The sequence below is a fragment of the Lissotriton helveticus genome, chromosome 4_1, assembly GCF_964261635.1.
Source record: "Lissotriton helveticus chromosome 4_1, aLisHel1.1, whole genome shotgun sequence".
Taxonomy (NCBI): domain Eukaryota; kingdom Metazoa; phylum Chordata; class Amphibia; order Caudata; family Salamandridae; genus Lissotriton; species Lissotriton helveticus.
In genome coordinates this window covers 117,908,554-117,980,642 of record NC_136063.1, presented here as the reverse complement: position 1 = coordinate 117,980,642, position 72,089 = coordinate 117,908,554, and positions in this window count along the sequence as shown.

Here is a 72,089-nt window from a genome sequence, read left to right as displayed (position 1 = left end):
CTATACAATGATGAGGCTCCTTGGATTGAGATTCATTCACAGGATATGGCAACAAAGTAAGTAGAATGAGTGTCGCACACCTCTTCAAGGTAATATGAGGTGCTAACAGTGTCAATTCATATCCTGTTAAGCGAGCACTAGTTAAGTGTTGTATCTTAGTCTGATTCAAAAGGGCATCTACTGCATGGGGTACTAACACCAACAGTTTGTGTGACAAAACTATCCCTTCACTCTGACGTATGGACTCAGCTTGTCGCTGCAACTGAACGAAAGCACCCAGGCAATGCATGAGCAACAAGATCAAGAACTGAGGAAAAATATGCACAGGGTCGCTGCTTATCAACGTGTGTCTGTACTTACCATGACGATGCACACCCATCTTTCTCGTGTACATAGAGTGTAAAAGCATTCGAGTAATCAGGTGTGCCTAAAACTGGTGCAGAGCATTGAGCTTGTCTTAACTGATGAAAACCATTTTGGCATTCATCTGTCCAAGAAAGGGGGATCTGAGTGTTTTTAGTCAAAAGCGCTAGCAGGGGTTTAACAATGTGTGAAAAACCCAATATCCATTGCCTACAAAACGAAGTCAAACCAATGAAAGCACGGATATCTTTCAATGTGGAAGGTACTGGTGTGTCTAAAATTGCTTGAATGCGATCCGGTGTCAGGGCACAGCCCTACTTAGACAGAAGGTGACCTAAGTAGGTTACCTTCGGTCTACAATATTGCAATTTCTTTTGTGATACTTTATGGTTGTGTGTAGCAAGAAAAGAAAGTAAAGACAAAGTACATTTTTCACACTGCTTAGGCGTATCGGCTGCCAACAAGATGTCGTCAACATATTGTATGAGAGCCACTCCTTCAGACAAAGTAAAGGAATCAAATTGTCATTTTAAGGCTTGACTATAAATACTCGGACTCTCAGTGTACCCTTGAGGAACTCTACATAATCTGTATGATCTATTATTCAAAGTGAAACCGAACAAATATCGGCTATCAGGATGAATAGGAATCGAGAAGAAAGCATTCTTCAAATCAATTACAGAAAATGTAGTTGCTGTTGGAGGGATGAGGGTAAGCAATGTCGTTATGTCAGAAACCACAGGGTATTGTGGTACTACAATCTTGTTAACTTCTCTCAAATCAATGACGAATCTGTAAATCTTAGTGTCAGTACCTTTTTTCAAAATGGGAAGAATCGGACTATTGCAAACATTGTAAAGAACTTCTTCCATAACCCCTACTTTAATCAAATCATGTACAATGAGTGTGAGTGCTTCTTCTCCTTCTCGAGAAATTTTATACTGAGGCAGTCTTGGCAATGAAGCACCCTCCTTGACACTAATATGCACTGGCGGAATAACCATTTGCCCTACATCAGTGTCTGAAGTAGCCCACAAAGTACTAGGGAGTGAAGCTAATGCAATGTCCTCTTTAACAATACAGGATCTCTCAATCACGGGGTAGTTGTCATTCAAAATAACCTGTACTCCTTCCGGAGAACATCGTATCGTAGCCCTGAAATATTTGAGCATATCAAGACCCACAATATTATCTGATGTGCTTAGAGAGAGCAAAAATGGACATGGAGCAGTAAACTTATCAACATGGAATGCAATTGGTTGTGACAGTGGGCTAAGGGAAGGTGTTCCATCAAAACCTATTGATGTAATAGTTAAGCCAGACAGGGGAGCCGTAGGAACCAAATTTTTAGACAAGGCGCTACGAGTCACTCCTGTATCAACCAGAAACTGATCAGTAGAACCCAAAACATGTGCTGTAACATAGGGACCCTTCTGATGTACTGGAACTTCAATTGATTTCTTACTCCATCCTAGGCAATTCTAAGCTAAGCAGAATCTTGAAAATCAGACGGCACATAGTCGGACATTTGATATTGGTTCCCTCTATCAAAGGTGTTAACCCCATCCTGTTCACATATATTAACATCAAACCTAGCACGATCATTCGTGCCTCCTCTAGGCCATGAATATCCTGAATGATTTCTCATTTGTCCCCGACCACGTGGACACTGCTGAGCACGCAGTACTGGACATCAGAAAGCCAATGTACAAATTTCTTGCAGAACGCACACTGGTCAACAGACAAATTCGAATGAGTATAGGAAGGAAAGGACGAACCATAAGACCCACGTCCACCTCTATCATTACGTCTAGAAGGCGGACCATCCGCCTGAGCCAACAAAACCTTTGTTTTCAACTCATTACTCTTTTTATCCTCATTACCCTTCGCTTCTAATTCCTGGCGTTCATAATACTGAGCCATAGTTAGGAGAGAAACCGAAGAAGAGGTAGTCCATGAACTTTTACTGGCCTTTAGGCGAGTAGCTATTCCTGGCAAAAGGATTGCAAATCATTTATCAACTAACAGATGTCTACCCGTGTCATCTGTCAAGGACTGGCCACTAAAATCATGGAATGCTTCTTCAAAGCGTGTGAAGTAGTCAGAAACTGATTCATCTGCCTTTTGCTTGCAAGACGCTAACACTGTCCAATATCTCTTTTTAGGGGGAATAATCGTATTTAACTTAACTAATATAGCTGCCGCAAGATTTAAAATTAACTGACACGGTTTCTGTGCAGGCTCTCTATCTTCATCTAACTGCTCTAAATCTTTCCATAACGCTCCAAATGTCGCACGATCATCAACGTTACGCACAGTTCTCCATATATCAGTCGGTAATATTAGTCTAAAAAACAGATCAATATCAGGCAAAGTCATAGTACAAGAGTTAATAGCACCATCAACTTCCTCATAAAAGGCTGCTGGATTATTTCGCAGATCAGGTAATGCAGTTTTAAGAGCCATGACATCTGCTCTTTTCCAAGGAGTATAAACCCAATTATAAATAAAATATCCCTTTGCATCTGTAGAAGTCTTATCATCACTTGTACCCATTCCTTTAGGAGGAACATATAAAGGCGGGGCTTCCCGCATGGGTTTCACATTCATTACAACATTCTTATCTGTTTCAGGAGTAGAAGTTCGTGCCATGCTGATCTTGGATGTTGGTGCAGCTGTGTCTGCTGCCTTTTTCTCCTCTCGCAAACGGGCTGCTTCAACACACAGTTTAACCAAACGTCTGATTGTGTCAGCCAGACAAAAAGACCTTCACGTAGTTGTTTACAATAATTTGCTACATCATCAGGCTCCATTTCTACTGAATATTTCCTGTACCGTTCAATAACTTCTGCAGCAAATGTGTCGGTAAAATATATTTGCTCCCTTTCCTGCCAATCGTTAGTAACCACATAAAACAACTCCATTCGTCTGTTTACTAAAACCAAAAGGATAGCTTTTCAATCACAGCAGAATTGAGGGGCATATTACCAAGGGCCATTATCGCCGCTTTAGTGGGACTTTTTCCCGCTAAAGCGGCGATAATTTTATCGCCGTATTACCAAGCTGTCGCTAACACCAGTTGGCGACAGCTTGTAGGCGAGAGCGGGCATTTTGGGGCCCGCTTTGCATGTCAGCGATAATTATCGCTAATGACATGCAAAGTGGGTGTGTCAAAATGTCTGCGACTGAAAACAGTCGCTGCAATCGCTATCACCTATGATCAACACAGGCGTAGTTTTGGAAATATTAGCGCTAAGCGCGAATATCTCCAAAAGCTAACGCCTGCCCTGACCAGTTCTTAACCATGTTATCCAATGAGAGGTGGATAACATGGCTAAGAGCATTGTCACGGTAATGCCTGAATATCGCTGTATTGACAGCGATATTCACGCATTTCGCCTGTTTTTTATTGCTTCTGAGATAAACCTTGCTAATAGCAAGGTATCTCAGCAATAAAAACAGGTGAAGAGCAGCGATAGCAATATTCCCGCTAAGCCAACTTAGCGATAATTATCGCTAGTTGTTGGTAATATGCCCCTGAGTTTTTCTGGTAGACAGCACTTACCTCTTTTATACCACAGAATTTTACTTTTCGCCGATAAGATAGCTATTTCCTCTACCTTACCCTTCTTCCAAGCTTGGGTTAAACATGATTACTCTTTCCGGGTAGAGTTTTAGCCAGAATACATAATGATCCCTATTCTCAGACTCAAGATTTCACAGGTTGCCCTCGCTATACATTCACCACTTTTACACGTAAGGTCCCTAAACTTGTGATGTACGACGACACCACCATGATATACGACGATACCACTACTTTTTGAAACAGACTATGCGATGTGTGACTTCACTTGCCACACTTCCTCTGCCTGCAGACAGAGGTACCAGCTTCCCATACTATCCAGAAGCCTCTTTTAGACTACACATAAAGCAAATACGAACTCAACAGATGTTAGTCCAAAAATTCTGTACATCATAATCCTATATATTCTACTCTACACATCATATGTCCTAGTCAACCTATAGCAACCAATACTCTGCTACCAAGTATTACTGGCGCAGCGCGGCTCCAAAAATTCTTCATAAACCACCACAAATAAAACCATGGAAGCTCTTACAACAACTTACACACTTGGGCCCATCACTCTAATCATTCATACACACATTTAATCCATTCCGAGGATTCAGTATGGGTTCAAAAAGGAAGTTGCGGTGCTATAGTGGAATGCCTAAACTATAGTTTATACATTATTTACAACTGCAGTTTAATTTCTAAGAACCATTGTTTTTATTTAAAATAAAGAAAACAATATCATCCCACTGTTTAAATTCGGATCTGCTAGTAAAAGTTGACTGTAGGAAGTATCAAACCAGTTTAATTCTTCATTTATTAAATTTGTATTTTTCTCTAAATTTCAAGTTTTCTAGCATAATCTCTATGTTTTAAAAAGGCTAAAAGAATAACTCAATTTGCAATAAAACCCTGAAAGGAAAAGGTTGAAATTTCAATAACATTCATTTATTAGCAAATGACAACGAAAGGAAATAAGCTACGAAAATATTACCCAAATGGAGAGACGAAGACATCAGTACAGAAGGCAATAATCCCAAATTTAAAACCTCCCTGTCTCTCTCTCAGGATCTTGCACCCATTCAAAAGTTAAATCAAAAAGAAAAATGTTCTAAGTCTCTGCGCCTCAAAGCAAAAATTGCGCAGACCGACAGCATCTCGGGGTGCAAAAATCAGATTGGAAAGCAAGCTTTTTTTAATGTCCGAACCGTCCTTTTTTATACCCTTTTTCACTAATTTATCTATCTAAATTCGTAACTCTTACATTTTGTAATGTCTGTGATTGGTCAATTTAGAGCCGGATGAGCATAACCTCATCATTCCTTATTCAAATTTTCTGCAATGTCATCCTCACTTGCTGTAACTGTGGTTTGTTTGTGTAAAGAATGACTTCTTCCGAAGTGTCCTTTAAATTGTTAGTTGACTTTTCTTTCCCATGGGTAAGATTATCGCCTCGTGGTCATCTTTGCCTTAGGCCCCATAAAATGGCCACGCTATCCTTGACCCACGCTGTTCAGTCACAGGCAGCCTGCATCTCCGTCTCTGGTGCATGCGTACTTCTGTCGCCATCTCGTATTTTCAGACAGACTCCATTTTCTTTTATTTCGTATACCCATTTAGGCCTCAATTTAGGAACTATCACGAAAACAAACACAGATAGATGTACCTTTGCGAAATAAAACCCTTTTTGTTTACCGCCCCCCTACTAATGATAACCCAGTTAGTATTTATCTGGCTCTAAGCAACAATTATGCATAATTTGACTTACCAATTTTCATGTTTTATGCCACAAGTAAAGAGACAAAAGCACATTCATGCAGGTTTTCTTTTAGTCCATAACATATGCGTACATTTTATTACACAATACTTGACAAATTAATTGTTTATTTGCTTATGCAATACATGCAAATTAGTATCCCAAGTGTATTGGAGTATGCATTTTACTCTAGGTTGGTTAATTTTCAAAACCACACATTTTAGTACTTGTCAGTGTTATGGAGTGTTAATTTCACAAGGGGTACACAAAATGTTGTTTTCCACCTTGCTCCATCACCCCCCTGACAGTGACCGGAGCTGGTAAGAAACCCTGATGCCAGAAGTCACCAATGCACCTAATGCCCCACAGCTTTTGGTGGCCCAACCAACAGTGTCCAGGCATCTCCCTAGATCCCACCTTACTGCTCCAGCCAGTGGTCAGCTTCTGGAAGCCTCTCTTTCCAAGCCTGCTGCATCTTTTCGAAACTGAATGTCTCAATTGGAAAGCACAGGGTCCCAGTGTCCATTTTACAACCTGCACCCAGGTGCCTGGTTGCCGCTAGTGGTGCAGCATCATGTGCTTTTTGTTGCTCCCTGAATTGCTGACCTTAATCCCAGGAGCTTTGCACCCACAACTGAGTGGCCTGCTGAACAGCAGTCTCTAACAGAAGTACGCCTTACCACCATTGACTAACATTGAACCCCTGCATTCAGCACCCAGCTACCCCAGTGCTGCTGGTGGTGCAACTTGCGTGCCCCTCTAGACCTTGGGGAATCTTGGTCCAAATGACCAACTCACCCTCATACATTTTGTACTTACCTTTTGAAACCACTAACACTTTTTCCCATAGTAACCCACGTAAAGAGATGTTGGGACTAAAAAATGTCAGAGAAGGTCATTACACCTTGTCCGCGTTCCTGACTGTCTCTTTAGGATGCAAAAGAACACTGTTCAGTCACATTCCTACATTTTACTATGCAAGCATGCATTCCAGCCATAAACCATCTAATGCATGCTCCCATTGTGAAATGGAGATAGGGGTCATTTACAACGTGATGCATCTGGGGAGATGCATCACATTGTAAAGCCCTGCGCCACATGAAACATGCGTTAGCTTTCATGTCGGCCATCCGGCGCAGGAATGCCTTGTAAAAGTGACGCAGTGAATTCTGCATGATTTCACTTAGTCACTTTTATGTCCATGCTGCAGCAAAACCCTCTGTCTGTTTGAAGCAGGCGTAAGGAGTGACGCAGCATGTTAGGCATAGGGTGCCCCCGAGTATTGCTGAAGCAGCGTCACACTTGGGACACAACTCCAGCAATGCGTTACTTTTATGTCAACAGATGAGTCAGAATTTCTGATGCATTTGTAAATCCTTGCGCCATGGTGCCGTATTGTAAATACAGCACATCCATGGTGATGCAAGGGTTTTGCATGGTGGCGCAGGACAAGTGACGCTTCTCTACATATGCGTCACTTTCTTGTAAATCTGCCCCTCTATTTCTAATATGGCTCTTATTTTATGTTTTTAGAAATACATTTAGTAAATGTATGCCCATTACTTTATATACATATTTCAAGATGTTACATCCTCCTTGTATGAGTAGATTAAATTGCATTAGATATATGCATTGGGGACGTCAAACTTTTTGTTAGTTTAAAAGTAAACAGAGATCAAAGACTGTCCAAGGGGATTTGCACACCTTGCCTGTTTTCGGAGGAGCCGTGGACGCTGTTTGGGGCTGCCAGCATAGAGGACGCTGCCTGATTTTCACCTGCGCCTCCACCAACACCTCGCAGCACCCGCTTCGCGGGTGCCGCTTTGAGTGCCTGGACGCCGGGAGGTGTTCCTGTTGTTGACTGGAGCACGGAGGGAGAGGGTGCGGGCTATCGAACGCCGCAGGGACTCAGTTGACCAGGAGTCCCTGCGAGACCACAACACCTGGTCTGCGTTGCTTGCTCGGCCCCGCCCACCGGTCATCACACCGCCTACATCATTGACACAGGCCCTCAGAGACCATAGGAGACCGGGCTGGGCCCCCCCTTATCGATGAACATCCTATGATAAAGACTCCCTGCGTAACATTGTAGTAAGCTGGTTCATTCATAACATTCAACTTGGTTGTTAAAAATGTATATTTATTGACCTGCTTGAGATGACTTTGTTAGAGTGGTTTAAATAGGCCCCTACAGTGATTAGTGACCATCATGATGTCGTCTCCCCCTAAGGACAGGTCCTTATTGGCAGGAGGAGCTAATCGAGGTACACTTGACAACTATGTTATCAGGGTTGCCACAGGAACTGATAGGGAAATCGCTCTTGCAGAGCGACGGGCTGAGAGACGTTGCTCTATTGAACTTATCAAGAATAAGCGTTCATCCCTGGGCCCGCTACAGCTAGCGACTTCATTACTTCCCATTACTTATTGCGGAAGCGAGGGCTGTGAGGCATCCTTTAATGATAGTATCCCGCTACTCCTGCAAGACAGAACCCCTCCACTAGTTGTAACCAATGACTCGATCATAAATGACTCAGTTTCTCACTGTAACTTGACACCAGAGGTAGAAGTCCTGCCGGATACTCCACCACCACGAGTAGACCCAGTCCATAAATCAAAGGAAACTCTCAAAACCCCCCGAGCCCAAGGCCCACCACCGAAAAAAAGGAGAAAGAGGGGGGAGTGCTTTACAGAAACATAAATGTACTCATATTAACTTTGGGAACTCTAAAAGCTCTTCACCTAACGCACCTACAACTCCTCCAATAGTTATTCCGTCACACCTCCAAACAAAAGACTTATCCAGCACTGATCTAAATGGTAGTATAGAACAATTAATGAGATCACTCATATTGCCATTAGCAGAGAGGCTAAAAGGAATAGTCCACCAACTGGGGAATTTAGAACAGGCTATCGGGGAAATTAAAGGGGCAATTAAGGACTTATCAAAGTCAATACCAGCGCCCCTAGCCCCTGTGTTACCCCCAACTACCATCGCCCAAAAAGGAACAAAAACTACTAATCTGGCTAAACCAAAACATCCGAAACCATTGCCCCCCAAAACAGCAAGGTTAAATCCCAAAAATAAAGAAAAGGAGGCACAGGAAGGTTGAAAATCGAATTTCCCAGGAAATGCCCCTAAACCTAATGGCTACGAAAACACTGCTAGGATATTTCCACCTAAGAGGCACAGAGTAGAACTGCCTCCGGAAGCAGTTCCGTTTGTGGTGGTGCTTACAGGAGTGCCAGTTTTAGAGGAGGGTAGTAGAGAAGATCAGCATCAGCTGAAAAATAAAGTTATATTTTGGCTGAGACAGAATTGTCCACTGCCACCAAACATAAATGGTGAAATTCTTCATGGCAGGCGTCTCCCCTGGTTGGGACAAAGAATCAAGGATATAATGGGTGACATCATTATAAAAAACTTTAGAGATGCTAGAGCAGTCAGACATATTGTAAATTGGTTCCCTCAAAATGGCAGTAATTCAATCACTGTACGCCATTTGACTTACTTTTAGCCCAGAGGTATAGTGGTTCCGGTACCTAATTTTAGGCTCCCGCTTCACTATCAGAGTAATCATATTGGGCCCCTACCTCGACATCAGAACGCTGGTTTTGGGCCCCCATTTCAAATTCAGGAAGGTCGCCCTAGGCCACTCTTTCACCAACAGGTTGATCGCTCCATGCCCGTTTATAACCGCTTCGCGGCTTTAACGGGCATGGAGGGAGTTGACTGACTTCTTTTTGGGGGCACAGCAGATGACGATGCTGTCGGTTTACAAAAGGTGTCTTCAATGATTATAGAACCAACCTATAATGGTAATGCATATGTCCGCCTCCCAAAGCATACAGGTTCTCAGGACATAGTGACTGACGACGTGGCTGCAGATGACGGGCAAACTGAATCCGCACAAGGCATAGGAATGGGAGGTAAAATAGGGGAGGCAGATGATGATGTAGTCAGAATAGTGTCCTGGAATATAGCCGGTTTGGCTTCTAAATTTAAAAATAAAGAATGGCGCCAATATATAAGCAGGTGCCATATAATTTGCTTTCAAGAAACATGGGTGGTTGACAATAGCTCCCTACATATCCAAGGTTATAAATGTTTTTTTGTCCCCGCAAAGAAATCAGAATCAGGTAGGGCTATGGGAGTGTGGTCTTTATATGTAGATCTGAACCTCCATGGCACATGGTCGACCTTAAACTGTAACTCACATGAAATTCAAGAGGTACAGTTCAATGGTAAAGGGTTAAAACTGACCATGTTTAACGTTTATAATAATGTAGCAGGTGGAGGCTGTAATGCACTGATAAGCGAACTGGAGTGCAGATTGTGCCAGGATATTGTTGGGGGGATGGGGACTCATGCTCAAAACATTCTGGTTATGGGGGACCTTAACTGTCACCTCTGTCCGGCTCTCTTCCCAATAGACGTGGCCTGGTCGCGCTGTTCAGTGGTTAACGGGGCTCATTTTGAGCACTCAGTGGAAGGTCATGCTTTAACCAAACTCTTGTATACCCATGACCTGGTTCATACCATTGATATGGTGGATATACCGCAGGATGGTACCCTCCCACCAACTTTTAGGGGTAGAGGATGTTCCTCATATATTGATTACATTTTAGTTTCTAGGGCTTTAAAAATAGAATCGCTAGAGTTGGGATCGATTGGAACCCGTTTAGTGATCATAATCCCTTAGTACTAGATGTATTTTATCGGGCCTGCCCCAGAGGGAGAAAGCCCGATGCGATAATTGACAGGGTCACTGATCAGGGCAGACACCTTAGGTGGTCCAAAATAGATGGAGAAAGGATTTATAGATCTTTGATGGAGAGTAGGAAATCAGCTATCGAGGCGTGTTTAGATATGACAGTAGAAGGGCCGCAGTTACTTCTAGCATTCGAGCAGATTGCCGGGTTGGTAGATGGTCTGTTAAAAACTAGTGTCCCGGAAAAAAGAACTCGCTGTCATCCGCGCTGGTTTGATCGGGACTATTCCAAGGCCCTGAGGGAGCTTACAAATAGCATAAAAAAGAGGCCAAGGGATGCCCTACAAGTAGCCTTATGCAGGAAAAAATACAAGAGCGAGCTGATTAGGAGGAAATTAGTTTTACAATCAGAAGGATGGGCAGATCTAAGAGAGGCGGGGGAAAAGAGGAATATGTCAGAATTCTGGAGGATCATTAATAGACCTACATTCCAGGACGACAAAGCCCCTGAAATAGGAACAAACATCACGCCTGACATGTGGATGACTCATTATAGGGGTCAATATAATCACGAAGTGGGAACATCTGACGAACAGATAGGGAATGTTGAGTTTTCTCAATTAAGGAAATCAAGGTCGGGATTGAGGGCCTGACTAAAAATAAAGCCCCTGGCCCAGATGGTATCCCGCCAGATCTGTTCCTAAGCTCTGTGGAATTGTGGGCCCCTGTAATGACTAGGGTTAAAAACACAGCAATTTGCTGTGGTTTACCGCCCTCCTGGTCAACGGCTATTATTGTCCCTATTTTTAAAAAAGGCAACAGGGACGACCCCCAGTGCTATCGACCGATCTCACTGATCGATGTATCTGCCAAAATCTTGGGCAGGAGGATACTAAACCGGTTGACTGAGTGGACAGAGGGAAACAATATTATCTCAGACACTCAGTACGGTTTTAGGATGGACCGGTCCACGAGCGACCAATGCTTGAACCTCTATATGTTGGCAGCCAAATATACCAAGGCTAGTAATTAATCTATTTATAAGGGGTTCATGGATTTGGCAGCCGCCTTTGATCATTTTAAGAGAGCTGCATAGTAGTACTTCAGCACAAGTTAGGTACAACATGGAGGGCGGACGAACAGACTCCTTCCGTTGTAGAAGCGAGGTACGCCAAGGATGTATCTTGGCGCCTTTCTTATTCTCACTTTACAATAATAACTTGGAGCAGTACCTTCTACAGTTGGGATCTGATTGCCCACGAGTAGGGTCGCGTCATGGTCCTGTTTACTTTACGCAGATGATGCGGTCCTGCTCGCACATACACCAAAGAGTCTACAGATCTTAATTGATGGTTTTGTATCTTTTATGGGCTCATAAGACCTGTCTGTTAATTTGGGTAAATCTTATGTGTTGTTAGCTGGCAACAAACCCTGCACTAAATGTACCTTCATAATAGTGAGCCATAAAATAGAGAAAGTTAAGTCATTCTCGTATTTAGGCTTACTATTTGACGGGTCACTAAAATTTAATTGTTTGGTGGAAGAACGTTGCCGTAAGATGAATGTTACTAATGGCGCAATCGCAGGTTATGGGCGAAGGTTGGGGAGATGGTGCCCTGAACAGGTATTGAACCTGTATAAGTCTATGTGTTGTTCTAAAGTCATTTATGGGGCAGAGGTATGGGGCTTTGTGAATATTTGTCAACTGCAGCGGGAGGAGAACAAACATTTACGATCCATCCTGAAAGCCCCACAAAGTTTAGCTGCAGTAATTGCACACAGGGAGTTAGGGATACCCTATCTTGAAGATCTGGTGAAGGTCAGGCCAATTTTAGCTTGGCTAAAAATCTGGGTTAATCCAGAGGCGACCTTAAGCAGGGAAATCCTGAACGACTGTCTGGGTAGTGTCAGAAAGCGTACCTGAATTCCTTTGACTCCGTGGAAGCAGATGGCCAGTAGGTTCTCGCTAATGGTGAGAATTTCCCAACTCCCCCACACCCCTGTACCCAGAGAACTCTGAGCCCAGGAATGAAAGGGAAAGGGGAAGTGGATAACAAACAGAGAGACTGCCACACATATAGTCTTCTACTCTTCGTTCAGGAAGATCATCTCCTGCAAAAGTAAGCAAAAATTACTACAGTTCCCCACTATAATTTGACACCTTCTCCTATCTCTCTCTCACCAATTCTCTATGTCTAAGTACCTGAATGTGTGTGGAACTTAGCCTCTCTCTTTTAGATAATTAAATAAGTCTGGAACTTGGACGCCCAGGTAAGTAGCCTTTTCTTAAGTCTCTGTATGGAGTTCAAGCAGCACTTGAAGAACTGTCCTCTGCTGAAGGTCTAGTTGGTATAATACTGTATAACCAATATGCATATCAGAGTATACCCTACTATACTTGAAGTCGTCTAGGCACAGGAAGGATGACAGGAGATTGCCACTGAATAATCCACCTAAAGGTCTCTTGCATGAGCTAGCAAGTCTTTGACTATTATAGTTCACAGTCTATCTTTAAATAGAACCAAGTCTTTCTCTCATGTAGCTCAACTGATTACTATGAAAATTAAATTCTGCTTCAGACGTTGGAGTGAATAGGAATCACTCGAAAATGAAAGTTCACTGGTAAGAATTGACATTCGAACAAGAACAGCGCTAGGCTCTTACCTCACTCTAGTAGACTGGGACACACAAACACGAGAGGAGTCCTACCAAGAGCGGAGGCAAGGAGCAGCGCCACAGCTGAGGAACGATTCTGGAACTGAACGGAAAACGCGCTAAAGACCGGAATAGTCTAGCGCTCAAGAAGTAAGGGGCAAGGAAGGCTTGGAACTGAATTTTCAAGAACTGGAATACTTCGAAATGACGCGCTAAAACAAACGCGTCTAACTCACAGGAATTTGACTGTTGAAGTGCGCAGAGCAAAAGCCTCGAGCGCACAAAATGGCCGCCACGAAAGACTAGAGCGTAAGGCAACTAGTCAGTGGCACAATCAGGAAGTGTCTCTTTACATCTGGATTGCGCTACAAGTAGCCTCCAAAGACAGACAGGACGCGTGGAACTGGAACCTGTCTTGATCTTGAAACGAACCCTTGATGCCAAACTCTCCACCATCCGCTGGGACCTGACAGGTAGAGACAAATGGATGCAAATCCCGTGGCTCAGTTATGTTAAGACTGCACTAGAAACCCTGGGCTTCGGGAATCTCTTTGTTGACCCGGCAGTGATTATCCCCCAGCATTAAATTATTGTAAAAAAAGCGTTCTTGGCACATAAAGTTATACGGAGAACAGAGTTAGAAAGGGCTAAAATCACGGTGTGTGCTTATAACCTTGTTAAGATCACAGAGGGAATGGAGCCATATCTATACCTGATACACAATGCCCAGGACAGGTTTTTAATGTGCCGTTTTAGGCTCAATTTACTACCGTATTTATTGGCGTCACCAATAGGGTTTTCAACTATAATTGAGCAGAAGGGAACCTGCAGCTGCGACAATAGTTCTCCGCAGGATTCCCTTCATTTTGTTTTGTTATGTTCATTTTATTCAAAGCCTAGGCGTAGAATCTTGGTTGATATTCTAAAACAAGCTAATATGAAATGTGCCCAAGAGGCCTTGGTCTATCTACAACAAGCGACTGACCCTCTCACACTGTGTTGTATTATTAATTTCATCAAAGTTGCGGTTCGATTAAGGGCAACCAGGAGGGGGGGGCTGTAAGATTTTACTTAATGTCTACAAATGTCATTTTTATTTTCAGTGACTTTGATTGTATTAATACTGGGATTCATATGCTAATTTAATTGTTTGTTTAAAAAAAAATACTGTATGTTTGTGCTTTTATGGTGATTTTTAATCATCGAATAAAGAATCCTGAATTGAATTGAATTGACTGTCCAAGTACTTGGTAAAATATCAGGGTGTCCGTTTCACAATGACCGGTGTCACGTTCCTTTCATGGTAACATTATCATTGTACATTGCAGTATTATCAGTTCTCATTTGCACATCAAGCAATTTATAGCCATCCGTGCATTTCTATAAGGACCACCTTTCCTTCCCAGAAAGTGGTGGGAATAGCCAGGCAAATAATGAAGTATTTCCATCTAAATGTTTGCTTGCGATGTCCAGATCTAATATAAACTTTTTGGTTTCCTATTTCTGGGTGACTCAGGTATTCCAACTACCAGCAAAGTAATAACCGTAAATATATCAAGTACGTACAGAATCCCAGTGCAGAGTTGAATTCTTTACATTACTGAATGTTATAGTTTTTAAATCTTTTGTTCAAATCAGTAAACAAAAATTAAAGTACCTGAATGCGGAATTATTAACTTTACTAATGAGAATTCTTTCTCCCTTAATACAGAAAGTTAATGCTCTACTTCTAATATGGTGTGATTACTCTTATGATATGGATTCATGAATACATAAGTATATGTATGTCCAGAACTAAAAAATACATATTGCAGTACTTGACACCCTCTTTTTATGAGTATACTTTAGCGCATATGATGTATGCATTGAAAATATCACAGTTTTTGTCAGTTAAAAAGTAAACAAAGATAAAAGACTGTCCAAGAACTTGGTAAAATTTGTACGGTTCACAATGATCCTCACCACAAAGTTTTCAAGGTAACACTTTCATTGTTCATTGCAGTATCATCAGAGGCCCCGCGTCAGCTTTGCCTGTGGAAGTTCGAGACCTCTGAATGCATCGCTGAGTGTACCCTTTCGTGCCAGACTTGCCCGTGTGCTGGTATTGTGCCCTTCTAATTTTGTGTTTTTGATTATATTATGCCTTCTATTTTTGTGATTGTGCCTCTCCCAGCTTGCTGCTTTGAGCTGTATCCAGCTGTGTGCCCATGACCAGTTCCTGCTTGCTGCTGCTGTCCCCAGGGCCCCACGCCACTGGTCTTCCTGCTCCTGCTGGTGAGCTGTGCTTCCCGGGCCTCCCCCTCCAATGTTTAACATCGGCCGCTGTGGACCTGCGCGCAGCAGGCACTCCACTTCTACCACAAGTGACTATTTTTCTACCACTAAACACCTTCACTTCCAGGTCCAGACCAGCCTTATAACCACACTTCACAACACCCTCACCTACAGAGCCCCCAGAACTTGAACTTTGTTCCCCAATACCATCAGTGACATCATCGCGCCCCACGCCATCGATTCCATGGACTACATACTCATCGGAGACCTGAACTTCCAACTCCTGGGACCCCAACTCTACCACCATCCTGGACAACCTGGCCAACATCAAACTGAAACAGCTCATTACCATGCCTACCTACAAGGCAGGACACACGCTTGACCCCATCTTCACAGGACGTAACAACATCTACTTCAGCCATACTACCTAACCCCCATGGATGGACCACCACTGCGTACACTTCCACATCGACAAACCCACACTGCCTGAACCTGCACTGCGCCCTCCACAAAGGGACTGCAGCAAAGTCACTGAGAAACAGCTCAACTCCTCCTTCAACTGCGATGCTCCACCACCTTGACCTATGCTAGCCTCACATTCAAAGAACTCCACAGATTGATCTCCAACTGTGCAGACCAGCTTGCACCCGTACGTAACCCCAACAGACAGCACCTCAGGAAGGACTCCTGATTCACCACTGACTTCCAAGAATCCAGATTCACCTGCAGATGCCTTGAGAAGAACGGGAGAAACAGAAAATCCTTAGAAGACCACAAAACCTACAAGAATGCCATAACGGAGTACCACCATAGCATATTAGCCACCAAAAGGACCGTCATTCAAAACAAGATCCTCACCAACTCCAACAACTCCAATTAACTCTTCAGTGTCATTCAGGAATTTAACAATTCCCCCAGCAAAACCACAGACATCACCTCTTCCAGGACCTCGGCAACAAGCTTGGATCCTCCCTCTATTTGAAAATCAAGGGCCTCTATGACAACTTCAACGCCTGACTCCGAGACCACGTCCTAATCCAGCAATGCAAGCCAGCCAATCATCTCCTCTTGGACCCCAGTCACCACCGAAGACACCACTTCAACCATGAAATGTAACCACTCGGGAGCCCCCACAGACCCCTGCCTACTGCACATCTTAAACAGAGCTACCTCCGCCATCGCTACAGAACTAAGATGCACCAACAACGCCACCTTCAAAACCTGCATCTTTGCCCACAGCAGATCCCACGGACCTCAAGAACAACTGACCCATCTACCTCCTCCCCTTTGCGGTCAAATTCACAGAGAAGACCCTCAATGCCCAACTAACAAAATTCATAAATGAAAACTCCATCCTCGACCCCTCCCAATTTATAATTTGCAGCAACCACTGCACCGACACCGATTTACTCACTGCCACAAAAAACGTCCGCACCCTCCTCGCCCAAGGACACACCGCGGCCCTGATCCTAATCAACCTCTCTGCAGTGTTCAACAAACTCTCCCACCGTACACTTACTGCCTGACGCCACAATGCCGGTATACAGGGAACCGCCCATAACTGGATTCACTCCTTCCTCACCAAAGAATCAGATTGCCACATTTCTACTCTGAACCCACAGAAATCAACTGCAGAGTGACCAAAGGGACTGTCGCTCAGCCCCCCCTCGCCACCAGCCTAGGATAGCAAAGACTCTGCATAGTATACTGCGCCAATGACATCCAGCTCATTGTCTCCCTTACCAAGGATCTCATCACCACCAGACTCAACTTCCGGGAAGGAATGAAGAAAGTTGCATCCTGGATGAGCAGCAGCTGTATGAAGCTCAACTTGGAGAAGAAAGAGTTCCTCGAAATCTGCATGGGACAATATCTGGTAGCCCACTGCTCTCGACAGCACCCCCATCACTAAGACCACACCCAAAACCTTGGCATCGTACTTCTCTCCTCCCTCTCCATGACCCAACAGGACCCATAGCCTCCCGCTGCTTTAATACCCTCCTCATACTCCGAAAGACCTTCAAATGGATGTCCACAATCAAGCAAGACCTTCACATACACTCTCATAACTAGCAGACTAGACTACGGAAATGCCCTCTAGACCAGAATAAAGAAGACTCTGCTCCACAAACTCTAGACCATACAGAACACTGCAGCCAGACTCATCCTCAGCATCCCCTAACAACGAATACACTACCTAACACCTTCACTGGCTCCCTCTGAGAAGAGAGTTACATTCAAGACACTCACCCACGCCTACAAATGCCTCCACAACACCGAACCCCAATACCTCAACAACAGAATATCCTTCCACACACCCAAGATAAATCTCAGATTGGCTGATCTTGCCCTGCGCATCCCAAAGCCAGAACAGGTTGAAGAGCCTTCTCCTATATCACGGGCAATGCCTAGAACGAGCTCCAGATCGACATCAGATACGAACCCTCCCGGAACATCTTTAGGAAGACACTCAAGACCTGGCTCTTCAAATGAACAGTGCTGCTATCCCCCTATCCCCCCAAGTGCTATGAGACCCTCACGGGTGGGTAGCATGCTTAAAATTCCATGATTGACTGATTGATTGATTAAGCAATTTACAGACATTGGTGGGCCACATTTCCTTGCTAGAAGGGTAGAAATAAATGGCAAAATAGTGAAATATTTTAAACAAAATGTATTGCTTGTGATCTCCAGATCGAATATTAACATTTTGGTTTCCTCTTTCCGGGTGATCTAGTTCTTACAACTACCAGCAAAGTGGTAATGAATACAGCAAGTGAGTACAGCATCTCAGTCTGAAGAAACAGTTAAAGTTTTTCATTACGGAATGCAATATAATCTCATTATAGTTATGAATTTGTACAATTCCTTTATGTTTATGAAAAATCGAACTTCACCAAATCCTTGAGTATTTATTGAATGCCAAAAACAGTGGTTCAATTGACTTTGAACTTTATTCCAAATCAAAGTTACCAAAAAAAGCATTTCACTTTGTAGTTTTTTTCTCATATAAATCTTTGCAGGACTAAAGAGTGGAAATAGCTTTTAGGGGATTTTCAGTGTAGGAGAAAGCCAACCTTAAATTCTTGCAACCTAAATATATTTCCTTGGAATCTCCTATCTAATATTACGTTTTTGGTTTCCTATTTCCGTGTGATCTATTGTTTCAACTACCAGCAAAGTTGTGACCCTGAAAACAGTGAGCACTGCATTTTAGTGTGAATAAAGAGTTGAATACATTACATTACTGATTGCAATGTAATAATATTATTGCTTTGAAAGTGCACAGTTCCTGTGGGACTTTGAAAAATTAAATACACCAAATCATTGGATATTTACTGAATGTCAAAAACAGTGGTTGTATGGAATCTGTACCATATTCCACATCAAAGTTTCCATAAATAGTATTCATTTTTGTACATTTTTTTTGCTGACATGTTTGCATGCCTAAACAGTGGTAATGGATTTTAGGGACTCATCCATGAAGGAACATGCCACCATTACATTCTTACATTATCATCTTATATATTCTAGGCACCCTAACAAGGCACACATAGGTTGACTATATATTTCAAAGTACAGTTGTTATCTATCAATGAGAATTATTTTGACCGATTCATATGCAGATTTAAAGGCAGCCAATGCCAGGCTGCACGTACAGGCATTTAGTCATGTTGTACTTGTCACCCTTGTGAATAGCAAAATATGTGTTTGTCTTCTCTGGTGGTATTTAACTTCCATGACACTGGTTTAATTCCTGCACCACTTACTACAATCTTACTGGGAAGTGAAAAAGGCCAATTGCAAATTTGCCAAATTTACCTTGTTTTAGAGAGTCAATTCTCATGAAGCAGTAAGCAGTGCACCAGAATTCAGAGTACAATAACCTGAAATACTAGTCAATAACAAATGTGCCATCATGTTCATTCATTACAGATCTCTAATCCAAAAATGTTAGTAAGCACTCCTTGTCAGATAGAACTATATGCATGTTAAATCATATCCACTTTGATTCAGCACTTGTTCTTTTTTGCAAAAATATACCCATGAATTATCACAGAAGAAATCCACCAGACACCTGGTCTGACACTACACTTGAAACTTCCCCTTTCTACCCTTGACAATTTACTAGAAATTTCCTTTTTTCAAAATGGAAGGTTTATATACAATGTAGCTTCTCTTTTGGTCAAATTCGTCAACAGAGTTTGAAGTTACTGAATATAGAAATAATAGTTTTACTTAGCAGGATGTTTTCCACCTTAATACAGAGAGATAAAGCCTTTATTTCTAAAATGGTGGCATAGCTCTTAACATACATATTTATAAATACAGAAAGTAAATGTATGTCCATAACTTCATGTACATTTTTCAAGATTTTACACCATCCTTTTATAAGTAGATTAAACAGAATATGCGATATGCTCTGAAGATGTAAAAACTTTTTGTCAGTTCAAAAGTAAACAGAGATAAAGACTGTCCAAGAACTTACAAAATATCACAGCGTCCAGTGCTCAGTGATCCTTGCCACATTCTTTTCATGGTAACACTATCTTTATTCATTGCAGTCTCATCAGTTCCCATCTACACATTATGCAATTTACAGCCATGTGTGCATTTCATTAGGGACCAAATTTCCTTGCTATAAGGGGGTGGGAATATCTGGCAAAATATTGAAGAATTTACATCTAAATTCATTCTTTGTGATCTCCAGATCTAATTGTGTTGGGTATTAACCTGTCACCAACGTTGTTAATTTTCACATAAGGAAATTTATCAGGACTTAAATGATAAGAGTATTTAGAAGGGAAACCTTTCGGGTAATTACCTCCCTTCTCTGATGCGGCAAGAGATGCCAAGATGTCATCATTAATCTAACTTGTGGAACGTGTAACTGCTGCTATTGAATATGGTGGAACTGCTGTCTTCACCGCCTCATCGGCAAGACAATTGGCAACAGCGTGAACTCCTACATGCTGGTCACTTACGACTAAGTATGGGCGAAATTTGCGAATTTGCGTTCCGGAAATTCGTGCAAAATCGAATTCGCAATCCGCAAAATCTGCGAATTCGTGCGAATTTGTGGATTTTTGTTTGTTCGCGGGGTGTTTTGCGTGTTCGCTGGGCTTTTTGCGTGTTCGCGGGATGATTGCATGGCGAAGTTACCCATGCGGACGCACAGCACCCTCTGGTTCACCACTGCCACCCTCTGGTTCATCACTGCCACCCTCTGGTTCACCACTGCCACCCTCTGGTTCACCACTGCCACCCTCTGGTTCACCCCTGCCACCCTCTGGTTAACCACTGCCACCCTTTGGTTCAGGACTGCCACTCTCTGGTTCACCCTGCCACCCTCTGGTTCAGCACTGTCACCCTCTGGTTCACCACTGCCACCCTCTGGTTCACGACTGCCACCCTCTGGTTCATCACAGCACCTCTGGTTCACCACTGCCACCCTCTGGTTCACCACTGTAACCCTCTGGTTCAGCACTGCCACCCTCTGGTTCACCACTGCCACCCTTTGGTTCACCACTGCCACCCTCTGGTTCAGCACTGCCACTCTCTGGTTCACCCCTGCCACCCTCTGGTTCAGCACTGTCACCCTCTGGTTCAGCACTGTCACCCTCTGGTTCACGACTGCCGCCCTCTGGTTCACGACTGCCGCCCTCTGGTTCATCACAGCACCTCTGGTTCACCACTGCCACCCTCTGGTTAACCACTGTCACCCTCTGGTTCAGCACTGCCACCCTCTGGTTCACCACTGCCACCCTCTGGTTCACCCCTGCCACCCTCTGGATCACCACTGCCACCCTCTGGTTCATCACAGCACCCTCTGGTTCACCGCTGCCACCCTCTGGTTCAGCACTGTCACCCTCTGGTTCACCACTGCCAGCCTCTGGTTCATGACTGCCACCCTCTGGTTCATCACAGCACCTCTGGTTCACCACTGCCACCCTCTGGTTAACCACTGCCACCCTCTGGTTCAGCACTGTCACCCTCTGGTTCACCCCTGCCACCATCTGGTTCATCATTGCTACCCTCTGGTTCAACCATGCCACCCTCTGGTTCAGCACTGCCACCCTCTGGTTCAGCACTGTCCCCTCTGGTTCAACCATGCCACCCTCTGGTTCAGCACTGCCACCCTCTGGTTCAGCACTGTCCCCTCTGGTTCACCCCTGCCACCCTCTGGTTCATCACTGTCACCCTCTGGTTCATCACTGCCACCCTCTGGTTCACCACTGCCACCCTCTACCAAGACCTTTTGTGATGCAGCGGCAGCACAAAAGATGCGCCATGGTGCTGGGTATTAACAACGTGACGCATCTGAGAGATGCGTCACGTTGTAAAGCCCTGCGCCATCAGGAGGCGTTCCAGCGCAGGGGAGGGCGTTCCTGCGCAGGGACGCCTCCTAAAAGTGGCTGAATGAAATCTACAAGATTTCACTCAGTCACTTTTAGGGCAATGCTACGTCAAAACCCTGTGCCTGCTTGAAGCAGGCGCAAGGCTTGATGCAGCTTTGGGGAGATAGGGCTCCCCAGAGCATTGCTGGAGCTGCGTCGCAAGCGCGACACAGCTGCAGCAATGCGCTGCTTTTACGGCACAGATGCGTGATGCATCTGTGCCGTTTTTGCCACATGGTGCGCCGCATTGTACCGCATTGTAAATGCGGCGCACCATGAGTGGCGGAGCTGCGGCACACAATAACTGGCTCATCCCAGGGGATGCGCCAGTTATTGTAAATCTGCCCCTATACATTTAGCCAACGAGGGAGCACTTACTGATTAGACAGTAGAAAGTACTCTAGTTGAGTAGAGGTATTGCACAAAAAGGTGGCATCTTCGTGGACAAACACGCAGGGCGGGATTCATTCTGCCCCCTCTTAGACTTGTTTTTTGTGCCCTTCTGCCCTCTGTTAGACTCGTTTTTCCCTTGTTTTTCTGCCCTTCTGCCCTCTGTTAGACTCGTTTTTCCCTTGTTTTTCTGCCCTTCTGCCCCCTGTTAGACTCGTTTTTTGTGCCCTTCTGCCCTCTGTTAGACTCATTTTTCCCTTGTTTTTCTGCCCTTCTGCCCTCTGTTAGACTCGTTTTTGTGCCCTTCTGCCCTCTGTTATTCCCTTGTTTTTGTGCCCTTCTGCCCTCTGTTAGACTCATTTTTTGTGCCCTTCTGCCCTCTGTTAGACTAGTTTTTGTGCCTTTCTGCCGCGTTAGACCCGTTTTTTGTGCCCTTCTGCCCTCCGTTAGACTCGTTTTTCCCTTGTTTTTCTGCCCTTCTGTCCTCTGTTAGACTGGTTTTTTGTTTCCTTCTACCCTCTGTTAGACTCGTCTTTCCCTTTTCTGCCCTTCTGCCCTTTGTTAGACTGCTTTTTGTGTCTTTCTGCCCTCTGCATTACCACATCATCACTCAGCGCTACCCCAGCATCACTCAGCACCACCACTTTATCACTCAGCACCACCACATTATCACTCAGCACCACCACAGCACCACTCAGCACCACCACAGCATCACTCAGCAGCACCACAGCATCACTCAGCACCACCACAGCACCACTCAGCACCACCACAGCACCACTCAGTGCCACCACAGCATCACTCAGCACCACCACAGCATCACTCAGCACCACCACATTATCACTCAGCACCACCACAGCACCACTCAGCACCACCACAGAATCACTCAGCGCCACCACAGCATAACTCAGCACCACCACAGCACTATTCAGCACCACCACAGCATCACTCAGCACTACCACAGCACCACTCAGCACCACCACAGCACCACTCAGCGCCACCACAGGTTCACTCAGCACCACCACAGCATCACTCAGCACCACCACAGCACTAATCAGCACCACCACAGCACCACTCAGCACCACCACAACATCACTCAGCACCACTACAGCATCAATCAGCACCACCACATTATCACTCAGCACCACCACAGCACCACTCAGCACCACCACAGCATCACTCAGCACCACCACAACATCACTCAGCACCACCACAGCACCACTCAGCACCACCCCAACATCACTTAGCACCATCCCAGTAGCTCTCAGCACCACCACAGCACCACTCAGCATCACCACAGCACCACTCAGCACCACCACAGCACCACTCAGCCCCACCCCAGCATCAATCTGCGCAACCATTCAACAACAACTGGTTCAAATATCTTCTCTCAATGTTTCAAACTTTATTACAAATGTCACAAAAAGATGTTAATATTTCACTTCTGTTCTTGGATTTTCGTCACAATAAAATACACTGAACATAATCTTCACAAAAGTTATTTACTAAAGTTTAAGCTATTGCCATTATAAATTAAAATAACTTTTATTTAAGTATTATTTATTTAAAAAAATTAAAAGCTATTGTAATTTGGAATTTCAATACAGCTAAGTCATGTAAATACAAAACGTGTTGCATTACAAATGCTATAGGTTTCACATTTGCGAAAGTTATCACTATTGGCATTGTAAATGACAAAGCTATTAGTTTAGATATTTTCAAAACCTACACATAAATAAAAAAATTGTCATTTACAAGACCAACAGCTCAAACTTTCCTAATGCGAGACCTATTGCATTGCAAATGCTTGTTTTTATATCTGTCAGTGCTTCCTGTTGAGGTTTAATTTTCGTGACAGGCGCCTCATTGCTTTATTATAACTATTCTCTGACCCTGCTTCAAGGGTCAGAGCAGGGTCAGAGAATAGTTGCAAGTAGGCAACGAGGCGCCAGGAACCACTTACAGGCTTACAGCAGCAGGTGCCCAAGTTGAAGTTAATTTCTTTGTAACCCTTTTGTAAAAGGTTGCAAAAAATTAGCTTCAACTTTTCCACCTGCTGCTGTAACCCTGTGCTTGGCTGAAAATTCGTCCCCGCTGTTTCGCGGATTTTACCGCGATTTCGCGAGATTCGCTGATTGCGAAATCGCGGAAAATCGGCAAATTCCGCGAGCGGAACGAATTTTCAGCCCATGCTTACTTACGACAAGAGTAGTCACACTAGGGTCTGCAAGCTCTAATGCAAGCATCATAGTACAAAACTCTGCCAATTGGGTGGTACAGTCCCCCAATGTCTGTGTATGCACAACATCGGACTTGAATTTACCATCCACCATCGTACCAACCACAATTGCTTAGGCAGAAACAAAGGCGTGTCTAGAAACCGTAGACAGTTGCACAGAACCGTCAGTGCAAATGATACAATGGAAATCCTCCAATGGCCGCATAGTCGGAGGAGCACAATAAACAAATGTATACTGAAAAAACTCCTGAGTCTGCAGAGAGGAATCAAAAATAAACGTGACATCTGGAGATGTGAAGGACATGGCCATTGTATCTACAGTGGGTGCAAAGCCTTTGAATTTGGTACACTGCCTTTCATCACTGCCTCCAAGGCAGAATAGGGACTAACAACCAAAATGCGCTTTTCCTGCGACAGTGCACGTTCCTTAAGAATCGCCATCTGCACTGTTGTCAAATCTTTTTTCACAGTGGAAACTGCAACTCAGCCGAAGTGTACAAGTGTGACTTGTAAACGATAGGGACTGTGTCACCCTCATTAAAAGTCAGGTACGTGAAACCCACCACGCCAGGTACGATTCTTATTACCAGGTTGGTGTGGTCATCACAAGTCAGTAAGAACCTAGATTCTAGGCCTGTTATAGTTGGCTTTACCACGTACCCACGTGCAGGGGAATATCCCTTACTTGATTTGAGGCCCCTTTATACCTCTGCAGTAGCAGGTATAAGGGCTTTGGTTCATTACATTTCCCGCAACATTCCAGGAGGAGGCCCTGGTGTTGCGGCGCATCCAGTTAGGCTGAAAAGGTTGAAGGTTAGTCATGTTATGGTTAATGCGGTTATGGGCAAGCGTCGCCCAGATAAGGATGAAAGGCCTTTTTGGTTTGCGAGAAATTCGACCAACTGGAGGCAGAATTTCCTAACACGACTCCTGTGGAGAAACACAGGATTCTCACAATTAGTTTGCAGAAAAACTTAGTGCCCAAAGTAACTGACTGTACCACATAGGGTATGGTTTTTGCGGCAGTCTATACGAGATGCTTCGGCACCCCATCAATGTCTGTCCTACCCTCTGTCATTAAGCGTGTTCAGGATGAGCACGGACCGGAGGCAGCTGTTGAATTGGGAATGAGACTCGTTGGTGTGTTTGACGTAGTTTCCGATCTTACCCTTGCTTACGTTAAGGGCGATGCAGTGAGCTTTCAGGTGTCTAATCCTTTGCGCGATGTCCCCAATGCAGAGAAACTCCATCGGTTACCGAGAATTATCACGGCTGCTTCGAAGACCTTTGGCCGTAATAGTTTAGGTGTTAAGCTTTTTGCCAAGACAGCGCAGAAGCAAACACAGGCGGCGAAGTCTGACAACGATGATCGCCCCTCAAGTCAGAAACAGACTTGGACTAAAAATAAAGAAAAAGGGGAAAAAGCAACAGAAACCCCGTTCTGCCTCGCCGATACATGTGTCTACTGAGCGCGCTTATGAATTGTGAAACCGCGCTACATTTAAGTCACCTGATCGTTTTCAGGTTCCTGATCTACGTTCTGCTCACTCTTAGTAGGATTCATCAGTCTCATCCACCGGTGGAGGAGACAGCGGCAAGGGGAGGGGTGCAAGAATTGGAGAAAGTAGGTTGTACCAAAACGTAAAGAGCTTGATACGCTGGGCATAATCGGGAATGTAAGTAAGCCTGAAATTTAAAAATCTCAGTAAAATGTATCGTTTTTTCAGTGTTGAGGGAGCGCGCAGCAGTGCGCATTGATCCAGGAAGTGAGGAGCCAAACCTTGACCTTCATAGTTTATTCTTCTAATAGAAAACACTGCAGTCCTAAACCATGGAACTTACGTTTTGGGGATAGTCACTGTACGATCGTACCACTGTTAAAGTCTTATATCTTCCTCTTTTTAATTCTATTCGCCCTAACATGTAGTTAACAAGGCACAGTTAGAGTGAATTATTGTTTCAAAGCAGAGTTCCTACCTGTAAATGAGATTTATTTTGATATATTCACATGGATGTTTAAAGCCAGCTGCAGTCAGGCTACACATGTAGGCCTGAAGCCATGTTTTATTTGTTTGCATAGTGATTAACGACATATGTGTTTGACTCCTCCTGTGATATTTATCTTCCATGTCACTAGTGTGTTTCCTGCACCATATACTGTGCTCTTTTTGAGAAGCTAAAATATTAAAATTTGGGAATAGCTGATGTACCTATGTTTTAAGGAGTCAAACTGCATGAACTGAGATCTAATCAGCAGTGCCCCAGTGCGCAGAGAAAAAAGAACAAAAAAACAGTCAGCAGAAATAGGGGTTACCACTCAAAAATGAGGTATTTTTTATCAGTATGTTACAATTCTTTGTATAGCTTAGAATTAACATTGGGAGCCATAAGTAGGTAAATTATATTTACCGATTCATAAATACCAAATTTTACCTATTCGTTATTTAGGATATGGTAAATGAGATGTAGGTAAAAAATCAGTAATATTTACAGATTCGGAAAAATTTGGGAAATGTGCACAGAATCGATATTTTACCGAATGGGTAAATACCGAATCGGAGATTAAAAAAACAAGCATGAGGAATCAACCAATCCTGTGCATCCACCCCACCCCACAACCAGGAAGTGGCCACCCCCATGCAGGTGCAGACAATCAGAACCTTCTGGAGAGCTGGGAGAGCTGGGAGTGCAGAGGAGAGCAACTGAGCCACTGGCTGAATGTTGCTGAGGAGAACTGCAGGATGGCATCCAATGAATCTGAGAGGGAAGGAGCAGACAGGAAAAGGAAAATGAGGTTCAGTGCAAGTGAGCTTCGGGTCCTTGTGGAGGAGGTGGTGAAACACCACACACATCTTTTTGGAAAGCAGTCCCTGCAGGTAGCAGAAGTAGTAAAAAGGAAGATCTGGCTCGCAATCCAGGCGCAGGTGAATGCTATTGGGGTGAGCCCACGGGACATCGATGACCTAAAGAAAAGGTGGGATGACCTTCGGATCATCACCAAGAGGAATCTGGCTGCACAGAGCAAACAGGCCAGTCTAACAGGGGGAGGAAGAAGCAGGGCACCTGCCCTCACTGACCTGGATCAGCTGGTTGAGTCAACCTTGGAGCCCGAGAGTGTGTCTGGAATCGGGGATGCAGGCAGCTCAGCCAGAGCTGCCACAAAACAAGGTAAGAAGCATGCACAGCAATCCTCCCCCCTTCCCTATCCCCATTCCCCAATGTGGCGTTGTGACTGACTCTCCAGTACAGGTTTTAGTATACACCAGCAATGCATTATGGGAGATGCGGCACCCATCATGACAGTCATCACACTAAACAACAAGGCGTGCCACACACATCAGTCAGAAACAGCAAAGGACATTGAGATAGTGTGACAGGAATGTAATTTAATATTGAAATGCAGGGTTGCAGGACCACTGAGCTAATGTCCATATCTGTCCACTGGAGAGTCATTGCTCAGGACTGCGCAGGAAAAGGAGGGAATGGCAACCCGTAGGGGAAGAACAGAGGATGCAAGCACAAGTGCAGGTCACAGCACTCTACCACCACCGACATCAACACCACAGGCAGCTGCAACACCAGAGCCAGCATCGACACTGGTGATTGACTCACCACCACAGCAAGCCTCACAACAATCCTCAGCCTCAGCAGCAGCAACATCACCTGTAGCGGTAGGGCCCAGGAGGCATGCTGTTGCCACTCTCCATGTCATGGATTCGTCCTCTGAGGACACAAGGGGGGGTGACACACCAACTTGTCCACTGGAGGAAACAAATGCTGGGCTGCAGCCCACCTCCAAGGGTGCGCACACAGGTGCGAGACAACGCAGGACCCGGGAGCACAGCACAACTCGGCAGGGTGATGGGGTGTTCGGCGGGCTGGAGGCCAGTATAGTAAAAACGCAGCGCCTGCAGGGGAAGGCGATTTAGTCAGAACAGAGACAAATGCGGCACCTAAACCAGAACATGGTTAACATTGACAGGGGCATCAGCTCTATGGCGGAGGGCTTCGAGTAGATGGCTGAGGGCATGCAGGACATGTCCCAGTCTGTGTTGGTGCTGTGTGACAAACTGGACGAGGACAGGGCAACAAGGCGCAGGGAGAGGCAGTATATGTAGCAGGACACCAGGGCAGTGAAACGCCTGGCATCTGCTACTTCCCTGCTCTGCAGGCGCTCTGTGGCAATGCAGGAGGGGCTTGTGCACTGCTGCACTGATGTCTCCAGGGGGATGGGGAAGGTGACATCCATACTGGAAGTGCTGCTGTCCACCCAATCAGACAATGCTGGTGCAATAGGTGTGGGGGAGAGTAATGAGACCATCAGCAGGAGCAGCATTTTTCCCCTATAAGAGACACCCGGAAGAGCAGCAGGTGGCATGCTGTGGACCTGGCTCAGCAGACAGTGAGGATAGCTAGCTGCAGGCATCCAGCACTGTTGTGTGTGGGCGCAGACGTTTATACTGCCCACACATTTATGAACATATTTAGGGTGAAGTAACCCATGACTACCTATTAAGGTTGTCACCATTTGGAATGGCATGGTGTACCATTTGTTCATTGTCGTAGTGCCCAGTTATTAAACTAGGTCATGTACATGCAACGCCTGGCTGTGTCTCCTTACTAACTTAAAAATAGTTGCGTGGGATCTCTGCCCGTCTCTGTCTCCCATCTGTTGCTGGCACCACTCCTGCTGTGTTGAGCTCAGGCTTTGCAAATTCATCATCATTATCCTCAATATCTGTTAATTCTGCTACTGTTCCTTTCCTTGTGGCAAGGTTGTGCAGCATTGCGCAAGTTGCAATGATTTTACAGCAGATGAGGGGTGAGTACTGACATGCGCCTCCGCTTTTGTGGAGGCAGCGGAACCTGCCCAAAGGTGCGCACCACAATGTTGCGTGTACATTTGTGTGCCACGTTGTAATGTCTCTCACTCGGGGTTGATAGGTTCAGGTAGATGAATGAGGATGAATGAGCGAACGGCATATGCGCTGTCGCCTATGTGGAAAAGACAGAGCCATTACTCACGTGCACAACAACACCTACATCTGCACTTCTCCAAATTCCCCCACTGCCAGGCGTGTGTAGATCCCAATGTTCTGGAAGATGTAGGAGTCGTGGGTGCTTCCTGGGAATTTGGCCACGATGTCTGTGATTATGTTGACAGCATCACAGATTACCTGCACATTTATGGAGTGGGTGGACTTTCTGTTCCTGTAGATGTACTCAGTGGCTGCAGGTGGGCAGTTTGGGATGTGTGTGCCATCAATACAGCCGATGGCATGTGGAAACTGTGCTATTTGGGAAAAGTCAGTCTTGGTCTTCAGCAGTTCCGCATGTGTGTCAGGAAAGCTGATGTAATGATGCATTCTCTGCATTATGGACTCCAGGAACTTCCTGAAGAAATGGTACAGGCAGCTCTGGGACACCCCACCTATCGCAGCTATCACACCCTGGTAACTGCCAGATGCAAGCAGGTGTAGGCTACAGAGCACCTGTACATGTGGTGGTATAGGGGGCGCCCTTGGTGTTGGGTGCACCAGGAGTGGGTGCAGGTCCCTTATCAAGTCCAGGATGGTGTGGGGGTATAGCCCGTACCTTTCATGGATCTCTGCCTCAGTAAGCTGGAAGAGTGGATCCGCTGTCTGTAGACATGCTCCTCCCATCTCCAGATCCTCTCTCCTGCTGCCTGTAGCCGTAGCCGCCTTGCTATCACATAGAAAGCCGCCATTCTGATCACACTTTTGCATTTTGGGGCCTGTTTTATGGCCTACACCTGGTTACCACCTGCTTTCAATCATTGGTAATTACCCACTCTTAAATACCGAATTTAATGAAATTCGGTATTTTTGGAATAACCAAATCTCTATTCTCATTTTTACCGTTTCTTATTTACCGATTTGGTAAATAAGGAATCGGTAAATCAGATTCGGTAATTTAGAATTTGGTAATGATGAATCGGTATTTACAGATTCATAATTAGAGAATCCTTACTTTTGGCCTCCTACATCTCAAATGCCTAAATACCAGTCGGTAATGGCAAATATGCCGAATTTCTGCCGTTACCGACCGGTATTAAGCTACCTACATATGACCCTGGGTATTTGAGAAAAAAAGGACCAGTAGGAAGAGGCACAGTGAGTTTGTACAATGCCGTGAGGAAGACCTTGAGAGGTTGACAAGTGTTGCCTCCTAATTGACGCTTCTAAGTAGCCCTTGATATTGTCATTAGGTCATCAACGCAGCACTATTATTTTGTCCAAGTCTTAATCCATTGTTAAGATTTACACCACACTCTGCTGTGGTTGCTCACATTATGCTGTTTGCTATCCTCAAAACCCGTTCAATAATCATTGATATCCCAAAGTGCAAGATCGCAACTTTAAACCACATCCCTCCAGGCAATATCCATAATTTTTACCCATAACTCATCTCTAATCCAAAAATATTAGTAGGCAGATAGAATTGTGATGAATTTTCACTCAGCACGAATTCTTTTTTGCGAAAATATATCCATGAAATATCACAAAATAGACCCACAAGCCACCTTGTCTAGCATCCTATTTAAACCTTCCCCTTCCACCCTGGAAACATTTCTAGAGATTTCCTGGTTTCAAAGTGGCAGTTAATTATACAGTTGTGCTGATTTATTGTGCAAATTAGTAATCAGAGGTTAAAGTTGATGAACTTGGAAGCATTTGTTTTCTTAAGTAGCATTGATTTAATCTTTATTCAGAAAGGTACAGGCTCTATTTCCAACTTAGTTATCTACCGAGAAACATACACAAATCCAGAAGTCTGGTGCTTCATACACGGTGGTCCAAGAGGGGTTACGGTAAACCATGTATCAAAACCAACTCTCTCCGGTTAAGAAAAAAGTATTTCTGGGACTCCCAGGGAAGCTTCAAAAGTTTAATCTGGCAAAATGATGCCTCACCAACGCGTTTCACTATTCAGCTTCATCACAGTGTGATACAGACCTCCATATTGCCGTATTTACCCACCAGATCAGTGAAACTAAGAAAGGACATTGTAACAAGACAATATTGCGAGTCTGTTTCAGTGCCATATTGGAAGGTACTGTTGTTGATTATTTGTCACAGTATATATGCCCCAATATTTCTTAAATCTCTGCTTTTGGTATAACAGAACAATTAGAAATGGCATTTACAGTAAATTTTATCTACTAATATTATGTTACCCAATCAGTAAATTATTTTAGAAATATACTTGGTGTTGTAATAAAATGCCCTCTGATATCGCAAAACAGGAAAATAAGTACAACAATTACCTACAAAAACTGCCAATTATTGACAAACGCCTACCAATCCTAAATTAACATATATATTATACATGAGTTCATGTCTAATATCAAAAAGATAAGGGCGATGTCTCAATAATCTTTAATTACAATATTGAAACTGCAGTCCTGTTCAAGTGGGACATTCTATTCAATTCGTAATCATCATTACATTATTATGTCAGATCCAATACAGTCTTGCCCAAATAGTCATAATATGTCTGATATCTCACACCTGGATTCAACAGGGCAGACTTGATGAAGTTTCCCTTTACGATGCTCCTAAACATTCCTGTGTCAATATTCTTTATGATCTTCTTACGTGTGCAAAAAAGACAACAACATCTCAATTACTCATCTTAAAACTACTCTATTACAATTATTTACAGTTAAATAAAAACAAAATTACAAAAACTGGAAGGATTAAGCTTCTTTATTCATTGGTTCCTGATATTTACTTTTTACAAGTGCACTGACATCTCTTCTCTTGAGTTTAGACCTACTGGGGTTGGCATATCCAAGTCAATAATAAACCTTGACTTCATTCTTCTTAATGGACACTCTCTATCACTCCCTCTCTCTTGTAATGTAATTAAGTTTGAAACTACATATGATAGCAGTTTCTCATTTTGCCTATGCACAGTGTAAAAATGATGTGCAACAGGATACAGAGCATCATTTTTTCTGATTGCACCTAGGTATTCAAGTACCCTCTTTTGTGCACAATGAATAGTACTGCCTATTTAAAAAAATTGCCTCTAGGGCTAATCAGGCAGTAAACACAACTGTCAGTTTCACAGGTAAAATTCCCTGTAATCAAATATTCTCTTCTAGTGTTTGGGTTTTCCAATTTAGTACAATCAGTGCTGTTGGAACATGCCTTCTACAGCATCTAAATCCATGACCCACATCTCTGTTGCCATCATCATTTTTAGTGGATACTGCATTGCAGCTTAGCTCATCTTTGAGCGATCTACACCTCCTAAAGGTGATCTGGGGTGTTACATGAACATATTTTTGCAAAATTGCATCTGTTCTTAAAATGTGCCAATTTTTGTTGAACCTTTTTCTGATTTTGTATGCTGTATTTGAAAATGTTGTTATAAATCTCACCTGACCTGATGCTTCCACCACTGCAGGGGTGTGTGCCGTAACTCTGATCTTTGCAAAGCATCCGCTTTAGCTATGGCTTGTTTTATTGTTTTACTGCTGTAGCCCCGTTCCTCAAAGCTTTTACTCATTACCAATTTTTCTTTGTTGTACTCATACTGTTTGGAACAATTTCATTTGGCCCTGATCAGCTCCCCATAGGGAATTCTATGGATTAGGCTTGAAGGATATGCACTATTTGCATTTAGTAGACTATTGCCCGCAGTAAGCTTTCTGTGTAACTTCATAGCTTACAGATTTCCCTGAATCTCTATTCCAACATGTAGGAATACAATTTTCTCTTTGCTTTTGTTTGAAGTGAAATATAGGTTAATCTCATTATCATTAAGAAATGCCACAAATTGGTCAGCAGACAGTTCATCTCCTCTCAAAATTAAAAAAATATCATCTATAAACCGAGTCCACATGACAATATTTTCTCAGAACATTTTCCAGCTACCGGACACCTGCTCCTCCCACCAGCCCATAAATAAATTATCATAGCTGAGGGCAAAGTAGGTGCCCATTGCTGTCCTTTGCGTCTGTCTATAGATGTTTTGGTCAAAGAGAAAAAAGTTCAACAGTACATCACCATTTCTAATAACATTTCAGTATATAACAATGAAGAAACTGGTTTTGCTCTTAAAAAATGTCTCACAGCTTGGATCTCCAGGTCATTTTTAATGCAGGTATAGTGACTGGTTACACCCAGTGCAACCAGCAAAAAAATGTTTTCCCAGTTGATGCCCTCAGTCAGTGTTTGGAAGTGTGTTGTATCTTTTAGATGAGCAGGTAACATAAAAACGAACGGACATAGAAAGTAATCAATACATTTTGAATTCAATTCTTATCCCATTGAGGAAACAATCGGCCTGCCGGGTGGCCTTTCCTCATCTTTGTCTAATTTGGGAAGCAGATACATAATGGGCAGACATGGATGTTTTCAATATAAACTACAACATTCCTCCAACTCAAGTAAATCTTGATCTTTACATTTAACCAACATTTCATTGTACCTTGAATAAGATGATTGTTCCTCTGATGTACTACTTAGCATATAATGTAGAGGATCGATCATTTAATTGGCAATGTCCTTCAATCAAGTAATCCACTTTCACCGAAACCACAACATTTCCACCTTTGTCTGAACATCTAATAACTATAACAGTATAATTTTTTTAACTTTCCATTGCTCTTAAATGTTCACCTGTTAAATTTCTCCCTGCTCTTCCATTTGTTTTATATCTCATTTTTTTCAGATCCGAAACCATACTTTTCTCAAACACTTCCAATGCATCACTATGTATGTTTGGTATAAATGTAGATTTGGGTTTAAACTTACTCAAACCTAATGCATCCACAGGTATTTGTAATGTATCCAAATGTATTAATGGATCCTCATTAAGTACTATGCTCTCATCCAGTTCTGCCATTGTATGTAACCACTCTATATCGTACATGCATAATGCCTCTGATAACTGATTAGGCCCTCGCTCACTTTTGGATGGAGCATGCAGGAGGAACCACTTTTTCAATTGAAATTTTCTCAAAATACTGAAAATGTCAATTCTAGTCTTTACATTGTCTAATTCATTCATTTCATTTCAAAACTTTATTCGGTTATTAAGACACAATAACAATAGAAGTACAATAAAAGAAAATCATGATTAAAAAGAATTTTACAATACAATCGATTACAGTACACAAAGGTTATTTCCACATAGTTCAGATTACAATTCATTTTCGTGATTTAAAAACATTTTTAAGGAATGAGCAAATAAATACGACACTTAAAATACTATCAAGCTGCTGTATGGCTAAAAAAGCAGGGTGACAGCAATTAATTCCCATAGTCTTCAGAAGTGGAATAACCCACGTTCGTCTAGGTACAGAATAAAATTTACAAAAGAATAATGTATGTATATCCGTTTGTATTGACAATTCATCACAGGGACATTTTATCAAAGTTTTTGACCAATCATTCGTTACTGGGAAACTAAATAACCGAAACAACAAGTTCAATCTAAAACGGATTAATAAGAACCTTTCATGGTCATTCATTGGTAAGCTCAAATAAGGTTGTACATTTCTTAAAAACACAATTTGTTCGTGGGCTACTACAGTTATTTTCTTCATTTCAATCGTAGTTCTATTCTCTTGCAGATAAGTCATACACTTTTCTTTTAAGGATTTTCTAGAAATGTTACATAAAGAAGATGGTTCTGTGAAATAATACCCCATACCCAATGCAGTGATGAATTTCCTCACATAACACAGTCACCTAAGTTTGTCACTCTTCTCTAGCCCAACCGCATTGTTCATTATTTTGCGGTTTAGTTTACATTCGTCAACTGTCCATATTCTGTGCCATAGTAGAATTGGTGCAGTTTTTATAGTGTCTTCCAAGTAAGGCTCCCCTAATTCTACATGACAAACATATGTTGAGACACTCTGTGGAACTGCTAGGAGGTATTTCATAAAGAGATTTTCAACGACCTGCAGTGAGCTCACATTGGCATGTCCCCATAAACCTGCGCCATATGTTACAATCGCTACACAAGTAGCTTTATATATGGTTAGCATTTCTTTGATTGGTCTCTTCCCAATTTTACGGCTAAAGTCCTTTAAAGCCATAATTGATTTGCAGAATAATAATCTCCTAGTACTAATAGTGGTATTCCATAGGCCCTTGCAATCAATTAAAACTCCTAGGTAACAAAATGTTGGGGTAACATCAACAGGGATAGAGCCAATATAAAGTGCCCTTCTCCTATTTTTTGATCCCGATCCACAAGACATGGTGAAGGTCTTAGAACAATTAATACGCAAATCTAACTGTGTCATGAAATCGCAGAATGAGGTAACCAACCTCTGCATAGCCTGTGGTGTTCTGGCCATAAGAACGGCATCATCGGCATATAGCAGGGTTGGAATTGGCCTTTCCCCTACCATTTGGAGGTCCCTACACTCATCAGTAATGTACTCTCCACATCGTTAATATAGAGTGTGAAGAGGAATGGAGTGAGGTCACAGCCTTGGCGTACCCCTCTTTTAATTCCAAAAGATTCGGTGCATTCCCCATTTTTCCCAAATCTAACTTTTGCAAATGCTCCATCATAAAGTTCCCGAAGAAGTTTCTGATGGAGCGATCTACACCCATGTTACCATAACCAGCCAAAGTTTACTGTTCGAGACGCAGTCGAATGCAGAAGTAAGGTCTACAAATGTTAAAAATATTCGACCCCCCTTGGCTTTGGTATACTTTTCAGTTAAAATATGCAAGTTCAGGCATTGCTCAATTGTCCCTAGCCATTTCCTGAAGCCATACTGTAAGTCGCTTATCATTTTATTCTCGTCAGCCCATGTCTGGAGTCTGTTTAAAATTACTCTTCCTAGGATCTTGACAGTGGAGTCCAATAGTGATATTGGGTGATAACACTTACAAACTATCTCGATCATCCTTTTTAAAAATTGGTACTATCAGAGATTGGCACCACGAAGAAAGTAAGCCCTCATGCAGAGTTGCATTAAAAAGGCGTGCAAGAATCGGGGCCCATAATTCCCTATTGTTTTTATACAGATCGACCGGAACCCCATCGGGGCCCGGTGCCTTCCCTCCCAGGGATGCATTAATACATTCATGAACCTCTGCTACAGTAATTTCAGGGGATAAAACGATACATGGGTAAATGGAAGCTTCCATCTGGGTATTCTCAGTCGCACCATCCTTATTATCATGTTCATCAGAGTACAATCCTACAAAGTATTCAACCCACTCTCTTTCTGATATTGCCACCTCTAGCGAGTCTGTTTTATTATAGTTTAAAAGAGGTGCATTTACAACTTTCCAAAATAATGCGGTATCTTTGCTCAGTGAAGCCACACATAAGGCCTCCCATGCCTCTTTTTTGACGGCATTTTTCCTGCCTTTAAGAGTTTGCTTATAGATGTTCCTGCATTCTCTAACTAGACCACTATCCTTAATGGAAGCATGTAGTGCTTGCTTTAAGTTTGAATATGCCTTTGTGCATGCGGAATCAAACCACCCTTTTTCCACCCTACATCTACCTTTAGTATCAACCCATAACAGCTTCCAAATTTGTTCAACAATCACCAGAAAGTTCTTAATTACATCAGAGTCGGTGGTGTTTTCATCTGTACATGCATAAAATTGCGGCAACGTTCCCTCTAGCAATTTTTGCAGAACATCTTCTGGGGCAATTTTAGTCCATTTTAAGGAATAGCCATTTTTTCTACCCATAGAAATGTTGTCAACTATTGTTTTGGGCTTGGCCTTACCACAGATTTCATTAATGTTCACTCTCAGGGTTAAACCTAAGGGAAAGTGATCACTAAGTGAAATATCAAGGATAGCACAGTCCTGTATCATGCCCCCATGTCTAGCAGTCATGGTAATATAATCGATTACTGTAGTTGCCCCGCTTCCATTGAAGGTAGGGAGAAAGAGGGCCTCTGGACTGATCAGACCATTCACAAAACCCAAATCATTCCCAATTATTATTTCGTTTAGGTGGTCCCCACACTTAGTGTGATCAAAGTGACTGAACATAATATCTTTATCAAGATTTACTCCACATGTGCCTTTCTCTCCTTTAGTACATAAGGAACAATTAAAATCTCCAGCCCATATAACACAGGCATCCTTGAATCTCCCATCCATCACAGTTTTAACATCGTTTCCTAGTATTCTAAAAACATTGTCAACGTCTACCCCTTCAACGTTATTATAAAAATGTATCAAGACTAAAACCTTCACTTTATCACCTGCAATCCGAATAATGTGATAATACATATTGTTAAAGACTACTTCTATTTTTGTGCATCCTAACATGTTGGAAACATAGGTGCACAAGCCTCCTTTGGCCCTACCGTGGTGTGAACCAATTGCTGGGGAAAAAAAGTTCTATAGCCATTAATATGAACTCGTTCTACTGCCCATGTCTCCTGTAGACTAACAACATCATAAGTATTCAAGCAGTTTGACCCAATTTTCATTTTCCAGTTTGGATCTTAACCCTGCAATGTTCTAACTCATAAATGACCAAGTTCCCTCATTTATTTGGCTAGCCACTGTATCTATTTCGCTATTGTGCTCAAGGGTAATCCCTGGGGGAATTTCATTGTATTGTCCATTACGACACACAAGTTCCCACTCCTTACTCATGGGTTCAACTATGTTTATCTCATTGTTTACAATAGTGATTCCCATCCCACAGTCCTCATCCTCTAGCCGGTCGCAGGAGATAGAATTGATAGTTCTAGAGTCAGTGAGCAGTCAGTCAATATCCTCTAGCCCTTGCAGAGTATGATACTGATTTGATAGTGGTATATCAAAATTAAAGTTGTCTCTATGTCTAGTCCTATACTCCCCTTGCTGTCATGAGTTAAAATTGATCATTCTAGGCTTCATTTCTGGGTAAAAATGAGTCAAATCCACAGTTTGAATCCCACCAACATCATAGTCGGAGTTCCAATTACATATAAATCTTACCACGTGTCTATCTCTAAAATTAATAATCATGCAGTCTCAAGGAAGGTCTTTATACCTGTGGCCAATCCAACTTACTCTACGGACATGCATAATCTCCGCTTGGATGTATCCTGGTAGGGGTCTATTGCTGTCTAACCAATGTATCACCTTGTTTTTTAGTTCTGCATGGGTTTCCCCTCTTTCATTTCTTAACTCTGGCACTCCCATCATGACAACAGTATAGGGAGTTGACTGTGGGGGTAGATCCACACGTGGGTGTTTAGTCTTTTCTGTTCTGCTAATAGTCTTCTCGGCTTCTTTATCATTCTTGTCCTTGTTATCTTCCCTCCTTGTCGGTCCCTTGCCAACCTCCCTTTCTGGCTCTTCTTGTCCAGTATTCGTGCGGGTTTGTGCTTGAGTACCTATAGCTGGGGTGTGTTGGACAGGGCGATTATCGCCCTTTGCTACCAATGGCATTGACTTGCCAGCTGCCTTAACAGCGCCATTAGCAATGTTTGTAGATATTGTGGGGTTAGATATGTCCACTGGCTTGGCATAGATTTTTATTTGTTTCAATATTTCTGAATTAGCCAAGCCCACCTTTTCCAAGTTCCCCACTTTATCTACTAATACCCTTAATCTTTCCACTATTGGCAGAATAAGTGACTTCATTAACTGTTCGAATTGTTTCATAAGATCCATCGAACTAATGGGTAATATGTATTGTTGGGTCCTACACCTCTCCTCCTTATCCAGCTGTTCAGCACTATTGGACTGTATATTATTTTTACCTCCCCCTCTGTTTTTCTGGGATAGGTATCAGTTTCTTCTGTCTCCCTCTCAATTTGGTTCCAGACAGCAGTTTTTCACTAGGCCCCAAATTGCTTTTATAGGCTTTCCCCCTTAACTATGGTGAGGGTATCACACTTGGTATCTTATCTGCTAAGTCAGTGTTATCAATATTACAAATATCTATTCCTTCAGCGTCATCCGACACATTAATCATAGTTGGTGGTTCCTCATTTGGCCTCATATTAGGTGTTAATGACAATCTACTTTGTCGAGATGCAAAATCGCCAGGAGGGCTTTGATTTGAGGAAGTAACACAGTTTACATCTTTGTCAGGAAGATCTACATATGAGTCCATTAACATGGAGTCCTGAAAAGACACCGTTGCAATCGCCGTATTTACATGTGTATTATTTTCTTCTTGTGTAGATTGTGTAAGGAAACACATACTTGGGGGCAGTGAGAGTCGCCTCTCGGTGCTCTCTATTGCATTAGCAACAACCACAATAGTTTTTTGCAACATCTTATCTATTGCAGTTAAAGTTGGTAATGGGGTTGTTTTTTTCTCGATGTAGAGCGAGTTGACATTGGTGTATTTTTGCCCATGATTTTCCTTATTAAATACGACTCTACAAGGCAATACTTGTTCACAATGTACTTGCCACCAAATGGTGAACCACAATGTACCTTATGCAGACGTTTAAAAATAAATCCAAGGGGAATGGCCCAGCCCAGCCTCGGTCGTCCACGGACGGCCACAGACAGCCCGCCGTTTGCCTGGGCTTAGCCCGGCGTCGCCCGCGCGCGTCCCAGGACGCGGAGGGAGCCGCGATCTATTAGCGCCTCCGGGCGCAGAAGTGGGCGCCTGTGGGAGGAGAATCCCGCCAAGGATTTTGGGGGTTGTAGTCCCCCCGCTCTGCGGCCGCTGATGGCTAGTAGCGGCGGCGGGGGGAACAGCAACCACTACCAGGCAGCGCTCAAGCGCGAAATTAGAAGCAGAGTCGTGGGTCCGATAACGGCAAGGGTCCCAAATGCAGATAACAGCAGGGTTCCAGAGAGTTTCATTGTCTAATGGTCTGGAAGGACAGAAAGATAGGCCTAGGGATAACAATTTAATATCTGTAGGTGACAACTTACGTTCTGACAAATTGACCAGCGTCATCTTGTTACCCTCTTGGCTCTTGTTGACATTGCAACTGGTTTGCTGTTGTCTCCTCTTTCGTCTTGACCTTGTTTGTTTGTTTCTCTGGTTCCTCCTGTCCCTCTTGTTTTGCCTCTTGTGCCACATCCTCTGCCATGCTGAAAATCCTGCTCTCTTGTTTGTTGATTTTGCTTAGCTTTAAAAAAGAAAACATCTTCACTCTCTGCCCTTTGTTTGTTTCATTACCACAAAAAAAATGAAAGGTGCAGATACCTCTAACAATACATCCTGACGGAACTTTAAACTGACATGCTGTGCAGGTGTGAGGTGCATCTACTTTTTGAGAACGTCCTTCTAAGAGAAAAGCATGCATTGCCCTTCATAGATTTTGACACACTACATATGCCACACATCAAATATGATGAATCGGATAAAACTGCAACCTGTGTGAAGTTAGGGATTGCGAGAAACAAGGACCTGTTAGTAATTTTGTTCCCATTTTGACTACTAGATGCTGGTTTTCTGACTCTCATTGTACCCTAGGATCTGTGACCAGGGTCTGGATTGTGCTCTGAATAGAAGTGCATGGTAATTAGGTATAACTACAATTATTACTGACATTCTCTCTGTAACTCCCCAGAATGAGGTTGGGCATGTAGTTCTAGAGGCCTAGTTAATTTCATGTACTTAGGTGTGCATTATTCTTATGCCTGCTGACATTTTTGAGGCTGCTTTTAATCTTAAATTATATGCAAATTTGACTATTCAATAAAAGGTACCTTGGTTTTATATATGTCATATGTAAGATCTACCCTAGGTCCCCCAGTGGTAGTGTGCCTTGTAACTGTAAGGAAAGATGTGATAAAAGAAGTTGTATTTGCCCTGGAAAGGGAAAAAATGCCAATTTTATTTTTTCCCAATGAGTCACAATGACTCCGTAGGCTAACATAGAGAAGTGTTATTAAAGTGTAACTATTGAAAGAGAGGAGCTATAATGATGCTTAAAAGTACAAAATGTATTCTAACTTTCACAGAAAATAAGTTATGGACTTTCTTTTTCAGTAAGTCAAACTTTTCAGGTGCTCTCTCCTGGTTTGCCAGGTTGAGCCAAGCTGTCTTAATGAGGTGTTAAGTGGCCTGCCTTGAGACGAAGGATTTCCTTTGGGAGGAGAACTGCAAGCTGAAGAGCACAAGGCATGACTGGGTGGAGGGGCCAAACTAGTGTTAAAAATTTGAATGAGAGCCTCACCCATAAATGCCTCCCCACCAGTCAAATATGAGCCCCACTAAATGGATTAATGAGGGGGCTGGAAGGGGAGTGTTAGGAAACCTTAGTCATACGAGTGGGTTGGCTTAGCCCGATCTAACTGTTCATGTTTGTATATTAGTAGTATCCTGATTTCAGGGTCAATAATATACCAGACTTTGGAGGAAGTGGTCATACTCCACCTCGTGGTACCCTGCTTGCCATTGGTAGGTGTGCCCTGTCTCCCTCCCAGAAGTGTGAATAAATCTGGTAGCATTGTTCAGCAACTCAAATCTGCTGCCTGAAACAAAAAGAGAAAAGGGACTGCTCTGCTTCGATCCTGATCTGGAAGGAAAGGATTGCACTCTGAGGGACTGCACCTGCTGCACATTTTGGTACTATATCACTCATCCATAGGTCCCGGTGAGTACTGATTAGTATTGGGTGAGGTAACACCTTTATTGTAACCACTGGCCAGTGGGTTGGGTGACTTCTAAATATGTGCTGACCAATGTGATAGGCGGAGGCTGGATACCCAGTTGGGAATGTGCCTAGGGCACTGAACAAATGCCTCTTACTCAACTAAAACAAACTGGTCTGAAAGAAGCTCCTCCTATGACTGGAATGGAGGCAGGTTGGCTACAATTAGCCCTGGTTTCAAGTACTAGAATTCCTCACCCCCAAATTGGAAAATACCTATACATTTGCAGGCTTCAGCCTGGTAAAATTAAGTTACAGAAGTTCCTCAGCCCTCTCCAACTGCCCTTCCTGATGAAGTTAAGGATGATTTGCATACCTTATTCCAGGACTTCTTACCAAAAGGCCCAAGCCATTATTTATTTTCTGAGAGCAGTTTCATATCTCATTGAGACAAAAGCCTGATGGGGATAACAGCGCCTGGATAGGCTAATGCAAATTAGCTCACTGGAGTTTCAAGCAGGTAAAGTGTTAGTTTTGAAATGGTACCTTTCCTGTGTGTTTTTGTAAAATCCAAATTCACCAATTCAATGGATATTTACTAAATATCAAAAACAGTGGTTGAATGGACTCTGTACAGTATTGCAAATCAAAGTTACCAAAATTGGTATTTAACTTTGTAGTTGTTTTTCTCATTGAAATCACTGCAGTGCTAAACCATGGAACTCATGTTTAGGGCCTAGTCACTGTAGGATCATGTCACCCTTAAATTGTTATATCTTCCTCTTTTTAATTCTATTGGCCCAAACATGTAGTTAACAAGGCACACAGAGGGTGAATTAATATTTCAAAGTAGAGTTTCTACCTGGCAATGAGGTTTATTTTGATAGATTCACATGGAGGTTTAAAGCCAGCTGCAGTCAGGATGAACATGTAGGCCTGACACCAAGTTTTACTTGTCACCCTAGTGAATAGCAAAATATGTGTTTCACTCCTCCTGAGATATTTAACTTCCATGTCACTGGTGTCTTTCCTGTACCTTATACTGTGATCTTACTGGTAAGTTAAAAATATTCAAATTTGGGAATAGCCAATGTAACTATGTTTTAGGGAGTCAAAGCGCATGTACTGAGATTCAGTCAGCAGTGACCCAGTGCACAGAGTAAAAAAAAACAGAATTACCGGTCAGCAAAAATTGGGGTTACCACTCAAAAAGAGCTATTTTCTAACAGTATGTTACAATTTGTTGTATGTAATACAAAGTAACAGCTTTTGCATCGAGAACACTTAAGGATCCTTAGCGGAACTAATCCACTATAGAGAAGGAAATCATTTTAAATTCATTCTACGGAGAGTCCCGTTTACCGTAAGAACTGATCATAACCCTCTATTGCCCATGTTCTGCCCTAAATGCATCAAGAAATCTACCCCCTACATCTCTAAGTGGGTGTTGGGTCTACAAGGTTTTATCTATAACATTATAAATGTCCCAGGTGATAGGAACCAGGTTGCAGAATGTTTGTCTAGACTTCCTATTGATGTTGAAGATTCCTACACTAATTCCTCGGATTACGCAATTCTCTCCATAGACATTCAGGCTATCAGTAAAGATGAATGGGAGAAATGTGCACAGGACAACAACACCCTATCATCCCTTAAGGTCATCATTAGTGATGGGTGGCCTAGAATCTCAAGGAAGTTCCTGAGGATCTTAGAACTTTCTGGATTGTAAAGGATGAATTGTTTATCATTGATAACTACATACGCAGGTGCAACAAGATCATATCACCCGAAAGGCATGTACGAGCCTATTGAAGATACATATTCCTTTTTAAAAAAAATATTTGTATTAAGTTTTATATTTCCTAACAATAATAAATCAAACAATTTTACATATAGCACAGACACTCATCCAAAATGCACAAAGTAAATAGCAGAAACAAAAAAACAATCAATGTTTTAAGTATGAAGGGATTAATATAAATACAGAATTCAGAATTCCAGTTTTTACACATTCTCCTTCCACCTAATAATAGGTTCCCAAATACTTTTCCCAAGAATTCTACCTTTCTTCCCCTTCCTATCATATTTCCCTTTTCCAAATTATACACAGAAAGGAACCGAGCCAACCACTGATGAAAAGTTGGGGCAGCCTTATCCAACCATGTCGTTGCCACTGAAATTCGCAGAACTGACATGGCCATAAATAAAAAGTAATGTAATGTACATTGGACATCGCCCCCGCTTACCCCAAGGATAATCCTAGCTGGTGTAAGAGCAACGTTAATTCCTACAATTTTGTCCAAAAAGGATTCAATAGCCCTATGTAGTGAATGGAGGTGCTGACAGGATGCAAAGATGTGGATTCTATCACATCAGTGCTATTACACCGGGGACACATAGTACCTGTAGTACTCCCACACTAAGCTATCCTAGCAGGTGTATGATACAGGAAATACATTGTATTTCCCCCCCGCAGCCCACACATGTACTGGAGAGCTGCTGCCCAATAATACATCCAGAAATCAGGAATCGCCCATCCTCCCCTGTCCCTGGAGAGAGTCATGAAACAAAGGGCTCTCCTGGTCTTTCCTTGCGCCCAGAAGATAAATCTATTAATTAAGTGTTCTAATGCAACAAACCCTTTGCCCTCAAATATCAACGGGATTGTCCTGAATAGATAAAGGAACTTCGGTGAAATTATCATTTTCACAACATTGGCGCGCCCTACCAAGTAAAGATGTAGATTATTCATTCTATCAAGATCCTTCTTAACTTTATCAATTACCGGTTCGATATTTCTATTCATGATCTTATCTAAGTCAGCTGATATGCTGATCCCCAAATACACAGCAAAGTTGACCACCCGTATATCGTCACATACTACCTGACTATTCATAATACTCTGTTTCTTAGGACCGTTTAATGCATAGCCAGAAATTCAGCCAAATAGCGCAGCCTTCCTTTCCACTTCCAGTATAGCGCTAGTAGGGGAAGGAGTCACTCTCGCCAAGTTGTCCGCATAGGCCAGTGTTTTAAAGCTTTAGCCCTAATTCCTAATAGGTAAGATCTTCTCATTTGCTTCCAATTTGCGGATGAGCGGGTCGAAATACACTGCAAATAACAGGGGCGAACATGAGCACCGTTGGCAAGTGCCACATTTAATCTGCACCTCCAATAATTCTGAGTCGGGCCATGGGAGATTGATAGAGTGCCTGGATTGCCTTAATAAACCCCTCCCCAATACCACACTGAGTCAGGGCCGTCCAAAGAAAGTCCCAGGAGACCCGATCGAATGCTTTTTCTGCATCCAGAAACAACCGCCATGGGATCTCCTGAGACTTCCACGGCATCAAAGGGAGTGATAACCTCTCCCTGGGATGAAACCATGTTGGGTAGAATTGACCAACTGTCCTATAATCTTATATAGAGTGAGAGCCATTGCCTTGAGGTAAATCTTGGCTTCCGAATTCATAAGGGTAATGGGTCCATAAGACCCAGGTTCCAAAGGGGTTTTGCCTTTTTTTGGTATCACCATGATATCAGCGCCTGCCCACAACTTTGGGACAGACTTTCCTAGTTGGGCCTGCAGGATTGTATCGACCAGATCGAAGCAAATTGTCGCTTGAAATGTTTTATAAAATTCAATGGGGATCTGGTCGGGCCCAGCAGCATTACTCGAAGGAAGACTATTAAGTGCTGCAAAAATTTACTCAGGAGTCAAGGGGACGTCTAGTGCCTCCCTGTCTCCTTTGGAAGGAAAAGGGCCAGAGACATCCCTGAGATACTGTTGAATATCTAAGAGGTCCCCTGGGTGCTCCTCACTATATAGTCTGGCATAAAACTGTCTAAAAACCTCCCTGGCCCCCTCGGAGTCCAGAGCTATTCCTCCCTTACCATCCGATACTTCTTTAATTTCTCCAGAGGCTGATCTCTGTCTTGTATGGACCACAAGTATAAGTTCCACGCGCTTGCTTAATATGTGGCATTGTTCCCTTTTTGTTAAATAAGTCGCAGCTGCCTTGATAACGATACTTTCATTCACCTCTGCTTTGGCACATACAATTTTTAGGAGTATCTGATCCAGAGAGGCCACGGAGAGGATTGCCAAATGTAATTCTTCCTCTGCATCCGAGACTGCTTTAAACAAATGTTTAGCTCTAGTCCTCTCTTGTTTTTGTTTATGAATACTTTAGCTTAGTGTCCCCCCATGAATGCCAGCCTTGAAAGCGTCCCAGCCTATTCCTGAAGAAGTATTACCTTGACTAATCTCATAGAAAGCTACTATCCAGTCATTCATATGCTTAAAATAGCCATCATGCTTAATTAACCCTCTTTCATAAGTCCGTACCCGCTCTCACCTGTCATTTTTAATATTAAAACCAGCGGATTATGGTCAGAGACAATCCGAGGAAGTTTCTCAATCTGACTTCTTACCAGTAGAGAGTTTGATATGAAAAAATAATCCAGCCTGACACAGACCGAGCGGAATAGTAAGTGGTGCCATTATCAAGTGGGTTCAAACGTGCCCACCTATCTACTAAAGAATTATGGCGTGCCAGACTAACTATTGCACAACTTGTGTTTTTTTGGGGGCTTGATAATGTTGACCATGGTCTGTACCTAGGCCCCAAACCCCATTTATGTTAAAATCGCCCCATAGTCTAACCGGCTAGGGCCAAGAAGCCAACTCTAAATCTAAAAATTCAAAGATACCCGGGTCATCCTCTGTTGATCCATATACTGATCCTATGGGAACTATTTCATCATTAATTATACACTTCTAAAGGACCCATCTACCCCATTGATCTTCCCTTTTTCTTTTAACTTTGACATCCCTTCTTTTGGACAATATGGCCACCCCTTCGATCTAAGTCCCCTGTTTTGAATGAGCAAGCAAAAAAAATCCCAGCTATTCCATTAAATAACCCCTTATCCCTTCTACATGTGTCTCTTGGAGACAAACAAGATCAAGCCGCATTGATCTCAGGGTAGCCGCGACACGCTTCCTTTTCAGATGGTCATTCACGTTGATAGATGCAACCGTTACATTCATTAAACTACATCAAATACCTGTCCCCACCAACTAACCAACCCATCAGTACATGTTTTCCTTGTCCCTTCTGAAAATGTTTTCATTCTTTTACTAACACACCTTCTGTGACTGTCCACCCATCTCAGACGTCGTGCTGTGCTGTGCCATGTGAACCACCACCCTGCACCCAGCCCCACCCCCAGTTAAAACCACCCCTCCAAAAGCCCCCACAGTTTAAACTGTAGCAGTTGCAACTCCTCCCCTCCTCGTGCTTCCACCCTCTATGTCCTTAATGCCAGATATTCCTAGGGGAGATCCCTTCCACGTACGGCATACCTCCGGAGAAGACAAATAAACTCTCCTTATCCTCCCTTCTGCTTCTTTAATTCAGCCAGATACTGTTGAGCCTTAATCTCAGAATGAAAACATTCTAACGTGCCCTTTAACAATAATCTTGAGCCATGCTGGGTACAATAAGTAAGCCTCATGTCTGAGGCTCTGAAGAGGAGCAATTAGCTGTCTCAGCCTCCAGCATCTTTCCACAGTAACGTGGCAAAAACCGGGGCAGGAAAAGAATGTAACCCTGTCGAACGTGCGGAGAGGGCCAAATAACACACCAACCCCCCAAAGCTATTCATGCCTCTAGAGACACCATAAAGAACAAAATTACAGAAATAAGACTGGAAGTCTCCCTTCTGCGTCAAGATATGCGCAATAAAGTGGAAGGATTGACCAAAATGAAAACCTACGTCTTAGAAGTATAAAAGACTCAACACATAAACTAAATTCCAATGTCAAAGGCTTGAAGGCCATTGTGAGAGAGGTAGCATGGAAAGCGGAGGATGCGGAAAATTGAGCCTGCAGAAACAACCTCCTCGTCATCGGATTCCAAGAGGGATATGAGGGCTCCGACCCAGTGGTGTTTGTGATGTCATGGTTTTTGTGACTCCCTCCCGGCGGTGAAGTTTTCATCCTGTTTTATCATCAAAGAGGCAAATAGGATGCCCAATGCAAGACTGCCGCCTGGTGCTCCTCCGTAACCAGTAATTGTGAAATTATTAACCTACCAAGATCGAGACTCAGTACTTAGAGAGGCATGGCACAGAGGGAAACTCAAGTCTGCTAATGCAAAGATAATGATTTTTTCGACTAATCTAGAGAAGTACAGAACATGAGGTACACATTCAACTTACTGAAATTCAAGCTGAGATCTATGCAGATCCAATATATGTTTCTTTTACCAGTGAAGCTCAAGGTTATCTTCCAAGGCACCTCACAATTTTTTCAAACCCTGGAAGAAGCATGAGCCTGGAAAGAGGAGCGCCCTATGGTATGACAGTAAACGAGGACCAGCTTGTCACAATCTAAAGACACAAACCCTCAATGGGAGCCCCGAACACAGAGAATAAGAAGGACCTGCCTACTTAAACGTGGACACAAGTCGCTGTTGAGATCCTACTGAAAGAAACCCGGTATAGGGCGGAGATAAGCATGGCTCTGGATGGAGACTTGTCCCAAACTCAAGCCAGGGTAAGACAATGCAATCAGGGGGAAAACACCCACAACGAACAATCGGATAAGAAATCCCTGGTGGACACGAACTGCGACCACCCACTCCTCAAGAATATCACTTGCATGGAAGATCAAGTTGCGTAGACACAAAACGTGGAGAGTAGGATCCAACATCTGGCTAAGACGCGCAAGAAAGGCTGAAACATGGGAAGGCCAAAGGCAGACACACTGCAGAACTGCTACAGAATCCCCCAGACTTGATTTTGCTCAGTGCGCTCTGAGTGGAATACTTTTTTTGAAGCTTAAATCCTTCATTATTTTGGTTAGAATTTAGCGGGTTAGAGGGCAGGGGTAGGACTACAGACCTCTCAAACTGAACTTATGCCAAGTTGTCATGTTGACAGTTCAGGGAATAGGTGTAGGTAATGGGAGAGAGTGGGGTGGAGGGGTTAGGTTTAGGGGTCAAAAGCTTTATAATTTAATCATTTAGTAAGTTTGTAATACAGCCAGTGGCAGGAGATTTAAGGTCCACAGACAGGAACAGAGGGAAAAAGGACTTCAGACAGACCTACCCATGCATTCAATGAAAATAATGGGATACACACAATGAGTGACGACACATACTCAGCATTGTCATAGAATGTTATTGGACTATGTAGAAAGACCAAGAGGGGATTAGTTACCAGATACATCAAGAGACTTAAACCTGACATTGTCTTTTTACAGGAAACCAACTTGCTGGGGTACACACTGTGACTTCATTGGAAGAGGGACTTACACATGCCTGGCCCACGCAGAGTTTTCTGAAAGGGTGCAAAGTGTCACCATACTAATGAAAAAATCCCCCCCTTTCACAACTAAAATCTGGACAGACCCCAATGGGACCTTTGTTGCTGTCCTGGAGTCCTGGGGACGACGTGTACTCACATTAATTTGTGTTTACGTCCCGCAACAACTGCATTCCTAATCCCTTGATTCAATTGCTAAAATACTAATACGCTCAGGCCCATCCACACACATCCCTGTCCCCACCTAGCTGGCAGAGTTAGTGAGGCTGCTATGACTGACTGACCTCTGGAGACAACAACACCTACTAGACCGCACTTATTCTATTTTTCCTGAACCACATAGTCCTTTCTAGACTAAACTACTTCTTTGCCAGGCAGGTGAAATTTGAACGGTGGGTAAGATGGAATACCTAGCAAGTGGCATTTCAGACCACTCGCCATTGTGGTTGACAGTAGGGAGTGGGGGGAATAGGCAACAATCAGATTGGAGACTGAATGCCTGGGAGCTTCACAACAAAGCAGTAATGTGAGTCATTAGAACAGAAACTGAGCTATTCTTCCAAGAGAATAAGGGCTCTGTAGCTTCCAAAGGAACCCTCAGGGAGGCATACAAGACGGTGCTTCGGGGTAGAGTGTATGATGAAACCCACCAAATAGAAACCTTAGACTATAAACTCTTGGAATTAGAGAGAAACTTTACCCCAGATACAGAGGCTGCCCTGTTGAAACAGCCAGTAGTAACACTTAGAGAGATCTGTACCCTAACCGAACGAGAGGTGCTGACCCAAATTCAAAATACACAGCATAGACTCAACAAGACAGGTGACAGAGCAAGGAGACTCCTAGCCTAGTTGGGCAGAAGGAAAAGAGAGATGAGCTGGGTGACCCAGATACACGAAACAGATGAACGACGCACGTCCGCAAACTCCATAGTGGGTGCTTTTGCACACTACTGCACGGAGCTGTTAGAGGCTAGACCACTTGCAGACAACATGCAAATAATAGATTATCTTAGCAATATAGACATGCCTCCCCTGCAGCAGGAAGATAAGGAAGCCTTAGAGGCAGATATTACCCTAAAGTGCAAGACGGTATAAATAAACAAAAATCGGGAAACACTCCAGTGCCACACAGTGTGCCAGTGGGTTTTTTAAGCAAAATGTTAGCCTGGAAGCCACTCACTTACTTAATATGTTCCAGGCAGCATTGGAAGAGGGGGAGTTCCCACTGGATTTGTGTCAAGCCTCAGTCTTGGTTATACCAAACCCAGGTATGCAACCAGAGGTTTGCGGCTCCTACCTCCCAATATCATTATCAAACACTGAAACCAAGATTTTGGCCTCCATTTTAGTGACACGAATCTTGAACATTATCACATCATTGGAATACCGCGACCAATCGGGCTTTATACCTGCACATGCCACGTGCCTCAATCCCCGCCGACTTGCCAACTGGCTAGACACAGTGAAGGACAGACCTATCCTGCATATCGTTCTGTCTTTAGACACGAAAAAGGCCTTTGACACTATTCATTGGCCGTTCATGAGACAAGTCCTAGTGAAATTTGGATTTGGTCAAGGATTCATGGCTTGGGTTGAACTATTGCATACTAACCCCAGGGCAATAATAAAGGTCAATGTAGTAAGCTCAGCTGGCTTCCCCATTCTGAGGGGAACCTGAGAGAGCTGCCCCTTGTCACCCCTTCTCTTTCCATTGGTCTTGAAGCCGCTGGCATGCCGGGTCAGGACCCACCGAGAATTAAGGGGTTTCCGGGATATTGGAGGCTAACTTGGTGATGGACGGATTTTTCTATATGGGGATGACATTCTACTGTACATGACTAACCTAGATACGACGCTCCCCCTGGTACTACACCTGGTCAAATAATATAGCAACAATGTAGGATATAATATCAACTGGTGGAAGTTGAGTCTTTACCCCATGGGAGGTTCCAAAGAAATACACTCTCTAGCAGAAAACCTGAACATTACGAAAGAGTATATTTGCATTGAAATGTAATTGGTTGGAATCTCCCGATCTAATAATAACTTTTGGATTTCTTCTTTACTGTGTGATCTAGTTCCTACTACTAGAAAAGTGATAACCCTGAAGAAACCAAGTAAGTACTGCATCACCGTGTTAATAAGACTTGAAAGCATTAGGATACACAATGCAAAAGAATAATATAGCACAAAATGTCTCTGATTGTCCTGAAATATTTTAAAAACAATCTTTTCACAATTGTGCTTTTCATAACCTCTCTTGTATGATTACAGTTGCCCCGGTTGGCCCAGTCAGACGATGTAAAGAGTACATTAGAAATTCCTATTTAAAATGATTGCATGTAAAGTATTATTCCAATACTTTTCAGAGTTTTTATTGTCTACTGCTGGTTTTTACCTTTTTTTGTGATAAAGCAACAAAACATCCGTACTCAGAGCATGTGAATAAAAAAAATACATCATCCTTCTCTGCCCTTTGTTTGTTTCATTACCACAAAAATAATGAAAGGGGCAGATACCTCTACCATAACATCCTGACAGAACTTTAAACTAACATGCTGTGCAGGTGTGTGGTGCAGATAATTTTTGAGAACTTCCTTTACAAGAGAAAAGCATGCAATGTCTTTCATAGATTTTGACACACTACATATGCCACAAATCTAATATGATGACTTGGATAAAACTGCAACGTGTGTGAAGTTAGGGATTGCAAGAATAAAGTATTAGTTAGATTTGTACTCCCATTTTGACTATTAGATGCTGTTTTTCTGACTCTGATTGTACACTGGGCTCTGCAGTCCAGGCTAAGGGAGTGAGCTCTGATTAAAAGTGCATGGTAATTAGGTATAACTACAATTCTTACTGACATCCTCTCTGTAAGTCCCCAGGAAGTGGTAGGGCATTTAGGTCCAGAGGCCTTGTCAATTTAATATACTTAGGTATGCATTACTGTTGTACATGCTGTCATTTTTAAGGCTGCTTTTAATCTTAAATTATATGCAAATATGACTATTTAATTAAAAGTACGAACAAAGTTTCAAAATACCTTGGTTGTATATATGTCACATGTAAGGTTCCCCCTAGGTCCCCCAGTGGTAGAGTGCCTTGTAACTATAAGGAAAGATATGATAAACGAAGTTATATGTACCCTGGTAAGGGAAAAAAAAACATGGCAATTTCATTTTTTGCCAATGAGTCACAATTACTCCATAGGCTAACATAGTAAAATGTTATTAACGTGTATCTATTGAAGGAAAGGAGCTATAATGATGCTTCATACTATTGAAATGTATTCTAACAATCACAGAAAATACGTTATGGGATTTTCCTTTTCAGTAAGCTAAAATCCAGCCTTCCAGGGGCTTTTTCCTGGTTTGCCAGGCTGAGCCAAGCTGTCTTGAAGAGTTGTGTAGTGACCTGCATTGAGACAAAGAATGTCCTATGCGAGGAGAACTGCAAGCTGAAGAGCTTAATGCAGGAAGGGGATGTTGGGGCAAAACTAATCTTCAAAAATAAAAATGACAGCCTTAGGGAGATCCGTGCCCTAACCAAACGAGAGGTGCAGACCCAAATTCAGAATGCACAACATAGACTCTACAAGACAGGAGATAGAGCAGGGAGACTCCTAGCCTGGTTGTGCAGAAGGAAAAGAGAGATGAACTGGGTGACCCAGATACACGAAACGGATAAAGGACGCACGCCTGCACACTCCATAGTGGGTGCTTTTACACACTACTACACAGAGCTGTTAGAGGCGTCACAACTGACAGACGGAATGCAAATAATAGATTATTTTAGCAATATAGATATGCCTTCCCTGTGGCTAGGAGATAAGGAAGCCTTAGAGGCAGATATTACCCTAAAATGCAAGATGCTATAAATGAACAAAAATCGGGGAAAACTCCAGGTGCCATTGGAATTTTTTAAGCAAAATGCTAGCCTTGTAGCCACTCACTTACTTAATATGTTCAGGCGGCCTAGGAAGAGGGGGCGTTTCCAATGGATCTATGTCAAGCCTCAGTGTTGGGTATAGCAAAGTCAGGTAAACACCCAGAGCGCTGAGGCTCCTACCTCCCAATATCATTATCAAACACTGAAACCAAGATTTTGGCCTCCATTTTAGTGACACAAAATTTGAACATTATCACATCATTGGTATACCGCAACCAATCGGGCTTTATACCTGCACATGCCATGTGCCTCAATCTCCGCCGACTTACCAACTGGCTAGACACAGTGAAGAACAGACCAATCCTGCATATCCTTTTGTCTTTAGAAATGAAAAAGGCCTTTGACACTATTCATTGGCTGTTCATGAGACAAGTCCTAGCAAAATTTGGATCCGGTCAAGGATTCATGGCTTGGGTTGAACTATTGCATACTAACCCCAGGGCAAGAATAAAGGTCAGTGTAGTAAGCTCAGCTGGCTTCCCCATTCTGAGGGGAACCTGACAGGGCTGCCCCTTGTCACCCCTTCTCTTTCCATTGGTCTTGAAGCCGCTGGCATGCCGGGTCAGGACCCACCGAGAATTAAGGGGTTTCCGGGATATCTGAGGCTAACTTGGTGATGGACGGATTTCTCTATAGGGTGATGACATTCTGCTGTACATGACTAATCTAGATACGACGCTCCCCCTGATACTACACCTGGTCAAATGATATAGCAACAATGTAGGATATATTATCAACTGGTGGAAGTTGAGTCTTTACCCCATGGGAGGTTCCAAAGAAATACACTCTCTAGCAGAAAACCTGAACATTACGAAATAGTATATTTGCATTGAAATGTAATTGGTTGGAATCTGCCGATCTAATAATAACTTTTGGATTTCTTCTTTACTGTGTGATCTAGTTCCTACTACTAGCAAAGTGATAACCCTGAAGAAACCAAGTAAGTACTGCATTACCGTGTTAATAAGACTTGAAAGCATTATGATACAGAATGTAAAAGAATAATATAGCACGAAATGTCTCTGATTGTCCTGAAATATTTTAAAAACAATCCTTTCACAATTGTGCTTTTCATAACCTCTCTTGTATGGTTACAGTTGCCCCGCTTGGCCCAGTCAGATGATGTTAAGAGTACATTAGAAATTCCTATTTAAAATGATTGCATGTAGAGTATTATTCCAATACTTTTTAGAGTATTTATCGTCAACAGATGCTTTTTACCTTTTTATGTGATAAAGCACCAAAACATCCTTACTCAGAGCATGTGCATAAAAAAAATACATCATCCTTCTCTGCCCTTTGTTTGTTTCATTACCACAAAAATAATGAAAGGGGCAGATACCTCTACCATAACTTCCTGACAGAACTTTAAACTGACATGCTGTGCAGGTGTGTGGTGCAGATAATGTTGAGAACCTCCTTTACAAGAGAAAAGCATGCAATGTCTTTCATAGATTTTGACACACTACATACGCCACAAATCTAATATGATGACATGGATTACACTGCAACGTGTGTGAAGTTATGGATTGCAAGAATCGAGTATCAGTTAGATTTGTACTCCCATTTTGACTAATAGATGCTGTTTTTCTGTCTCTGATTGTACACTGGGCTCTGCAGTCCAGGCCAAGGGAGTGAGCTTTGATTAAAAGTGCATGGTAATTAGGTATAACTACAATTCTTACTGACATCCTCTCTGTAAGTCCCCAGGAAGTGGTAGGGCATTTAGGTCCAGAGGCCTAGTCGATTTAATATACTTAGGTATGCATTACTGTTGTACATGCTGTCATTTTCAAGGCTGCTTTTAATCTTAAATTATATGCAAATATGACTATTTAATTAAAAGTACTAACAAAGTTTCAAAATACCTTGGTTGTATATATGTCACATGTAAGGTTCCCCCTAGGTCCCCCAGTGGTAGCGTGCCTTGTAACTATGAGGAAAGATATTATAAACGAAGTTGTATGTGCCCTGGTAAGGTAAAAAAAAACATGGCAATTTCATTTTTTGCCAATGAGTCACAATTACTCCGTAGGCTAACATAGTAACATTTCATTAACGTGTATCCATTGAAAGAAAGGAGCTCTAATGATGCTTCATAGTATTGAAATGTATTCTAACTTTCACAGAAAATACGTTATGGGATTTTCCTTTTCATTAAGCTAAAATCCAGCCTTCCAGGGGTTTTTTCCTGGTTTGCCATGCTGAGCCAAGCTGTCTTAATGAGTTGTGTAGTGACCTGCATTGAGACAAATAATTTCCTATGAGAGGAGAACTGCAAGCTGAAGAGCTTAATGGAGGAAGGGGATGTTGGGGCAAAACTAATCTTCAAAAATAAAAATGACAGCCTTAGGGAGATCCGTGCCCTAACCAAACGAGAGGTGCAGACCCAAATTCAGAATGCACAACATAGACTCTATAAGGCAGGAGATAGAGCAGGGAGACTCCTCGCCTGGTTGTGCAGAAGGAAAAGAGAGATAAACTGGGTGCCCCAGATAAATTAAACGGATGAATGACGCACGCCCGCACACTCCATAGTGGGTGCTTTGCACACTACTACACGGAGCGGTTAGAGGCGTGACAACTGACAGACGGAATGCAAATAATAGATTATTTTAGCAATATAGATATGCCTCCCCTGCGGCTAGAAGATAAGGAAGCCTTAGAGTCAGATATTACCCTAAAGTGCAAGATGCTATAAATAAACAAAAATCGGGGAAAACTCCAGGTGCCATTGGAATTTTTTAAGCAAAATGCTAGCCTTGTAGTCATTCACTTACCTAATATGTTCAGGCGGCATAGGAAGAGGGGGAGTTTCCAATGGTTCTATGTCAAGCCTCAGTATTGGTTATACCAAACTCAGGTAAACACCCAGAGCGCTGAGGCCCCTACCTCCCAATATCAATATCAAACACTGGAACCAAGATTTTGGCCTCCATTTTAGTGACACAAAATTTGAACATTATCACATCATTGGTATACCGCGACCAATCGGGCTTTTTACCTGCACATACCACGTGCCTCAATCTCCGCCGACTTGCCAACTGGCTAGACACAGTGGAGGACAGACCTATCCTGCATATACTTCTGTCTTTAGACACCAAAAAGGCCTTTGACACTATTCATTGGCCGTTCAGGAGACACGTCCTAGTAAAATTTGGATTTGGTCAAGGATTCATGGCTTGTGTTGAAATATTGCATACTAACCCCAGGGCAAGAACAAAGGTCAATGTAGTAAGCTCAGCTGGCTTCCCCGTTCTTTGGGGAACCTGACAGGGCTGCCCCTTGTCACCCCTGCTCTTTTCATTGGTCTTGAAGCCGCAGGCATGCAGGTTCATGACCCACCCAGAATTAACGAGTTTCCAGGATATCGGAGGCTAACTTGTTGATGGACGGATTTCTCTATATGCGGATGACATTCTGCTCTACATGACTAACCCAGATACGACGCTCCCCCTGATACTAAACCTGGTCAAATCATATAGCAACAATGTAGAATATAATATCAACTGGCGGAAGTTGAGTCTTTACCCCATGGGAGGTTCCAAAGAAATACACTCTCTAGCAGTAAACCTGAACATTACGTAAGAGTATATCGAAATGTAATTGTTTGGAATGTCCCGATCTAATTATAACTTTTGGATTTCTTCTTTACTGTGTGATCTAGTTCCTACTACTAGCAAAGTGATAACCCTGAAAAAACCAAGTAAGTACTGCATCACCATATTAATAAGACTTCAAAGCATTATGATACCGCATGCAAAAGAATAATATAGAACAACATGTCTCTGATTGTCCTGAAGTATTTTAAAAACAATCCTTTCACAATTGTGCTTTTCATAACCTGGGTGGGCCCAGTCAGATGATGTTAAGAGTACATTAGAAATTCCTACCTAAAATTATTGCATGTAGAGCATTACTCCAATACTTTTCAGAGTTGTTATCGTCAACTGCTGCTTTGTACCTTTTTATGTGATAAAGCACCAGAACATCCTTACTTAGAGCATGTGCTTTAAAAAACAGTACGTCTTCCTTCTCTGCCCTTTTTTTTTCTTTACCAGAAAACGAATGAAAGGGGCAGATACCTCTACCATAACATCCTGACAAAATACTAAAGTGACATGCTGTGCCGGTGTGAGGTGGATATACATTTTGAGAACTTCCTTCTAAGCATGCAATGTCTTTCATAGATTTTGACACGCTACATATGCCACAAATCTAATAGGATGACTCGGACAAAACTGCAACGTGTGCGAAGTTAGGGATTTTGAGAAACAAGGAGCTGTTCGGTTTTTACTCCAATTTTGACTACTAGATGCTGGTTTTCTGACTATGATTGTACACTAGGCTCTGCTGAGCAGGCCCAGGGAGTGTGCTCCGATTAAAAGTGTATGGTAATTAGCTATAACTACAAATCTTACTGACATCCTCTCTGTAAGTCCCCAGGAAGTAGTAGGGCTTGTAGGTCTAGAGGCCTAGTTGATTTAATGTATTGAGGTATGCAGTGTTATTGTGCATGCTGTACTTTTCGAGGCTGTTTTTAATTTTAAATTATGTGCAAATATGACTATTCAAATAAAAGTACTAAACCAGTTTCGAAATACCTTGGTTGTATATATAAGTCACATGTAAGGTCCCCCCTAGTTCCCCCAGTGTTAAAGTGCCTTGTAACTATGAGGAAATATATGATAACAGAAGTTGTATGTGTCCTGGAAAGGGAATAAAATGCCAATTTAATTTTTTGCCAATGAGTCGCAATGACTTCATAGGTTAACATCGGAAAATGTTATTAAAGTGTAACTATTGAAAGAAAGGAGCTATATTGATGCTTCGAAGTATTGAAATTTATTCTAACTTTCACAGAAAATACGTTATTGGATTTTCCTTTTCAGTAAGCCAAGATCCAGCCTTCCAGGGGCTCCCTCATGGTTTGCCAGGCTGAACAAAGCTGTCTTAAGGAGTTGTGTAGTGGCCTGCATTGAGACAAAGAATTTCCTGTGAGAGGAGAACTGCAAGCGGCAGAGCATTAGGCAGGAAGGGTTGTAGGGGCAAAAGTAATCTTCAAAAATATAAATGCCAGCCTCAACCCTAAATCATTCACGCCCAGTCAAATAGGAGCCCCACAAAATTGATTAGTAAGGGGACTGGAAGGGGAGAGTTAGGAAGCCATAGTCTCACCAGTGGGTTGGCTTAGCCAGATCCAACTGTTCTGGAGAGAGTTTCTCTATTTTGTATATTAGAAGTATATTGATTTCTGGGTCAAGAATATGCCACACTTTAGAGGAAGTGAACATATTCCACCTTGTGGTACCCTGCATCACATTGGTAGGTGTGCCCTGCTGCTTTTAAACCCAGAACTGTGAATACATTTGGGAGCGTTGTCCAGCAACTCAAATCTGCTGCCTAAAACAAAAAAAGAGAAAAAGGACTGGCTTGCTTGGACCCTGATCTGTACCCAAAGCATTGCATTCTGAAGAGCTGCACCTGCTGCACATTCCGGTACTGCAGCACTCATTCATCCATAGATCCAGATGTGTTTTTAATAATAGTAGATGAGGTGACACCTTTGTTGTAACCACCAGCCAAAAGGTTGGGTGACTTCTGAATACGCGCTGACCAATGTGTAAGGCGGATGCTGGATAACCAGTCAGGAATGTGCCTAGGGAACTGAACAGATACCTCTTACTCAACTAAAACAAGCACGTTCTGTAAGCAGCTTCTTCTATGACTGAAATGGAGGCAGTTTGGCTACTAATTGCCCTGGTTTCAAGTACTATATTTCATCATGATCAAATTGAAAATAACAATAGATATGCAGACTTTCCCCTGGTAAAATTGAGTTTCAGAAGTTCCTCAGCCTTCTCTACCTGCCCTTCATATGAGAGCATGATTTGCATACTTTATACCTTGACTTTTTGCCAAAATGCCCAAGCCATTATTATTTTTCTTAGAGTCGTTTCACATCTCATTGATAGGAAAGCCTGATGGGGATGTCTCGACTGGATATGCTAATGCTAATTAGTTCACTGGAGTTTCAAGCATGTAAAGTGGAAGTTTTGAATCAGTACCTTTCCTGTTTTTTTTTTGTAAAATCCAACTTCACCAATTCAATGGATATTTACTGACTTGTGTTTTTTTCTTCTCATAGAAATCACTGCAGTCCTAAACCATGGAACTAGCATTTTGGGGATTGTTACTGTAGGATAATACCACCGTTAAATTCTTATATCCTCCTCTTTTTTAATTATATTCGCGCTAACAGGTAGTTAACACGGCACACTTAGAGTTAATTAATGTTTCAAAGCAGAGTTCCTACCTATCAATGAGGTATATTTTGGTGTATTCCCATGGATATTTAAAGCCAGCTGCAAACAGGCTACACATGTGCGCAGAGTAAAAAAAAGGAAATAAAAGTCAGCAAAAATGGGGGTTACCACCCAGTAGGAAGAGGCACAGTGAGTTCGTACAAGGCTGTGAGGAAGACCTTGAGAGTTAAAATGTGTTGCCTCCTAATTGCCGCTTCTAAGTAGCCCTTGATATTGTCATTAGCTCATCAACTCTGCACCATTTTTTAGTCCAAGTCTTTATCCAGTGCTAAGATGCACACCATACTCTGCTGTGGTTGATCACATTATGCTGTTTGCTATCCTTAAAACCTGTTCAATAATCATGAATATAACCAAGTGCATCATAACTTATCTCTAATCCTAAAATATCAGTAGGCTGATAGAATTGCATGGTGAGCAAAATAATGATGGATTAAACCCAGCTCTGTACTGGGGTGAATGTTTTGCCAATGTGCAACATTTCATCCATCATCTTGTGTGTTTTGCTGTTTGCCCTATGTGGGAAGGGTATGCCCAGACGTTGGTCCCGTGCTCACTACGCCACTGGAGTCAAGTTATCCTGGCTGATGACGGATGATAGCCAGAAACTGGTCCTAGGATGCTTCATTCCGGTCCAGGGAAGACATGGCTTGGCATTTCGGGCTGGACTGTTCCCATGGGGCACAGTGTCAAGGCTGATTTGCATATGGCCATGTCTGAACTGGGGTGGTGGGGTGAGCAAAAAAACAATGGATTAAACCCAGATCTGTGATGGGGGTGAATGTTTTGCCAATGTGCAACATTCCGTCCATCATCTTGTGTGTTTTTTCTGTTCGCCCTATGTGGGAAGCATATGCCCAGACGTGGATCCTAGGCTCACTATTCCACTGGAGTCAAGCTATCCTGGCTGATGATGGCTGATAGCCAGAAACCGGTCCTAGTATGCTTGATTCCTGTCCAGGGAACACATGGCTTGGCAGTTCGTGCTGGACTGTTCCCTTGAGGCGCAGGGTAAAGGCTGATTTGCCTATGTCCATGTCTGAACTGGGGTAGCGTGGTGAGCAAATTAACAATGGATTAAACCCAGATCTGTGACTGGGGGTGAATGTTTTGCTAATATGCAACATTCAGTCCATCATCTTGTGTGTTTTGCAATATAAACTACAACATTCCTCCCACTCAAATAAACCTTGATCTTTCCAGTTAACCAACATGTCATTGCACCTTGAATAAGATGATAGTACCTCTGATTTATTACTTAGCATATAACATAGAGGAACAATCATTTAATTGGCGATGTCCTTCACTCAAGTAGTCCATTTTCACCCAAACCACAACATTTCCACCTTTGTCTGAACATCTAATAACTACAGAGGTATAATTTTTCAAACTTTCGATTGCTCTTAAATGTTCATCTGTTAAATTTTTCCTTGCACTTCCATTTCTTTTACATCTCATTTTTTCAGATCCGAAACCACACTTTTCTTAAACACTTCCAATGCACTATGTATGTTTGGTATAAATGTAGATTTGGGTTTAACGTTACTGAAACCCAATGTAGCCACAGGTATTTGTAATGTACAAATGGGCCCCCGGGGGTCTCTTCAGGTGGTAGGTGTAGGGTCGGAGAGGAAAGGGCGGAGCCTGACCCGCTGCGTTCTGCCGGAGAGAAAGGAGCAGATCCATTTGAGGGCCTTGTCTTGGATCCCTGCATTGTGGAGTCTGCATATTAGTGTACGGTGCAGGACTGTGTCGAACGCCGCTCGGAGATCGAGGAGTATGAGGGCTGCTCTTTATCCTTTGTCCAGTAGGGTGCGTATGTCGGCTGCTGCAGCGAGGAGGGCGGTTTCCGTACTGTGTTTTTTTGAGAACTCGGATAGGGAGGATGCTGTGCTCTTTGATGGATGTGGCGAGTTGGCTGTTCGCTCTGCTCCATCCTGCATGCTCTTTTCCAAAGCATGAGCACATTCAACAGATTTAGTTATGAGTTGAGAAATAGTCAGCAGCATTCTGATTCTTCAATGACAGCCCGCAGCGCTAAACTGATCCCTGTTCATTTATATGCATCACTATTGTGTAACCTAACACAATGATGTAAATAAAATCTATTTACAGTTATACATAAGTTCTCCGTTGAAACTACAATCAACAACACCACATTGTAAAATTAGACTGGATTTCAACTTAACTTTGCTTTCTACTCGGTACATAAGTACAGCCCTCAATTACTTCATTGGTTGTGTGAACTGTAGGAGAGTAGGGTCTGCTATCCTATGGTCACCCCAAATTTTTGCTTTTTGCTTCACTGGTTTATGACTTAATGTGGCTGTGGGCCTGCTAATCAGGCCCACAGCCTGCTGTTCTCTCTCTAAATTATTGCCAATGTATTTTAGGTGCATTACGAAATTGGAACTGGTTCACCTTATTGGCCCGTGTAACAGTGTACCCAGGTACCCAGGGCATAGGTGCTTCCAAGGCCTACCAGGGGCTGCAGCACGTATTGTGACACCCCTGGCCTGGCCTCCATATTTGACACAACTGGCTGATCACTCAGCTGGGGTAAGTCGGTGTAACCACCCCTTACTTAGGTGTAGTATGCCTATGCCTAACCTAAAATGAACACATATGTTCCTATCAGCCACTCCTATGGAAGGCCTCATCAATCCTGGAGGCAGAGTGCTTGGAAATATGTGAGATGGTGCTCTGACATGAGCTGAGCCTGCAGCTTTCAGAACCATGTCCTTTAGCTGTTCCATGATACTGCCATACCATATACTCTTAAGTGCATTATAATCCTCGCGGTTAAATGCTATCTTTGGTTTGGCTTTATCAAAACATGTAGAGTAAGGTGTCATACAAATTGGAATACTACCCCCTCGCCAGTTCTGGCAACGGGGGTAGCATTCCACCCTTCTAGAGGGACACGACATGTACCTAACCTGAAACCCGGTTAAAGTTAAACAGAGACTCAGCATCACAAAATGGATGCTGCCACCACAGACACGAGTCTGACCTCCTGCTGCTGGGAGTCCTTCCAGCGAGGGCAGCTTGGACAAAGGGTTTCCTGCCTTGGGAGGTGCTAGCACCACCCCAGACAGGATTTTGTGTATTGGGTAGGACAGGGCTGAATAGAATCATACATGCCTGGGGCACACAAGGTGTCCCTGTGCATAGGCCAGTTCAAACCGGTGCTGGGGCTTTCCAGCCCCAGTCCTGGCACGAAACTGGACAAAGGAAAGGGGGTGTAACCACCCCCCTTCCTGGTCCCACCCAGAGGAGGGACCTAGTAGGTGATCCGGCCCCCAGATTTGGAATAAGAGTAGGAGCTGTGTCCTCCTGAACTCGACTTGAAACTAAGAAGAAAACTGGACTTCGACATTCTGCTGCACAGAAGACTGAAGAGAATCTCCCTTGTGGCCAAGGAGTGACCACCCTGTGAATACAGGCACCAACCAGCAACTCGATGTCTGCTTTGCCGCCGCCTCCCGCCAGATCTGGAGCCCAGAGCCTGACAAGACCCATACTCCCAGACATCTCAGAGCCCGGTCCACAGTCCCTGAAAAGAAGAGACCCATGGAGGCACCGAGAGATGTGGGACCGGACATCTTGGAAGACCCCCAAAGAGCTGACTGCGCAGCACCTGAGGCACCCTTGATGCTGTGCTTTGGCATTTGAGAAGCCCCAAATGCGAGCAGCATTTGCACCGAAGATCGGCCCCCTAGCATCTCCACAAACTGCGTGGGGCCCTTTTGCATTTTGCCACTTGACGCGCAATCCAGGTCACTTGCCACGAGGCTAGTGGCCATCTTGGCGACGAAAACGACGACTTACACCACTGGTCTGGTTGACCCAGACTGGCCCTTGCTCCCCTGAAAAGGAGCACCCGCTCTGACCTTGCTGGTCCGAGTGACAAGCTTGAATTGATTCCTCCATAACTTGCTTTTGCCAAGGCCTGTTTGCTCCAATCAAGTTGTCGACACCGCCATCAGCGAGAGCCATCATTGGACAGCTCGTGATCAACTCCTGGACGTCCTTGACCTCTTCGTGTCTACGTGGCTGTAGAGACAATCTTCACTTCATCACCTGTTTGCACCCGACATCGCCTGGTTCCATCCTCGTTCCACGGTAGTCACTGGCTAGTGACTTCGAACATTGTCCCCTCTGCTTTCAGGTCTTCACCTCTTCATATCCACCCTTGGATCCACCGGAACTCTTCACGACGACCCGCCTGCAGCATTTTCAGCTCCAAGCACCATCGACCTGCGTGACGAAACCCGACACTACTTCGCACCTGGGCACCCGCTTCCTGTGGGTGAGATAACTCAGCAACGCCAGTGTCCCCACACTGGTGTACACCTCTAGTGCCTGTGTCTAAAGATTTATCCTTGTAGGTCCAGCGGAAGCTTCTTTAAACACTAACTTTGTAACTTTTATGCACCATTGACATTGCATTGGTGTATGCGTGCACTTTAAGCACTGCGCCCGAGTCCCGCGGGCCTTTCCCGACTTCTTCACTGCTAGTCCCGAACAGCTCCAGCGATTCCCCAGGCCCTAGGCCTCTTCACTTTCCCCATAGTGGTTCTTATACTACTATTTTAGTATATGGTTTAGGTGGCCCCTAGGGCTCATCCATATTTGTGCAACTTTTGTATATTTAAACTGTGTTTTGTTTTAACGCATTTGCTTCTGTGCTCATAAAGAGTATAGGGGATATTTGTAGAAATAAATCTATATATATTTTCATTATATATCTGTGTGGTGTCCTTTCATTTGGTATTCAAGGGGATTGTGTATGGTAAAACAGCTTGCTTCACATGCCTTTACAGAGTTTAGCCTAAGACTGCTTAGTCCATGCTACCCCTAGGATAGCTTGTCTATAAGGTTGACTTTACAACCTCCACTGTAAGGGTTGCTTGGCATGATACAAGGTGATCACTAGAACTAGTGAGCATCATATATCAGGCCAACTTCTCACATTGGTGAGCAGCGGATTGGGATTTGAGCTTGCTGTTGTTTTACCATTACAATCTTTTGAGAGTATCATTTGAAAGATCATACAGGTACCTGATAGGTACACTAAAACAAGACTAGTATACTTAAGTTCTACTGAACTTAGTTGTTGTAGAGGATAGGGAGTAGCACACCCTGACTATAACTACTAGATAGGTTTTGTAGGAAAACACCAGTGTAGGTAGATTGCAACATATCCACCCACACTAGAGCAATGTCTGGAGCAGAGGGATCCACTGGACCTATCTCTGTTGAGAGTGACCCTCCAAGGGCACCATCCAAATTTGCTATCTTTACTTTTAAAGAACTGAGGCAGCTGTGTTCCTTAAGAGGAATCAAAACGGGTCCTACCCCTACAGCAAGTCACCTCAGAGAGCTTTTAGACCAGTCTGAAGCTCTAAAGAGCTCCAAACCCGGACCCTCAGGGACTGGAGAGGGAGGCTCTTCCACTGAAGATGACAACACTGACACCCCTGCCCCTGTCATCCAGATAGATGAGGAAGACCAGGTCACTGGAGATACTCAGCCAGAGGATGAGGAAGAAGAGGAGGAGGAGGAAAGTGGGTCTGATGATGAGAGAAATAGTCAGGTGCTAGTCAGCAGGCTTAACCTGGCTAACTTAAGCACATTTGGGACTGAAAGTGGGTCCAACCCATTCAGACCCCCAAGTGGACTTAACCAGGAGCAAAGGAGGAGAAGGAATCACTCAGGTGAGTCCAATGCCTCCCAAGCTTCTAGAGGTTCTCATGGACACTCCAGAAGGGAGCTGTCTAGCCCTCATAGAAGGGAACATGAGGCCAAGATGAGAGAGGCTGAACTTAGGATCCAGAAGCAAGAATTAGAAGTTGCCCTGGCCAAAGAGAAACTTGCTAGAGCAAGACAGCCTAGAGAGATTGGATTAGGATCCACTGGTGGCAGCACTATCCAAAAGGATAAAGACAGGTCCTATGACAATAGACACCTGAGTAAGATTGTGCCCCCTTACAAGAGTGGGGATGACATCCACAAATGGATGACTGCACTTGAGAGAGCCTGCAGAGTACAGCAGATCCCTCAGGAGCAGTGGGCAGCAATCTTGTGGCTGTCGTTTGAAGGTAGAGACCGAGACAGACTCCTCACAGTTAGTGATGGGGATTCTAGAAACTACCTGGTCCTGAAGAGTGCTCTGATTGATGGGTTGGGCTTAATCACTGAACAGTACAGGTTGATGTTCAGAGATACCCAGAAGACGCAGACTCAGGACTGGTCTGAATTTGTTGAATGTGCCACTAAGGCTCTGGAGGGCTGGTTGCTGGGAAGTAAGGTTACAGACTATTAAGTATTGTACAATTTGCTTATGAGAGAACAGATTTTAAATAACTGTCAGAACCAGCAGTTGCATCAACATTTGGTTGACTCAGATCTAACCTCTCCCCAAGAATTGGGAAAGAGGGCAGACAAATGGGTTAGAACCAGAGTTAAGCAAAAGAACCAGAACCAGAACCAGGGTGGTGACCAGAAGAAAACAGACCAGAAGGGTGGGGAGCAGAAATCTAAAGACCAGAAGTCTTCAACAGGGCCCCAAACAAATACTGAGGGTGGGTCCCAAACTTCCAAGAAAAAGAAGAAAGAAGGTCAAAGAAAACCCTGGTGTAGTTTTTGTAAAAACACCTCTCACTGGACAAGTGAGTATAAAAAGGGTGGAGCCCCCAACACTGCAGCCCCTAAGGCACCTGCACCCACTAGTACAGTTGGCAGTGTTGGTCCACAGACTAAGGGGGTAGTTGGTATCACCTTGGGAACTGAGGGAGATTCTGGCCTAGTCAGAACCCCTACACAGGCTGTTCTGATTTGTGATGGGGAATTGATTTGTCCCCTACTGTCAGTCCCAGTAACCTGGGCAAGTACAGACAGACACCTATAATTAATGAAAAAGTGGCTCAAGCATACAGGGACACATGTGCCAGTGTCACTATGGTGATGCCTAGCTTTGTGGACCCTGGGCAGTATATACCAGGTGATAATTACCTGGTGACCAATGCCAGCAATGTCACTACTACACATAGTGTGGCAATTGTTAACTTTTCCTGGGGAGGGGTAACTGGCCTAAAAAGAGTTGTGGTTAGTGCTGATCTCCCAGTAGAATGTTTGTTGGGCAATGACCTGGAGAGCTCTCTATGGTCAGAAGTTGAGTACAGGACTCATGCAGAGATGTTAGGGATATCATCACATGTCCTTGCTGTGACCAGGTCACAGGCCAAAAAGTGCCTCTCTGAACCTCAGGTCTTGGATCCTGGAACAATGGACCAAGTACCTTCCAAGACAAGGAACAGGAGGGTAAAGGCTGTGCCTTTCCAAATGCCTACAAGTGAGGATCAGCCTTCACAGGAAGATGATCTTGAGACCCCTGAAGGAACTGTCCCTATAGAGCTTGAACCTGATCAGGTTGAGTTTCTGGGGACAGGGGGACCTTCTAGGGCAGACTTGGGGCAGGCTCAGTTAACCTGTCCTTCTCTTGAACCCCTCAGACAGCAGGCTGCTGCTGAGGCTGCTGGGAATGCTCAAGGTACCCATAAAGTATATTGGGATGATGGGCTCCTTTATTCAGAGGGTAGAGACCCCAAGCCTGGTACAACCAGGAGGTTGGTCATACCTCTGCAATTTAGGGGCTTCCTTCTTACCTTGGCACATGATATTCCCTTAGCAGGACACCTAGGCCAGAACAAAACTTGGGACAGACTTGTCTGTCACTTTCACTGGCCTCACATGTCAGAAGATACCAAGGAGTTTTGTCGCTCCTGTGTAACCTGCCAAGCAAGTGGCAAAGCAGGTGGTACCACAAAGGCCCCCCTGATACCACTACCTGTGGTGGGGGTGCCCTTTGAAAGAGTGGGGATTGACATTGTTGGTCCAATGGATCCCCCTACAGCATCTGGGCACAGATTCATACTGGTGGTGGTGGACCATGCCACCAGGTACCCAGAGGCAATTCCACTTAGGACCACAACAGCTCCTGTTGTGGCCAGGGCCTTACTTGGAGTTTTCTGCAGAGTGGGGTTTCCTAAGGAGGTAGTATCTGATAGAGGTGCCAACTTCATGTCAGGATACTTAACAGCTATGTGGAAGGAATATGGTGTCAATTACAAGTTCACCACTCCCTATCATCCACAATGCAATGGGCTTGTTGAAAGGTTCAACAAGACCCTAAAAGGCCAGGATCAAAGGATTACCTGAAAAGCGCAGGCGAAGATGGGACATCCTTCTGCCCTGCCTTCTGTTTGCTTACAGAGAGGTCCCACAAAAGGGGGTTGGCTTCAGCCCCTTTGAATTGTTGTTTGGGCACCCTTTAAGAGGACCCCTATGTCTGGTGAGGGAAGGATGGGAGTTACCTCTCAAAAAGCCCAAGCAAGACATAGTGGACTATGTACTTGGTCTCCGCTCCAGGATGGCTGAGTATATGGAGAAGGCGTACAAAAACCTTGAGGCTAGCCAGGAATTACAGAAAGCCTGGCATGACCAAAAGGCTGTCCTGACTGAGTACCAGCCTGGACAGAAGGTATGGGTGTTGGAGCCAGTGGCGCCAGCAGCACTCCAAGACAAATGGTTTGGACCCCATACAATCATTGAGAAAAAGGGAGAGGTTACCTACTTGGTGGACCTAGGAACTCACAGGAGCCCCCACAGGATGCTCCATGTTAACAGGCTGAAAGCATATGTTGACAGGGCAGACATGGGCTTGCTCATGGCTACAGATGAGGGGCAGGAGGAAGAGAGTGACCCTCTCCCTGACCTGCTGACTCAGAACCGGCAGCCTCACTGAACATCAGCAACATGACTGTAGAAAGGTTTTGCAGTCATATCGACATATGTTCTCCCTGACACCCAGTCAGACTAACTGGTGTACCCATGTGATGGACACTGGTGATAGTCTTCCTGTAAAGAACAAAATTTACAGGCAACCTGACCCTGTCAGAGATTGTATCAAGACTGAGGTGCAAAAGATGCTGGAATTAGGTGTCATTGAGCCTTCAGAGAGCCCCTGGGCTAGCCCAGTGGTTCTGGTCTCCAAACCTCACACCAAAGATGGGAAGAGAGAGATGAGGTTCTGTGTGGATTACAGAGGACTCAATGCTGTCACCAGGACAGATGCACACCCTATTCCAAGGGCAGATGAGCTCATAGACAAATTTACTTCTGCCAAGTATTTGAGCACATTTGACTTGACAGCTGGCTACTGGCAAATCAGGTTAGCTGAGGAGTCTAAAGCCAAGACAGCATTTTCTACCCCAGGTGGGCATTATCAATTTGTGGTGATGCCCTTTGGTTTGAAAAATGCACCTGCCACCTTCCAAAGGTTGATGAATCAAGTCCTTACTGGGTTGGATGACTTTTGTGCAGCATATCTGGATGATATTGCTGTCTTTAGCTCCACCTGGGAGGATCACCTGGTCCACCTGAAGGAAGTGCTAGAGGCTCTGCAAAAGGCAGGCCTCACTATCAAGGCAACCAAGTGCCAGATAGGGCAGAATAAGGTTGTGTACTTGGGCCACCTAGTAGGTTGAGGCCAAGTTCAACCACTGGAGAGAAAGATTCAGACCATAAAGGACTGGACTCCTCCAACTACCCAGACTCAGGTCAGAGCTTTCTTGGGCCTGACTGGGTACTACAGGAAGTTTGTTAAGAACTATGGGTCCATTGTGACTCCTCTTAATGATCTGACATCCAAGAAGATGCACAAAAAGGTTCAGTGGACAGTAAGCTGTCTAAAGGCATTTGATGACCTGAAGAAGGCCATGTGCTCTGCACCTATCCTGAAGAGTCCTGACTACTCAAGAGAGTTCATTGTCCAAACAGATGCTTCTGAGTTGGGAGTGGGAACTGTGCTTTCACAACTTAATGTAGATGGTCAAGACCAGCCCATTGCTTTTATTAGCAGAAGGCTGACCCCCAGAGAGAAAAGTTGGGCAGCGATTGAGAGGGAGGCCTTTGCTGTGGTGTGGGCCCTGAAGAAGTTGAGACCATACTTGTTTGGCACTCACTTCAAGATTCAGACCGACCATAAGCCCCTCTTATGGCTTAATCAGATGAAGGGTGAAAACCCCAAACTGCTCAGGTGGTCCATTTCCTACAGGGGATGGACTTTACAGTGGAGCACCGCCCAGGGACTGACCATGGTAATGCAGATGGTCTCTCCAGGTACTTCCACTTAGAACATGAAGACACAACTGGTCAAGGTTAGTCTAATGTCCCTGCGTTTGGGGGGGGTTGTGGAGGAGAGTAGGGTCTGCTAACCTATGGTCACCCCAAATTTTTGCTTTTTGCTTCACTGGTTTATGACTTAATGTGGCTGTGGGCCTGCTAATCAAACCCACAGCCTGCTGTTCTCTCTCTAAATTATTGCCAATGTACTTTAGGTGCATTACAAATTGGAACTGGTTCACCTTTTGGCCCCTGTAACAGTGTACCCAGGTACCCAGGGCATAGGTGCTTCCAAGGCCTACCAGGGGCTGCAGCATGTATTGTGCCACCCTGGCCTGGCCTCCATATTTGACACAACTGGCTGATCACTCAGCTGGGGTAAGTCGGTGTAACCACCCCTTACTTAGGTGTAGTATGCCTATGCATAACCTAAAATGGACACATATGTTCCTATCAGCCACTCCTATGAAGGCCTCGTCAATCCTGGAGGCAGAGTGCTTGGAAATGTGTGGGGTGGTGCTCTGGCATGAGCTGAGACTGTCTGCAGCTTTCGGAACCATGTCCTTTAGCTGTTCCATGATACTGCCATACCATATACTCTTAAGTGCATTATAATCCTCGCGGTTAAGTGCTATCTTCGGATTGGCTTTATCAAAACATGTCGAGTAAGGTGTCATACGAATTGGAATACTACCCCCTCGCCAGTTCTGGCGACAGGGGTAGCATTCCACCCTTCTAGAGGGACACGACATGTACCTAACCTGAAACCTGGTTAAAGTTAAACAGAGCCTCAGCATCACAAAATGGATGCTGCCACCACAGACACAAGTCTGACCTCCTGCTGCTCGGAGTCCTTCCAGAGAGGGCAGCTTGGACAAAGGGTTTCCTGCCTTGGGCGGTGCTAGCACCACCCCAGACAGGATTTTGTGTGCTGTGTAGGACAGGGCTGAATAGAATCAGACATGCCTGGGGCATACAAGGTGTCCCTGTGCATAGGCCAGTTCAAACCGGTGCTGGGGCTTTCCAGCCCCAGTCCTGGCGCGAAACTGGACAAAGGAAAGGGGGTGTAACTACCCCCTTTCCTGGTCCCACCCAGAGGAGGGACCTAGTAGGTGATCCGGCCCCCAGATTTGGAATAAGAGTAGGAGCTGTGTCCTGAGACTTCAGATCATCCTGAACTCGACTTGAAACTAAGAAGAAAACTGGACTTCGACATTCTGCTGCACAGAAGACTGAAGAGAAGCTCCCTTGTGGCCAAGGAGTGACCACCCTGTGAATACAGGCACCAACCAGCAACTCGACGTCTGCTTTGCTGCCGCCTCCCGCCGGAGCCCGAGCCCCGAGCCTGACAAGACCCAGACTCCCAGACATCTCAGAGCCCAATCCACAGTCCCTGAAAAGAAGAGACCTGTGGAGGCACCGAGAGACGTGGGACCGGACATCTTGGAAGACCCCCGAAGAGCTGACTGCGCAGCACCCGAGGAACCCTCGTCACTGTGCTTTGGGGTTTGAGAAGCCCCAACACCGAGCAGCACTTGCACCGAAGATCAGCCCCCCAGCATCTCCATGATCTGCGTGGGGCCCTTTTGCATTTTGCCACTCGACGCGGCTAGTGGCCATCTTGGCGACGAGAACGACGACTTACACTGCTGGTCCGGTTGCCCCAGACTGGCCCTTGCCCCCCTGAAAAGGAGCACCCACTTTGACCTTGCTGGTCCGAGTGAGAAGCTTGAATCGATTCCAGCGTGACTTGCTTTTGCCAAGGCCTGTTTGCTCCAATCAAGTTGCCGACACCGCCATCAGCGAGAGCCATCGTGGGACAGCTCGTGATCGACTCCTGGATGTCCTTGACCTCTTCGTGTCCATGTGGCTGCAGAGACAATGTTCACTTCATCACCTGTTTGCACCCGACATCGCCTGGTTCCATCCTGGTTCCACGGTAGTCATGGGCTAGTGACTTTGAACATTGTCCCCTCTGCTTTCAGATCTTCACCTCTTCAGATCCACCCTTGGATCCACCGGAACTCTTCACGACGACCCGCCTGCAGCATCTTCAGCTCCAAGCACCATCGACCTGCGTGACGAAACCCGACACTACTTCGCACCTGTGCACCCGCTTCCTGTGGGTGAGGTAACTCAGCAACACCGGTGGCCCCACACTGGTGTACACCTCTAGTGCCTGTGTCTTAAGTTTTATCCTTGTAGGTCCAGCGGAAGGTTCCTTAAACACTAACTTTGTAACTTTTCCGCACCATTGACATTGCATTGGTGTATGCGTGCACTTTAAGCACTGCACCCGAGTCCCGCGGGCCTTTCCCGACTTCTTCACTGCTAGTCCCGAACAGCTCCAGCGATTCTCCAGGCCCTAGGCCTCTTCACTTTCTCCATAGTGGTTCTTATAC